The 72,089-nt window shown below is 43.7% G+C and overlaps 2 protein-coding genes across 3 annotated transcripts in view; both read right to left on the bottom strand.

Annotated features, from left to right (window-relative positions):
* Positions 1–50,035: 50,035 nt before the first annotated feature.
* LOC111156074 (ribosomal protein S15a) lies at positions 50,036–57,531 on the bottom strand. The gene is made up of 5 exons (XM_022516663.1): positions 57,411–57,531; positions 56,211–56,348; positions 55,501–55,580; positions 51,387–51,472; positions 50,036–50,169 (listed from the first exon to the last, which is right to left on the bottom strand). The coding sequence occupies exons 2-5, from the start codon at positions 56,341–56,343 to the stop codon at positions 50,076–50,078; spliced, it is 393 nt and encodes a 130-aa protein (XP_022372371.1). The 5' UTR covers positions 56,344–56,348; positions 57,411–57,531; the 3' UTR covers positions 50,036–50,075.
* Positions 57,532–64,610: 7,079 nt separating this feature from the next.
* LOC111156213 (ADP ribosylation factor like GTPase 6 interacting protein 1) overlaps positions 64,611–72,089 on the bottom strand; it is an 8,608-nt gene continuing 1,129 nt past the window's right edge. Inside the window, exons 2-6 of one of the 2 annotated variants that reach the window (XM_022516953.1) lie at positions 70,733–70,866; positions 70,133–70,252; positions 67,414–67,531; positions 66,753–66,837; positions 64,611–66,335 (exon numbers count right to left, since the gene is read on the bottom strand). In XM_022516953.1, coding sequence (XP_022372661.1) covers positions 66,217–66,335; positions 66,753–66,837; positions 67,414–67,531; positions 70,133–70,252; positions 70,733–70,866 — 576 coding nt within the window. In that variant the 3' untranslated portion in view covers positions 64,611–66,216. The remainder of the gene's footprint in view (positions 66,336–66,752; positions 66,838–67,413; positions 67,532–70,132; positions 70,253–70,732; positions 70,867–72,089) is intronic. The other variant, XM_022516954.1, reaches the window with a different exon arrangement.

Genomic DNA, 72,089 nt, shown 5'->3' with positions numbered 1-72,089 from the left:
AAAAAAAAAAAAGAATGTAGACTGGTTCAACTGTTCTGCAGAGCAGTTTGGTGAAATCCGGTCAAGTTGGAGACATGCACATTCTATAGCCCAGCAGTTCCATTCCTGAGTGTATACTGTGGGCCTGGAGAAGCTCCATCAGTTATCACAAGAAGAAATGCTCAGGACAGAGGGGTGCCTGGCTGGTTCAGGCAGTAGAGCAAGCGACTCTTGATCTCAGGGTTATGAGTTCAAGCCCCCCACTGGATGTGTAGCCTACTTAAAATTTTAGGAGAAGAAGAAAAACAGAAACAACCTGAATGCCCACTTACAGGAGAACGGATAAATAAATCATGATATGGTTGTACAGTAGAATGCGATCATAACAAATTAACACAAATAGTAGCAAGGAAATAACTGAATAAGCAAAAAGCAATTTTGATAAATTGAAAAAAATTGTAATAGTGAAAAAAGGCTAAGTCATGAAATGATACGTACAGCAGGGCTCTACAGAAGTTTTAAAATATGCAACACAACATGGTATGTTGGTAACAGAATACACACACACACACAATCAAAGTATAGAAATCTGCATGGGGGGGTGCCTGGTTGGCTTGGTCAGTGGAACATGTGATTCTTGATCTCAGGTCATGAATTTGAGCCCCACCTTGGTTGAGTGCAGAGGTTACTAAAAATAATATAAACTTTAAAAGAATCTCTTTAAATGTGTATGGAATAAAAAACACAACTGTAGGATAGAGGTGATCGCTGGAAAGGGAGGGACAGAGGAAGGGGCACAAAAGTGAGATGGGTCCAGCAGGCTGGGATTGTATTTGTTATGTTACATTTCTTATTGTTTTTTGGAGAGAGAGCACGCTTGTGAGGTTAGTGGGGCAAAGAGAGGGGAAGAGAGAGAACCCCAAGCAAGCTCCATGTCCAGTGCGGAGCCCCATATGGGGCTTGATCTTACCGCCCTGAGAGCATGACCTGAGCCAAAGTCAAGAGTCGGCGCTTAAGCCACTGAGCCACTCAGGTGCCCCTGTTATGTTATGATTCTCAAACTGAACAATGTGTAAGTGGTTGCTCACTGTTTCAGTCTATAGTTTTTCTGTGTGTACCTGAAATATTTCATAGTGAAATAATTTTACATAAGCCACTGCAAGTCATTAATGAATAATTATAAATGTGGAAAGCTCTACAGAGAAGGACTATAGGCTGTCCTGAGAGGAGACGTAACGAGTTCCTGTATTTCAAACTTGTCTTTAACTTGCTTTCTTTTTTTTTTTTTAAGATTTTATTTATTTATCTGATAGAGAAAGAGATCACGAGTGGTCAGAGAGGCAGGCAGAGAGAGATGAGGAAGCAGGCTCCCCGCTGTGCAGAGAGCCCAATGCGGGGCTCGATCCCAGGACCCTGAGATCATGACCTGAGCCAAAGGCAGAGGCTTAACCCACTGAGTCACCCAGGCGCCCCTTAACTTGCCTTCTTCAAAGTCCTACTGTCAGCTGCCACCAGTCATAAAATATATTTCATTTTTGCTTGTCTATATTCTTTAATTTTCTGACCAGGAAATAAACCCTTTGCATTTTGATATTTTTTGCATTCTGATATTTTTGAAGGAGGCAGTCAAAATCAGTTTATAAAAGTTTGCATAGAATATTCCAATGTTCTATATGTCTAATATGTACTTTTAAGGATAGACACATAAGAAAGTAAGTAGGGAACTCTGGAAGGATCTACATATAAAGAAGTTAGCAGTCCTAGGGCTCCTGGGTGGCTCAGTGGGTTAAGCCTCTGCCTTCGGCTCAGGTCATGATCCCAGGGTCCTGGGATCGAGCCCCACATTGGGCTTCCTGCTCAGCTGGGAGTCTGCTTCTCTCTCTGCCTGCCATTCTGTCTCTGAAAAATAAATAAATAAAATATAAAAAAAAAAAAAAGAAGTTAGCAGTCCTTATTTCTGGTGGGAGTATTAGAAATTTGTACTTGCTGGGGCACCTGGGTGGCTCAGTGGATTAAGCATCTACCTTCGGCTCTGGTCATGATGTCAGAGTCCTGGGGTCCAGCCCTGAGTCGGGATCCCTGCTCAGTGGGGAGTTTGCTTCTCTCTCTCCCTCTGCCCCTCCCCCCACTCATGCACATTTTCTCTCTCTCTCAAATAAAATCAAAGAAAGAAAGAAAGAAAGAAAGGAAGAAAGAAATGTGTACTTGCTTCTTACAGTGACTCCCATTGTTTTCATCAACTCATCCCCTTTTCCTCTACCTTCTGGAACAGAAACCCTCCTTCCTGTGAGAAACCTATTCCCTGTGTTGCGAGGGAGACTTGCCGTGGTTCCACCTACTCAGGGCACTGGCTTAATGCTTAATCAGACCATTTATTTGGAGCCCCGGGGATTGGCTCAAGGATGCACGTGATACACACCCAACTAATTGCATCCATCAGCGAGACTCTTCCTTTGTAATAGGGTGGTTCAAACACTAGAAGTTAGTCTGGGGTTACTCATATTTACTATTAGACCTCTTCTGCATGGAGAAACGACCAGAGAGAGCAAGAAAGCATCCTTTCCATGTTGTCTGAGCCCTGGAGAGAGCCCTGCCGGATTCATCCCTGGAACATCCCTGTCCTAGGGACCAATATGTTCTCTTGAATCACCTGCACCAGTTTGAGATTGATTTCTCACACTTACAGCTAAACAAGTTCTGTCTTTAACACTTCTATTTTGTTCCCCTCTATTTTCTACGCTTTTCCACAACGAGCATGCGTCACATGCACAACATGTTTCAGATTTGAAAGAACCAAGAAAGGAACGGGCAGATCAGCGTTTATATGCAGAGGGCTGCTGGCTGAGCCCACCCCATCTGGGGAAGGCCGCAGTTTGCCTCTGGCTCCGTGATCCCACCGGTTCCTCTGAGGTCTCCAGGCCTGACTCACTGCTTCTCAAGACTTTGTCCCCCAAATCACTGACAAATCCACCGTTGCCAGCACCCCCCATTGGTCCCGGCTTTCCAGTGATAATTAGTATGGAGCTGGGTGTCTCCTTCCCTGTGGGAGAAAACTTCCTTCACGGCGTGAAGTAGAGCAGAGTGTGGGTGGCTTTACCAGGGAGGCAGAGAAGCTTATGTAAGTGACATTATTATATATGATTATATCACCAGAGTAGGAGAAATTTGTTCCTATTTGGGTGTTATCCCGACCCTTACGTTTTAGGCTTATTTGAAATAAAATGATGAAGAAAACCCATGTTCTCTTTCCCTCACCCAACCCCAGGATAATGTCAACCCTTCTTCATCCTTACTTGGTCTGGGCACTGCTCTAAGCTTCCACATACTAAGTCCACATAGAAACCCCGTGGGGGAGTATCATAATCATCCCCATTTTACAGGTAGACAGACTGAGCTACAGAAAGATGGTACAACGTGCCCAAGATCCCATAGCCAGAAACTGGGAGCGTCAAGACCCCAACGCAGACCATTCACATCCCACATCCATATTTTAAATCTCTCAGACAAGCCAACAACGACGCTCTGTAGAAAAGTACGATCAACAGTCAGATCTCTCTATTTGGTCAAATACACTGTAAATTAGTCAGCAATGGCGGGGTGGGGTAGAGGACCAACTATTTTTGTTTTCTTTTAATTAAAGTGACCTCCTGGCTTTTGCAAACCCAGAATCTCAGAAATTGTTATAAACAACGCTGTGCGTATAAGGCAAAGGTTCCAGACTGGAGAGCCAGAAACCAGATTCAGCCCACAGATGTGTCTGCTTTGGCTGGATTGGGTTCTTTTTCAAAAAATTTTTTTAAGATTTTATTTATTTGACAGACAGAGATCACAAGTAGGCAGAGAGGCAGGCAGAGAGAGAGGAAGGGAAGCAGGCTCCCTGCTGAGCAGAGAGCCCAATGTGGGGCTCGATTCCAGGACCCTGAGATCATGACCTGAGCAGAAGGCAGAGGCTTTAACCCACTGAGCCACCCAGGCGCCCCTATTTTTCAAAATGTTTTAAGTGGGGCATGTGCTCCTTCATTATCACAGTCCCCACAACTCCCTAAGGTGTGAGACCTGGCCCACTCACTCACAGGGAATCTGAATGGCAGCCTCTGATCTGGAGAATGCTGGGTAACAAAAGAAAAAGGGAACTTGACTTCAAAAGAGAATTTAGGTAATAAGAGCTACAATGTGTCAAGTGCTCACTCTATACCAGAATCCCCTATAAAGTACCTGTTATGCCTTGTGTCATCTGATCATAGCCAGTCTTATGAGAGTTTAGGGGTACGGGAACCATGACGGTGCACCTGCTGGACCTGAAATCCATCAGGGAAACTAAGGCAGGCCCAGTCCTAGAAAACACAAGACTCCCCTGACGTGGGAGCCCTCAACCTTTTTGAGGCTGCACTGCCCAGACGTGCTCTGCCCAACCTTCTCTCCTTTGCTCAGAGTCAGACTTGGGATTTCTTTGACAAAGTGTTTCACCTAATCAAGTCCTTGCACATTGCTTCCCAGAACGATGTCTGCCTCTTGGAGAACCCAGACTGACACAGGGGCTTTCCCAAGATCCCACAACTAGCAAGTAACAGAGTCAGGATTTGAACCTGGTCACCCCGATGCCACAGCCAGCATTCTGAGCCATGATATCACACCCTTCTTTGCCAAGGGCTCCAATTTTCTCAAACTCCTTGGTTCAGAGCAGCTAGAAATCTGGACCCAAAAGTGAGCCGGGGCAAGAGGGAGAGTTTCAGGCTCCAGAGCCAGGCGTGATATTCATGCCTGGATTCCTAACAGCTGTCACATTGACCAGGAAAGAACACTGGCTACCCAGAGCCCCAGGAAGGAAGCACAGGTAAGGAAAAGGGACATGTCCACAATGGTCTTTTCTCATAGCCCTGCAGGAGAGTCAGCCCCTTCCCCAGGGCTGGTGGGAAACAAGGCCATGCGGTACAAGAGCGAGCACTGGACTGGGAGTCTGGGGGTGGGGCACCCAGCCTACCCACAGAGATGCATCAGCAAGCAGGAGTTGTAATGCAGGACTCCAGAGCCCAAGAAGTATTTTTATGTCTACCATCACCACATTTGATCCGTAGATAGAATTGTTATATGTGTATGAACTTTTAACTTTGTGAAAGCATTTGCATGTTTAATTGCACCCTTGTGAATCGAGGTGAAATTCACCTTATTAATCATCACTAAATAAATCCCTGCAGCCACTCTACCCAGCAGAGCTTGATCTGACATCAGTCTGGTGGGAGTGTCCTTACAGCCTTAACTATGGGGTCATCCTTAACAAGATTCTTTGACTGCTCTGGCCAGAGTATATCTGCCCAGCAGTCACATGTCCTCTCCTCCCTCCTCCTTATCAGCAGCTTGGGAGAGGGACTGCCTCCAGCCTTGAGTGTCCCCCATGGTCCTCCACACCTGCCTCGAGTCTATGTCCCAGCTCAGACCATTCTCAGACACACGCTCTCCATTTGGTAAGAATCCAACCACCTACATTCCTGTGATTTGGTGTCACTTTATTTTATGAATTCTTGTATGTTGCAGGAGAAAATATAATCTACTTTCTTGAACCAAGAGACATTTAGGCCCAGGAAGTTTACAAAACTTGCCCAAAGAGAACTCCTAATCTTCTACCCAGTCTTTTCTCCATTCCCTCAGCTACCAAAACAAATTCTGACACCAAATCCAATTTTACGATCTTTTTTTTTCTTTTTTTTGTTTTATTATGTTATGTTAGCCACTATACAGTACTTCCTTAGTTTTTGATGTAGTGTTCCATGATTCATTGTTTGCATAATACATACAGAATATTCCACCTTAAAACAAGAGAATACTTATTCTTCTCAAAGGCATATGGAACTTACTCCAAAATAGACCACAGACTGGGTCAAAATCCGGTCTCAACTGATACCAAAAGACGAGATTATTCCCTGCATGATATCAAACCACAATCCTTGAAACTGGAACCCAATCGCAAGAAAAAATTTGGAAGGAATTCAAACACTTGGAAGTTAAACAGCATCCTGCTAAAGAATGATTGGGTCAAACAGGAAATTAAAGAACTTAAACAAGGGGCGCCTGGGTGGCTCAGTGGGTTAAGCCTCTGCCTTCGGCTCAGGTCATGATCCCAGGGTCCTGGGATCGAGCCCCGCATTGGGCTCTCTGCTCAGCGAGAAGCCTGCTTCCTCCTCTCTCTCTCTCTCTCTCTGCCTGCTTCTCTGCCTAATTATGATCTCTGTTTGTCAAATAAATAATTAAAATCTTAAAAAAAAAAAAGAACTTAATTCGTGGAAACCAATAAGAATGAAAACACATGGGTCTAAAACCTATGGGATACTGCAAAGGCAGTCCTAAGGGGCTTGCCATCCAAGCCTCTCTCAAAAAATTGGAAAAATCCCAAATGCACAAAGCCAACCTTACACCTAAAGGAGTTGGAGAAAGAACAGCAAAGAAAACCTAACCAAACAGGAGAGGAGAAATAATAAAGATTAGAGCAGAGATTAATGAAATAGAAACCAGAAAAACAGTAGAACAGATCAAAGAAACTAGGAGTTGGTTCTTCAATTTTACAATCTTCTGTTTAAAATCCTCTGATGGGGCATCTGGCTGGATCAGCTGGTTAATCATCTGCCTTTGGCTCAGGTCATGATCTCACTGGGATTAGAGCCTACACTGGGCTTCCTGCTCAGTGAGGAATCACTTGTCCCTCTCCCTCTGTCCCTTCCCAGCTAATAAACTCTCTCTTGAATAAATAAATAGAATCTAAAATAAAATAAAATCTTCTAATGATGTGCTATAATCCTGTTCTCAAAGTTTGTTTTCCTCAGTAGGACACACATGACAGGTGACATTCATGTGGGGGGATTGTAATTCCCAGCATGCCATTGCCATCTCTCACTTTCTCTCCCTCCAGAGAAGCACATACATCAGTACAAGAGAGAAACTTTATCAGGGACATATGTACACATTCATTTTATATTTTTATTTAACAAATTGTTGGGAAAGTTCTTTCCAGGAGCCATAATCCCTCATAAAATTCTTCCCCAGGGGATGTTGCAAACTGAGGTTGAGACTTGGACTGAGAAACTAGTAGGTGCTCAGTAAATGTGGATTGAATAAATAAAGGCATGAACAGCAGAAAAGGGGAGGTGGTGGTGTACAGTGGGCTAGCAGACTATGGCTTAGAGATGGTGGGGAACTCCTGGGTTTATGAAGGGTCCAATGACATCAAGGACTGAGCTCGTAGGGGAGAAAAAAAAGGTAGGGGCTGAGCTTGTGGGACCAAAGGGAATAAAGGCTTCGGAAGGCATTTCCCCGACTTCAGTCCCTCAAGAGCCACCAACTATAGTTACACCCTGCCTGAGTTTTACCTACACTATTACTTAATTCATAGATTTATAAAAAAGCAACTCTCACTTCTAAAAAACCTAAACACATGTGCTGAAAACGGAAGCTTCGCAACACTCCTGTAAAAGGAAAGCCAGTATCATCTGTCATAAGTTGTGGATGTTGGGTCCGTAATCAAAGGAGCGAGACTGATACAAAGCGAAGGTCCAGCAAAGCTTTATTTCGCGCCAAGCATCGAGAATCAAACCGACCGTTCGGGGCCATCTCTTGCCAAGAGGCGACCTCTCTCTGCCTTACAGACTAGCTTTTAAGGGCAAAGGCCATGTGGTTGGGCCTGGCCATGCACAGGTGGTCAATGAGATTGTACCAGACAGAGAAAGCTGCACAGTCATGCTAGGTCACACATAAGTGACCAATTGAATCAACCGAATTACAATTTACCCTATAGTAGATATTTGAACTAGTCTATCACCTTGGTCAGAATTGGCGCCCAAAAGGCACCCAAAGGGCAGGGCCCATACTCCTTGGTAGCTAGGGAGACAGTATGTGCCCCTACTGATTGGACACCTCCACCTGGCCTGACCCACCCTTGTATTTGGGCTTTGTTACCTGGGACTGGTTTCTGGGACTTGTTTTTAAGTAAGTCCCCTGGGGGGAAGGGGAGCAGGGACAGTTTAAGTTTTACTGTATAAACAACAAAGTCACTGTTTAACCGGATGGAATCGCTCTGGCTAAATAGGCCGTTACAGTGGGAAAAAATACAACAAAGACCTCCTCCCAAATCAAATTTCAGGTAGCGTTCTCTACTTAGAGCTCTGTGCCATGAAGCCTGCTTTCTCGTTACTAAAATAAAAGGGAGGGGGCAGAACGGCATGAGGGCCATACTGGTTGCAAACCGAGAAGTTCTCCTTGGAGGAATCAGGTTACAAGAGAACCAAAATGGGACTCACAGTTTCTCTTCAAAACACATCCCAGGAGCGTCTGGGTGGCTCAGGTGGTTAAATGTCTGCCTTTGGCTCAGGTCGTGATCCCCAGTCCTGGGATTGAGCCCTGCTCAGCGGGGAGTCTGCTTCTCCCTCTCCCTCTGCAGCTGCCCCTGCTCATGCTTACTCCCTCATGCTATCTCGCTGTCAAATAAATAAATAAAATCTTTAAAAAATAAATAACACATCCCAGACAAAGACTTGACTTCACATTGCCCCTCTCCTTGCTCTTTGCCCTTCCAAGTGTTAGCTCCTCGGGAGCGAGGCAGGACCAGCAACCTCAGCGTCTTATTAGAAACACGGTCTCCAGGGGCAGGGCCAGCATTCAAGCCTAACAAGCCCCGCAGGTGATTCTGATGCATGCTTGAGTTCCAGATCACCGCCCTCAATTGCAACAACCTCCATCGGTCCCACCCTGCCCCCCACCCCACAGCCACCAACATTCCCTTCCCTACACAACCACCAAAGGGATCTCTCTAAAATCCTAAGTTATACCATTTCATTTCCCTGACCGGGGTTAAAATAAAATCCAAAGTTCCTTCCCTTTCCTACAAGGGTCAGAGGCTAGCCCCTACCTCCTTCTCTGCAGCCTAACTCCTACTGCTCTCTTCCCTGGCCCCATGCTTCAGACACCCTGACCTTCTTTAAGTCCCCAAGAACACTCCAGGTGTGGAGCCTACTTAAACATTAAATGAATGAATGAATGAATGAATTGAAAATCCCATCTGCTGGGAAACTCCCTCCGACCCAGCAAACTGGGAGTTAGTTGTTCACCCTACAAATCTCCATCACTCCCTGCCACATAACCCTGCTTTGTTCCTCATCATATAACATGTTCATGTCTTTGCTTTTTTATGTTCTTTCCCCTTCACTAGAATGAGACCCACGAGGTCAGAGAGTTGGGATGTTTTGTGAATGGCTGTATTCCTAGCACAAAGAACATTTCCTGGCACACAGCTGGCATTTAATTAATATTACTTGAATGACCCCCATGGCCTATTTAATCTATTGTTTACAGTCTGGTTGTCTCTACTGTTTGGCTGCCACGAACAAAGCTTTCTCTGGATTTAGAATTCTATCCTTGGGCTAGATTACCAGCCAATTGGTTTCCTTGGGCCGATGAGAATGCCCATGTTTTAGGTCTTGAAAGCCAGCGTCAAAGTGTTTTCCAAAGGGTCTGACCACACACCCCCACCCCCAGCCAGTGTTCCTGAGTCTACCTCAAGCCAAGCTGGCCAAAGCCGGCATTATCGCCTTTAAAATCCTCACAGGTAGAAATGTAGCTGTTTGTGGTTCTAATTTGCATTTCTTTGATTACTGGTTAGGCTGATCATTTCCCCATGTGCCCAGCTAATTGCTTTTCATCTTTTTCCAGTTGTCTCTGCACACCCCTTTGCTTGTTTTTCTACCCACTTTAAGGGCTTGTCTTATTGATTTGTTTGAGTTCTCTGAAAAATAAAGACATTAACCCGTTTCCCCTCATACATTAAAGGCTTAATTCTTTGCCTCTGCTGGTCCCTGTACTCAGTTGTATCCCTCTATATTTCCTTATTCCCTTTTACATGTTTATACCCCACTTTGCATTTCTCTTTTCACTCGGTTTTAGACTTTTTGCACAGTTAATTATTGAATATATACTTAGAAGAAGCCTCTGAAGTTGTCCCATCTCATTCAAAATATAAGATACATTTTTTTCAAAGATTTATTTATCTGAAAGAGAGGGAGAGCATGTACATAGCGGGGGCAGGAAGAGGAGGGAGAGAGAGAATCTCAAGCAGACTCCCTACTGAGCACAGAGCCCCTGGGGGCCTTGAATCCCAGGATCCTCAGATCATGACCTGAGCCAAAATCAGGATTTAGGTGCTTAACCAACTGAGCCACCCAGGTGCCCCTATAAGGCACTTTTCTTAAAGTCATCTACAACGCCCTTAGTGATCTGGCTCTCCCCTCCTATGCCCACTCCATATTACCTCTCTGATCTCAGTTCCTACCATTCTGCTAGATCTCTCTGCTCCAGACATGCTGGCTTCTCTGCTCATCTTCAAACATACTAGCCATACTTCCACCTCAGGACCTTTGCACATGATTTTCCTGTCCAGAAGGCTCTTTCACCAAGTATCTGCATACTCCCTTACTCCCTCAGGTCTTTACTCATATGTCATCTCAATGAATCCTTCCCTGGTCACCTTATCTCAAATTTTAGCCCCTGTGGTAGACAGAATAACATCCTCCTTCAAAGAGGTCCACATCCTAATCCTGGAACCTATAACTATGTTACCTTTCATAGCAAAAGGGGGTCTGCAAATGTTGCAGATGTGATTAAATAAGGATTTTGAGATGAGGAGATGGTCTGGGCGAGCCAAATCACATCACAAGGGTACTTTTAGAGGGAGGCAGAGAAGCCAGGGTCAAAGAAGGAGATATGACAAGGATGCAGAGGTCAAAGTGTTGCAGGACCAGGAACCAAGGAGTACAATAGCCTTTACAAGCTGCGCAAGGCAAGGAAACGGATTCTCCCCTGGAGCCGCCAGAAGGAAGGCAGCTGAGAAGACCCACTTTAGACTTCAGACCCCCAAATTGTGTGATAATAAGTGGGGATTGTTTTAAGCCATTACATTTGTAGTCATTTGTTACAGTAGCCATAAGAAACTAATACAGTCCCCGGGCTCCTGGGTGGCTCAGTGGCTTAAGCCGCTGCCTTCGGCTCAGGTCATGATCTCAGGGTCCTGGGATTGAGTCCCGCATCGGGCTCTCTGCTCAGCAGGGAGCCTGCTTCCCTTCCTCTCTCTCTGCCTGCCTCTCTGCCTACTTGTGATCTCTGTCTGTCAAATAAATAAATAAAATCTTTGGGGCGCCTGGGTGACTCAGTGGTTTGAGCCGCTGCCTTCGGCTCAGGTAGTGATCTCGGGGTCCTGGGATCGAGCCCCGCATTGGGCTCTCTGCTCAGCGGGGAGCCTGCTTCCTCCTCTCTCTCTCTGCCTGCTTGTGATCTCTCTGTGTCAAATAAATAAATAAATAAAATCTTTTAAAAAAAAATCTTAAAAAAAAAAAAAAAGAAACTAATACAGTCCCCAACACCTCCCACCCACTTCCTGGTTTCCTTGTTTCTTCTTGGCATTCATCACTAAGTTCCTATAATTTTATATATTTCTCTTTTTTATTTTTGGCTTCCCCAGTAGACTATCAACTCCATGAGGACAGGGGGTGTTTTCTGTTTTTTGTTCACAGGGCCCGGCACACATTAGAAATTCAATAGCCTTTGTTGAATGATGGGACAGAGGAAAGAGAATGAAGGAAGCTATCCTCCCGTCCAATAGAAACTCTTGGTTAGTTGATGTTGCTGGGAAGTCATACATCCAAAAGGCCACTCTGGGTAGAACTAGGTCTTGAAGGTGATACCAGATATTGGAGGAAGAGGCGTCTGAAATTCTAGAGAACTCTCAGGGTTGCTCCAGCCTTTACTCTCCAAACAGGTACACCACCTCACACACCTCTGCACTCAAGGGGCAGAAGATATCATATAATGGTCAAAATCCTGAACCCCAGACACAGACTTCCTGGGTTCATACTCCAGCTCAGTGCTGGTCCAATAGAATAACATTGCAAACCACTTAATGTTGTTTTAAATTTTGCAGTGGCCACTTTTACGAAGTTTTGTTAAAAGGTGAAATTAATTTTAATAATGTTTTATTTGGCTTACTATATCCAGGATATTATCATCTCAACATGTAATCAATATTAAGAAATCATTAAAAGAGGGGCACCTCGCTGGCTTGGTCAGAAGAGCCTGTGACTCCTGATCTCGGGGTTGTGAGTTCGAGCCCCACGTTGGGTGTAGAGATTACTTAAATAAACAAATATATAAACTTTTAACAAAATTATTAATGAGCTGTTTTATATTATTTTGTTATATATACTAGGTCTTCTAAAGCCCATGGGTATTTTATAACAGTTTCAATTTGGACATTAAATTTTCAACAGTTAAAGTGAAATGGAATCCCGCTAAAACAAGTTGTTTTCACAGAAAAAATACTTTACACTGCTTCCATTTTTGAATTCAGTGTAAATTAAAGTTAAATAAAATTTAAAATTCACCCTTTCTTCACACTAGGGCATACTTGCCACGCTCAGTGGCCACATGTGACCAGTGGCCACCGTCTTGGAAAGCACGATCCCACAGGACAAACACCTGTGAGAGATGTGACCTTGTATACATTATTTAGATGCTTACTGAACCTTCTTCCATCACCTACAGAACAGGCAATGATAAGAGTAGCTATTTTTGTGGGTTAAATGAAGTTATGGGTGGAAAGTACTTAATACACAGTAAGCTTTATAAATTGTAGCTATTGTCGCTCTGGAACCATTTCTTATCTTTCCAAGGGGGAGGCGCCCCTGGTCAGAAAGAAGGATGCTGACCTACTGTGTGCCAGTCTTGAACTTTAGACTTTCATCTCAAATGTCACCATAGGCCTTTGCAGTGGGCGCGGCCATTGCCACCAGGTCCAGGCCCCTGAACAGCCTCTTCCAGGCTGCTGGAAGAAGCCAGGGGATGGGAAGACAGCTGTCTCACAGAAACTCTTGGAGAAATGCTGCTCTGCATTTCGGTTACCTTCGAAGCCCACTGCCTGGAGGGCTATCTGCTGGCCTTCCCGCTCCTTTTCCTCTGCCCTCCTCTCCTCCTTCAACCTATGGTCTCCCTCCCTTCCTGCCTCTCACCCTTGACCAGAAGACACTGGGCTGCTTCTCCAGTCCCTTGTTCTTAGAGATTTTTCAACACTGTGTTCTTCTCCCTGGAGGTAAAAGGCCGATGACAGGTGGCTGCTCGAACTGTCTCTGAAATGGGGAGGCCCATCCCATGGCCCCTCCTGGTCTAAGATTTGGAGCCTCCTAAGAAATGAATATTTAGAGAAACCCCACAATGCAATTCGCAGAAAAATCCAACTGATTCCTTCAGCATCCAAGATGTTCTTGCAGAAGGTATGAACAAAGTTCCCACCTCATTCCAAGATCATGGGCAAAGAGAGCTTGGATGTTGGAGCCGGAAAGACTGGGGTCTCCTCCTCTTAACTTTGTGGCCAAGGAGAAGTTGCTTGATCTGCTGTAAGTCCAGTGCCTTCATCTGCAAAATGAATATAATGATTCCCTCCTAAGAAATCACTGTAGGGATTCCTGGAAGTATCACTTGCACCATGCTTGGCATACAGTAAGTGCTCCATTAGTGGTGATTATCATCAGTGAGGCATCACCTCCCAGAGGGCATGAACCATGGTTGTGAACATCCACAGTTCTATCCCCAGGACCAGAGCAGCATGGGAGTTGCTGCACAGGTGGTGTATAGACAGAATTTTTTTTTCACATAATGACACCGAGGCCCTCCAGACCAATGAAAACTTGCATGTTGCTTCCTAAGGGCCAGAGCCAGGATGAGGGTGAGGCCAATAAGGCACTTGTCATTGGGTGCAAAATTGAAGAGGGCACCAAAAAACCCAGTCATCAAGATAAATAATATTTTGGTGCAATATTCCAAAAAAAATCAAAATGAAAGCAAAAATATATTTTTTTAAAGTTTTCAGTAAAGACAGAGCCACTATTACCAACTTCTCCTTTTGCCTCCAGCTTCGCACAGCACTGCCAGGCATGGTCTAAGCAATTTTTAAATACTAACCTATCCCATCCTGACAAGAACCCTGAGAGGCAGTATTATTGTTACCCTCGATTTTCAGAGGAGGGAAAAGAGACCTAGAGAAGTAAGCTAACCTGCTCCAGGTCCTTCAGCTCCGAAGTGGCAGTGCTGGGATTTAAACCCACGAATTTGGGATTTGAGAGCCCCAGCTCCTAACCACTGTCCTGCACCTGCCTGATGCAGCTCTGCCCATGGACCATTAGATCATTAGATCACATGCTCTGGCCAAAGCTTCGGTGGTTGCACAGAACCCTCACCCTGTCATTCTAGCCACAGACATGCACTTCCCCTGGGCTGGGTTCTTTAGACACCAAAATAACTACAAACAGTGCCTGTCCTTAACAGGCGGGTGCCTTGCACAGTGAGGGCAGGGCTCCCGCCAACTGCTCTTAGAGGCCTGGACAAGCACTCTGTGAGGCTGGAGGAGGGCATGACTCACTCAGTTTTAGCCAGGAGGTCACTTGAAATGCAGAGGCATTTCCTGCCTCCCCGTCCTGTGACAATTGATGCACCTATGACAGATTAGTAAGAGGTTGTCGGCTGGAGAACACAGAGCAGCAGTGTCCCCATCTGACATACACAACTCAGCTCAAAGCGATTTTTACCGATGGCATATATTTCCTTTTTAAAGATTTATTTATTGAGAGAGAGAGAGAGAACATGAGTGGGGTTGGGGGAGGCAGAGGGAGAGGGGAAGAGAGAGATAATCCCAAGAAGACTCCCCACCGAGCATGAAGCCCAACATGGGGCTTTATCCCATGACCCTGAGATCATGACCTGAGGCGAAATCAAGAGTCAGATGCCTAACCGACTGAGCCACCCAGGCGCCCCAAAGGCACATAACTTCAGTGGTAAAGGTCATTCAGTCCCAGATCTTCATGGGTTATGGAATGACCCTAAACTCTTCCCTCAAGATCCATCATGAACAGCATGACAGGATGGTGAAAAGCAATGAGTCAGACACTCTGCACTTTCCAAATTGGGTGACCTTGGCCCAACCACACGGTCTCCCTAAGCCATCAGTAAAATAGGGTCAGTGATGCTGACCTCCCATTAAATGTAATAAATATGTAACATGTATGGCACAGTGCCAGGCATGGAGAAAGCGCTCAGTAAGTGGTAACTCCTGTCATGATTTTCAAACATGGGGTCCAATGTCCACTGCCCAAGGCCCCTATGTTTGCAAAACTCTCCAGCATGAGAAACCGGAGAGTCCCCCGTGAGAAACAGTCCGTGAAATGGCCTGTGTGGCACAGCAGAGACGTAAATTCATTGACAAACTCAAGCACAAAGATCTCCTGATTTACATGAAAAGGTGGACACACTCATTAATTCTCAACTGGGATGCGTCTTAGAATCACCTGGGCTCCACCCATCCCACCCTCTGTGCCCCGGGATTCGGTTTTCACTGGAGGGTCTCAGCACTGTTATTTTGTAAAGCCTTCCCAGGTGACTCCATGGGTGGGCAGGGGCAGGGGTGATACCCACCAAGAGAATGGAAGGGTAGGAGTTACTCTAGGGAAGGGGTTCCTGTCGGGGGGGCGTAGCCAAAAATGACCCCATAGTAGATGCTTGAATGTTTACTTGCGTCATTATTCCTTCATAATACCTTCATGTTTTATGTGCCTCAGATCAGAATGTTATATTTCATTGTCTTAACTTTTTTTTTTAACATATGCTATGTAAACAAACAACATCTTCATATGCCAGACCCAGGGCTCTGAGTCATCAAGAGGCCTACCTACCCCATCCACAGTCCTGAGTCATCAACCCATGGCCAGTCCTACCCCATCCACACCCCAGGCTCTGCCTCCACTAGCGTTTTGCAACAAATGCCAGACCCCCCCAAAAAAAAAACCTCATTTCACCTTTAGGTATTTCTAAGTGTAATTCTAAAAGATAAGAGCTGTTTTTTAATACAACCACACAACCATTATCACAGCTGCCAAATTAATCATCTTTATTGTCGTCAAATATCTAATAAGTGTTCAAACTGTCTCATGAATGTCATACTTTTTTTTTTTTAACTTTCTTTTCAGGATTTAAATAAGGTCTACATCTTGGCAATGGACTGATTTGCCTTCAGGTCTCCTAATCTCGGTGCTCCTCACACTCGACTGTGCCCACGAATTTTCTAAGGATCTCGTTAAAATGCGGATTCTTATGGGAGGTTTGGGGGCAGGGCCTGAGAGTCCCCACTTCTGACCTTGTCCCAGGAGCTGATGCCAACGCTGCTGGCCTGTGGACCCACCTTAAGTGGCGAGGCTCTGTTTCATAATCAAAGGAAATATCTTGTTTAAATTAGCATTGACATCTTTGGACAGACCCAGTGATTTGGGAGAGGAATCCCAAAGGCCACTGCCTTCCAGAAAGTGCAACCGACTGATCCCAAGCTGTGGTGGGTGTCTAAAGGTCAGAGTCGGCACCTTTGCCTGCAAAATTGGCACCTGTCGCCCTGGCCATCCAGATGTGCGTCCTGGCAGAGTCTGCCCCCCCTTCCAAACCCGAGCTCTGTGAGCTCACTAGTCTCACGCCCATTTTATAGATGAGAAACCCGAGGCACAGGGAGGAAGAATGATTCACACGAACGTTTCACATAGGAAGCTGGAGTGCAGGGGTTGGTGCCCTGGTCTACTGGACTCCAACAGGGGCTCTTCACCTGGGGTTGGTGAACCGGGATGAAGAAAGGTATTGCCACTTAATTTTCTTAACATCTAACTGAAAAGTTGCATTTCCTTCCGTTATGAAGGTCGGCAGCAAACTGTAGCTGTGTCCCCAGCTCCTGCGACTCTGTCACCAACTGGAACCAAATAGAGTTTCACGTCCCGTTACATTTGTTGCAGATATCTTGGACTATCATTTACACTCATCACTGCCTTGCAATTACCATCATAATAACGTAGCTGACCCACCACCAGGTCTTATTATGTGGTCTGTTAATAAGGAAGCACACCGATTGCTATAGTACAGTGTGGCTTTGTAATATTTTGATAAGTGTATTTGACCATAATTGGTTGCCTAAAATAAGCAAGACGGAAAAAGCAAATACTGGATGGTCCACTTACATGTGGAACCTAAAAAAATTAAAAAATAAAAAAATAAAAATCATAGAAACAGAGACTAGGAAAGTGGTTGCCAGGGGCTGGAGGGTGGAGGGAAGGAGAAAGGGGGACAGACTTCCAGTCATGAGACAAGTGAGTTCTGAGGATCTGATGCATAACATGGTAACACATGGTATTTTATCACTGACATTTGCTTAGAGAATAGAATTTAAATGTTCTCACAAAACCAGGCGGGGGTGGGGGGGGCAGGCAGTGTAAGTATGTGAGGTGATGGGCATCTTAACTAACTGGATGGTGGAAATCCTTTCATAGTGTATACAAATATCAAATCATCACATTGTGTAAGTATCAATTCAGCCACAATAAACTTTGTCAGTTAATTTTTGTCAGTTAAACCTCAATAATCCTTAAAAATGTGTGTGTATTTACACGCATACATCTGACTGCCTTTGAAATCCTCTGGATTCTATATTAAAAACATTACTCTGGGGACGCCTGGGTGGCACAGTTATCAAGTGGCTGCCTTCCGCTCAGGTCATGGTCCCAAGGTCCTTGGATGGAGACCCCGCATGGGGCTCCCTGCTCGGCGGGAAGCCTGCTTCTCCCTCTCCCAATCCCCTGCTTGTGTTCCCTCTTTCACTGTCTCTCTGTCAAATAAGTAAATAAAATCTTGTTTTAAAAAAACAAAAAACATGACTCTGAGAAGGGGTCCAGGTGTAGGGCAGATGAAGAAGGCGGCTCTGGAGCCCATGCTCTGCCCTCCCGGCTGGATCCAGCTCTCCACCCAGACCACCGGGGAGCGTGACAGCAACCTTGCACAGGGCAGTGTCAAAGCTTTCCTTCCTTCAAGAGTGAGAACGCTGAGGCTTAGCAGGGGGACACGCTGGGTAACCACACGCTGGGGCGCAGAGTGCGGGTCTGAACTAGAATCCAGACTTGGCGTCCCCAGCCCAGAGCAGCTGTCCCACACTGCCACCTAGGGACGTTGCATGCTTGTTGCAGCCCAGAAGTTCACGGGCTGTCGCCAAGGGATGGGCCCCTCGGAGGCAGTTTGCATAGTGGTGGGGGGCTCTGGCTCCCTGTGCTGCAGCGACTTGCACTCATCCGTTCGTGCAGAAACAATCACTGTTGGCTCACACGCCGCGGGGGAGGACGCCAATCCAGCCGGCCTCCTGGAAAAGCCATGGGGCGGCGCCTAATAAAGATAAGATTGCGCGTCCCACCCGACAGAATGATTCTACCATCTTCACCCCCACGGTACACCCCTGAGCAGTGGGTCGCAACCCCCGACACACATTCAAACCTCTTGGAAGCTTCTAGAACCACTGGTGTTTACCTCCTCATCAGTCAAGTGAAATCTGTCAAGGTTTCAGAAAATCTTAAAAATCTTAGGAAATTAATTAAGAATCTTTGAGGATGAGGCACTGGTGTGATTATAAAGTTTCTGGGTGGCTTCTATCTGTGGCCACATAGAGAAATGCTGGCCTCCTGAATCCCGCCATGCAGGTAGGAGGGAGGAGGCCATCCAGGAGGTTCACCGAGGTGCTGTTTGCAGAAGCAAGGAAGTAGATGCAACCTAAGTGTCCAGGAGCACAGGAATGGCTTGGAAAAAAGGTAAGAAATTTTTAAAATGCTATATAGGAGCTCCAAGAAATTAACGAGATCTATATGGACTAGCAAGGGCTGGTCTTAGAAACACACTGCAGAGTGTGTGCCGAGTGAAAAAAAAAAAAATCAAGCTGCGAAATACCCATTACAGCATGGTGTGTGGTTGGCTTTTTTAAAACAATAGTAAAGGCTCATACAGATGTAGGTATGAGTATTTTAAGGTCCTTAAGGATACAAACCACGTTGATAACAGTGAGGGATGGGATGTAGGGATGGTGGCTGAAGGGACTTTAGTTTTGTATTCTTCTTTCAGGAGGAGACTGTATAGTTTATTTCTTTAATGATTTTATTTATTATTTATTTGTGAGAGAGAGAGAGCATGAGTGTGGGGGGAGGGGTAGAAGGAGAGGGAAAAGCAGACCCCAGACTGATCAGGGAGCCCAACTCAGGGCTGGATCCCAGGGCCCTGGGATCATGACCTGAGCCAAAGGCAGAAGCTTAACTGACTGAGCCACCCAGGTGCCCCGAGAATGTATATATATATATTTTTAAAGATTTTGTTTATTTATTTGTCAGAGAGAGAGAGAGAGAGCAAGCACAGGCAGACAGAGTGGCAGGCAGAGGCAGAGGGAGAAGCAGGCTCCCTGCCGAGCAAGGAGCCCGATGCGGGACTCGATCCCAGGACGCTGGGATCATGACCTGAGCTGAAGGCAGCTGCTTAACCAACTGAGCCACCCAGGCGTCCCGAGAATGTATATTTTAAACAAACAATTAAAACTCGGTCTAGGGGGACTCCTGGGTGGTTCAGTGGGTTACGCCTCTGCCTTTGGCTCAGTTCATGATCTCAGGGTCCTGGAATCAAGCCCTGCATCATGCTCTCTGCTCAGTAGGGAGCCTGCTTCCCCCTGCCCCCCGCCTGCCTCTCTGCCTACTTGTGATCTTTCTCTCTATGTCAAATAAATAAATAAAATCTTTTAAAAAATAAAAACAAAAACCTCAGGCTAGGGTTGGGGGTATTAGGCAACCTAATGGAATCATCTGGAGGCATCGTCAGGCACATCTGCTGTTAGTGCAGGTTGTGGGTTAGGACCTCCACTGGTGTATTATCCAGAACACCTACAGGAACCTCTCCAGGAAGTCTTTCCATGTGGGTTAATTTGGACTTCCTCACACCCTGGGACTGGGCCCCAAGAAAAGACAGAAGAGCATGGCAATATTGTGCTCCGGGCTCAGGGGTCACAAAGCATCACTCCTGCTGTACTCTCTGGGTAGAAGCATTTACCCACTGCAAGGTTTGCCCAAATGCAAGGTTTGTCCAAGTGTAAGTTTGCCCAAATGCAAGGAGTGAGGACATGTGTCCCACCCCCCCCCATGGGAAGAATGTCAAGGTCACCTTGTAAGAAGAGCATGGGGGACATGAGACAGCGTTGCTGCCATCTTTGGAAAATGCAGTCTGCCACACTAACCTCTTCTTAGGGCCAAAAGGAGAGTGGTGTCAGACAGGGTTTCCTGGAAATGAGACACCTGAGCTGAGACCTAAAGGACAAGGAGCCAGCCTGGCTGGCAAAGGACAAGAAAGTTCATTCCGTGCAAAGGAAACAAGGCCAAAGTCCTAGAGTAAAACATGAGGTCATGAACTACATGGAAGTTGGTCACTGAGTTGGGCAGGAGGAAGTGGCGAAAGACCAAGCTGAGAAATGGGGGGCAGAGGGGTGGGGGGCAGACAGTGTGGGATGATGCTGAGGCTTTTGGTCTTTTATCCTCAAGATATCGGGAGCCACTAAAGTTTGTAGAGCAGATGACTGTCACCTTCACAGTGTAACCTCTCAGGGTTGGGTCATGACGGAAAAGAATAAGGGAAGAAGAGAGAAGCCAGTGAGGCAGCCACTATGGTCACCAGGTGAGAGGAGATGGTGGCAGTGGAGGTGAAGAGAAGTGGACAGAGCTGAGAGTTGCTTTGGAGGCAAAACTGATGGATTTGGTGACAGATTCCATGTGAGGAGTAAGGAGTCCAAGAATAAGTCCCTCAACTAGGCAACTTCTAGCCCCCTGGGGTCCAGGCTTGGTGGCCCAACCCTAGGTCTGCATCTTTGCACATTTTCCCTGGTCCAGCACTCTCTGGATCAATACAACTCTGGCCAAAGAAGAAGCCTTCTAGAACAAAAAAAAGGATCCTAAAGTTCAGCCTACCTCAGATCAAAAACCAAAATGATCCTCTTGGCTCACCACATCCAAGTCCCCTGTGCCCCAAAACTCATTACCCTACCACAGCACCTGGTGACAATTAGTGGGAAATTGTGTAGACAGCTCCTGATTGGATATAATTTCCTTGACCTGGGGCATTGTGAATCCATTACTCTGAGGAACTCAACATCAACATCTTGACACTCCTCCCTCTAAGACGGTGCCTCCTCCTTTCTACACATCTTTCTTTCTTCCCAACGAAAAACTGTGAGCTGTTTGTTCACAGGGACTAGAATATTCTCATTAGTGTCTAAAGAAGCTGTTCTACTCATCCCATTAGTGGTGAGCTAGCGGTGATTTCCACAGGGATGGGATTATTAGGTTGAGACTGAGTCCCCACCTCCCCCACCTCCTTTCACTCCCCACCCCCACCAATCAGGTATTGGTGGCAGATACTGCCCAAGGAGTTGAGTGTCACACCCTAGGTCCTGGGGACCCTCAAAGACAGACCCCCTCAGAATAGAACTCCCAATCACAGCCATATTAGATGCGTTGCTTCAGCCCACAGCTCTGAAGCATGAATCCTCATCCATGACGCCGTCATTCAAGAACAGATACTGAGTGCCTACTCTGTGCCAGGCAGTGTTCTAGAATCCCATGGGCTCATGGAGCTTACATTCCTGTGGAGAGAGATACACGAGAAACAGAAATATATGGTATGAATATGGCAAGAAGTCCTGTGGGGAAACCTTTAGATACGGAAGTGGGTAAGGATACATAGGAGTGGAGGAAGGAGAAGGCGCACTGCAAACTTAGACATGTCGTCAGTGGCAATCTTGTTGAGAAGAGGGCCTCTGAGAAAACCAGCAGGAGGTGAGGGAGGGTGTTATAAGGATGTCTGGGAAGAGCATTTCAGGCAGAGGAGAGAGAGCACAGGCAAATGTCCTGAGGCAGAAAGAAGCCTGATGTGTTAGAGCCACACCAGAGGCCAGTGCAGCTGGTAAGAGGGAAGGAGGGAGGGGAGAATGATAAAGAGAGGGTCAGAGAAGCAATGCAGAGCCAGAGGGCATGGGGCCTTTTAGGCCAGTGAGAAGATACGGCTTTGACCCTGAAGAAGATGGGAAGTCATGAGATGCTTAGAATCTCTCTCTAGTGGTGACTGCCGCTGCTGTTGATAATGATGGTTGTGATGGGCTTTCTTGTTTTCATATTGGACTTTGGGTTTTCTTTTTTTTTTTTTAAGATTTATTTATTTTAGAAAGAAAGAGCATAAGTGGGGGAAGGCACAGAGGGAGAAAATCTTCAAACAGACTCCCCACTGAGTGCACAGTCTGACATGGGGCTTGGACTCACGGCCCATGAGATCATGACCTGAGCCAAAACCAAGAGTCGGACAGATAACTGACTGAGCCACCAAGATACCACTTCTTTTCTTTTTTTATGTTTTGCCCAGCATCTAACTCTTCCTCTTGTGTCCTGGTGGCTCCTCTGGGAGGAACTTTGGGTTTAAATAGCTTTGGGTTCCGATCTTCTCCAAATGAATTTTCAGATGTTCTTCTGGAGATTACCACATTTATTTGGTGACTGGCCCCACCCTGCAGATCACGCTTCCTGTGCAAATTTTGCATTCGTCTTTATTTTATAAAAAAAAACTTTATCTCCTTCTGGTTTTCGGTTAAAAAAGGAACTGCTGGTACTTTCCAACTCCAAAACAAAATCTGGAACTTCCTGTGGTCCTGACTGAATGCCACTTCCCTTCTCCCACCTACCTCCTGGGCCCCCTTATACAGGCCCATAGATGAGTGGCCCTGACCGGGGCCTTCTTTCTGTCAGCTCCTCTCTCCTTGAGTCTTGGGCCTGCATCTCAATTTCAGGGTGTCTCCTGCCACTTCTTCACCCCCAAAGTCCCATGGGATCCAGCACCAGCTTGCAGTCCTAGCCAACAAGCTCCTTCTCCTGTAGCACAAACCCACCTCACCACTTTCTCTTCTCCTAGAATAGTTAGGTGAGACTGGATGAATCCTATATGGAAAAGAACCCAGTGCCAAGTCAGCCATGCCCCGGGGTTCACATCTCAGCTCTGACCCAGTAAGCTGTGTGGCCTCACGTAAGTCACTTCACCTCTCTGAGCCTGCCCTTTTAAACGATGGCTCTGCATTCACAGCTGGGTCTCAACACTCCAACAGGCCCCAAGTCAGACCACCTAATTCCTAGACTTCCTGATTTCACATGCCAGGCCAAAACAGTCTTTACTTGCCCGGCTCTGCCTTGTTCCTAACAGGCTCTAGCTCCCACAGGCAGGGTCCCTTAGCACAAGATCTAAGTCAATTAACAGAGAAGAAAAAAAGCAAAGTGATATTGTCATTGAGATGCTTGGTCTTCAAGCAGCCCTGCCTCAGAGGTGTCTAAGCAGAGAAAGTGCATTTGCCTGAGATCTTAGACTTCTTCCACAAGAAGTCAAACAAAGACACCTAATCCAGCCCAGATTGATGAGAAAGCCTTACACAGGAGGTTTGGAGCTGGCCAAGCAAGGAGAGGAAGAGACTTGCAGACAAGCCCTGTGCCAGGGCCTGGGGGTCAGAGGGCACTAGCTTTCTAAGAGACGAATCTTTTCTCAAGGCTGCAGATACCAGCTAATCATGACAACAGACTCCTAACTCTGGACCCACCACACACCCTGTCCTCTCCCCTAATGCCACACCTAGGCCTGTGGAGCTTTGACTTGGTATCACAAACTCAAAGGGAACAAAGCCAACTCTGGATGTTTTTCTCCCCCCATCTTCCCTCTTTCTCAGGTCAAACATCTGACTACAGAGCATGTGCATGGAATCACCCCATGTGAGTTTCCAGGGGGCTCGCTGCCATCTGGCACCCCAGCCTCACAGAATCCCCAGGCCTCCAGGGATAGGACTGGCATAACGGATGGAGAAGGACGCAGTGTGCCTGGGGCCAATCAGCAAATGGGAGGTGAGAGATGGTGGACAACGCTATGAGCAACAGGGAGAAGGAGGGCATCAGGCGTCTGACATGTGATCTCTCCCAGAACACCTCCCACAAGCCTCCTTAGGGTCCGTTAGACTCACAATTCACTAGTGTGAATTGTGTTAATAAATAGTTTGTGGTTGTTGCTATTAAAAAAAATTTTTTTTTTAAAGAATGTGATAGGCTGCAAGTCAGAGGCAGCCCAGTAGCAAACAGAGCCCCAGGGGCACAAAAAGCCAGGAGCTAGCAGAAATCCTAGAGAGACCCCAGAGACCTTCTCAGGAATGGGACAGAGGTGGGGGCACGAGAAGGACCTTCAGGGAAACCTTTTTGAGATCCCAAGACAGGAAAAGGCCCCCAGATGACATCTAGTTTACATTAAAAAGTAAAAGGGCAGGATATAGTAACAATAGAAATAGGGTAATGATATTAGAAATGCTGGTAACAGGGACACCACAGATAGGCCCAAAGTCTTTACCATCATCTAGAAGGACAAAAGCAGCCTTGACACTCAGTAAAAGGTCCTGCCGAGGGGCGCCTGGGTGGCTCAGTGGGTTAGGCCGCTGCCTTCGGCTCGGGTCGTGATCTCAGGGTCCTGGGATCGAGCCCCGCATCAGGCTCTCTGCTCAGCAGGGAGCCTGCTTCCTCCTCTCTCTCTGCCTGCCTCTCTGCCTGCTTGTGATCTCTCTCTGTCAAATAAATAAATAAATAAAAATCTTTAAAAAAAAAATAATAAAAAAAAAGGTCCTGTTGATTATTCTGATATGTATGTATGTGCATGGATATGATATCCATCAGTGTGATTAAGCCTGTGCATGTCTGTCAGTATATATACGAAATACACCAGCATGTATATGTGTGTGTGCATATACGTGTGTATTACATATATGATACATACCGGCATGCATGTCTGCATGATATTCACCAGTGTGTATATGTGTGCACATGTGTGTGTGTGTATAGTGTGCGGGTTATACATATCAGCATGTATGTGTGTGTACACCTATGTCTATCTGTATATGGATATCAGAACATCCGTGTGTATATATGCATATATCAGAGTGTACTTGTGTACACGTGTGTGCATACATATACATGTATCTCAGCACATGTGACAGACGTCACTGTGTGTGTATATATATATGGATAGGTACACATGTGCATATATCCTCATGAATGACATATACCAAAATGTGCGTGTATATAATATATGTCGGTGTGCATCTGTGCGGGTATGTATACACGTACACGTACATCAGCATGGATGGTATGTATCCATAGAATAATGTCTCCAGCTTCTTTCCTTAAAAATATTTCTTCACCGAAACCTAAAATAGATAGAAACCGTCAGACTCAAACCACTGACATTTCTGGGGTTTCTCACAGGCCTGGGGGTTTCCTTCAAGTTCAAGGCTTAACTAGACTTTGCAGAAGTGGGGGACTAGCCAGTGCTTTCCCTGGGTACAAGGAGGACCCTGAGCCCCCACCCGGATGACCGCAGCGTTCAGCAGTTTTCAGTTCCTGTGAAGGGAGAGGGGCACCGAGGGCCAGGGCAGAAGCACAGACCAGGAGCCAGCACCTAAGCCTCACCGCAGACCTGTGAGGTACATGGTTTATTATCCCATTCTGCAGATGAGAAAACAAGCCCAGAAGGCAAAGAGGTGTGCTACATAAGGGCTGCTGGGGGCTAGGGCAGGTATCTGCACAGGAGCGCCAGCTTCGGGAGGAGAAGGACTACATGTGTCTGTCTTGTTCACTGCACCATCTCTGGAGCCTAGCACGGGTTCTCAAAAATATTTGTTGGGGGCGCCTAGATGGCTCTGTGGGTTAAGCCTCTGCCTTCGGCTCAGGTCATGGTCTCAGGGTCCTGGGATCAAGCCCCGCATGGGGCTCTCTGCTTGGCGGGGAGCCTTGCTCCGCCTGCCTCTCTGCCTGCTTGTGATCTCTCTCTGTCAAATAAATAAATAAAATCTTTTTAAAAATTATTTTTAAAAATGTTTGTTGGGTGGACAGATGGCTGGACGGATTGGGTGCGCGGACTCCTGTGCTCCAGACCTTGACTCTCCTTTGTCTCAAGGCCAGTGGGGGTCCACTTTCCTTCCTCCTACCTCCGGCATCCTCCTCTCCCCCGTGGCAAGCAAGCGCTCTCCCCCAGCATCACACAGGCCCTCTCCTGTCCACTCTTGAGCACCGGAGCGCCTATTCCATGACATTTGCGGTGACATGCTGCCACCTACAGGGAATGCTGTGGTACTGCAGAGAGGAGCCCTGTTGGATTTAGATCCTAAGGAGTCCTCTCACATATGCTTTTATGAAGAGAAAATGAAGCCTGAAAAGGCCCTGGGCAAGGACTCGGTAAAGCCTACAGTAAACTGGAGGCTGGGCTATTTCAGTTACACTGGGCCGGGAGATGTTAGGTAGGGAGGGCAGGCAGGTCAGGTGGAACAGGAAAGTGCAGCAGAGGGAACGACCAGGGGCAAGAAGCAGTATCTGTCTGGGAGTCACTTGTTTCACTTCAAAACAACCCTGCAAGGTGTGCGTCCAGTTAGCATTATTACTTTAAAAAAAGGGGATCTGTAAAGGTCATTTGGAAAGTCCTAGAACATAAGAGCTAGATAAATGGGCCATGGAAAACAGGAAGATCCCAGCGCTCTCTCAAGATACCCTGGAGGTGTCCCTACATGAGAAACATGTCCTGCAGTGGAGACGCTCCAGGGCAGCCTGGATTATGTGGCCAGTTGTGTCCCATGACTGGCAGGCCCAGAACAGCAGAGTGTCACATAAAAGTCACTGCCCCGAGGAAGGACGCTGAACCCAAAGGCCACAGCTGTCCCAATTCCACAGGCAAGGAAACAGTCTCAGAGGAGCTTTGAGGTGGCTGGTGTTGTCACTCGGGTTCTTGTAGGTTGCAAGGAAGAGAAACATTCTTTCATTAGGAGACTGGGGCGACCGAAGTCTCAGCCACCCAAACTCCTAGGGGGTGAAAGAGCTTTGGGCTACAGCAGCAGCTCTAGTCACCGGAGGGCAGCTCTGCAACTCAGCGGCAACACTCTTGGATGCCCCTCATGGGGGGGGGCGGCGGGGGGGGAGCATCCCAGGCCGCTACCCTAGGGCTCCACTACGCTGGTGACGCAGCATCTCTGGGTCTTGGCCTATTCCTCTGCTGTCCCCACTCTTGCTCTCCGTCTCCATTTCTGCTGACTCAGAATTCCTGCTAATTCATGGCTCCTCCTCACGCCAGGATATGTTGACTTAAGGCTTCTACTTAGAGCTTTCCTTCTCCATGTCTCACTGCTTCTGCCCTCCATATTGACACTAATCTTCCCTCTGGTCTCATATTCAAATTCAGAAAAAGAACTGCTGGTGGGATGCAAACTGGTGCAGCCACTCTGGAGAAAAGTATGGAGGCTCCTCAGAAAGTTAAAAATAGAGCTACCCTATGACCCAGCAATTTGCCCTACTGGGTATTTACCCAAAGGATATAAAAAGCAAGATTCAAAGGGGTACAAGCACTCTGATGTTTATATCAGCATTATCAATAACCAAACTATGGACAGAGCCAAAATGCCCATCAACTGATGAATGGATAAAGACGATGAGATATAGGGCACCTGGGTGGCTCGGGTGGAGTGCAACTCTTGATTTTGGCTCAGGTCATGATTTCACAGTCCTGGGATTGAGCACCACATCGGGCTCTGCACTCAGCAAGGAATCTGCTTGAGGATTCTCTCTCCCTCTCCCTTTGTCTCTCCCCTTGTCTCTCCCCCTACTCTCTTTCTCTCTAAAATAAGTAATTTTTTTTTAAATGTGATGTCTATATACAACAGAATATTATTTGGCCATCAAAAAGAATGAAATCTTGACATTTGCAATACATGGATGGAGCTAGAGTGTATTCTGCTAAGTGAAATAAGTCATCATATGATCTCATTCATATGTGGAATTTAAGACAGAAAACAGATGAACATACAGGAAGGGAGAAAAGAAAAAAAGGAGAGAGGGAAACAAACTGTAAGTGACTCTTACCAGTAAAACAAACTCAGAATTGATGGAGGGAGGTGGGCAGGGAGATGGGCTAAATGAGTGGTGGGGATTAAAGAGGGCACTCACTGTTGTATGTAAGAGATGAATCACTGAAGTCTACTCCAGAAACCAATATTGCTCTGTATGTTAACTAACAAGATTTAAATTAAAAAAAAAAAATAGAACAGAAAAGAATCAGCAAAAGAAAGGATCAGAACAATTCAGTTGGTCCCCTGTCTCCCTGTTGGTTGGATTTCTCACATGGGGCTGCCTCACAGTCCTCTGATCACCCTAGATGTTGTCTGACCTTAAGCTGGGTGTCCACTCCTGTCCAATCAGTTGCATCCTGGGTCCTAAGGTGCAAAGTGGGGTAACTGCGAGTGAAGAACTCTCTGAGGGACCTGTGGGTGTGGCCAGTCTGCAGATGTAACAGGCTTCTCCACAAGCCAGCTTGTATGCAGCAGGACCAGGGTTTGAGCCCAAGTTCTCTGGTCCCAAGTCTTTCCCACATGAGTACACAGGCTGTCCTGACTTGTGAGGTCAGGAAAAAAATAACAACGGACACTGATTGAATCCTGTAAGCCAATCACCATTCTATAACTTTATACTGATGATCTCAATTAACCGTGACCACAATCCCTCTTTAACTGTGCCCATTTCACAGAAAGGAAAACCCATTTAGAAAGATTAAATAACAGGCCAAAGTTGTACTCCCAGTAAGTGTCAAAAAATGATTTGGACCCCGGCCTGTTTGTATTTGTAAAGGAGGAGCAGCGGGAAGACAGACAGACTTTTGCTGTCTAAGTACTAACAGGATCTGCACCTTCCAATATGGAAGCCACTGACGGAATGTGGGTACTGAGGCCTTGGGCTAGTTCAAAGTGCTGGGCCACACCTATAAGACACAAGCCAGAGTTCAAAGATTAATTACCAAAAAAAAGAGAGAGGAGAGAGAGAGAGAGAATGTAACATCTCTCACTGATAATGGTTTACATTGATTACATCTCTAAATACTATTTTAGACATTCCAAATTAAATATATTAGTAAAATTAACTTTACTTGTTTCTTTTTTTCCCTTTTTATTTTTTTTAAGTTTCTTATTTAAGTAATTTCTCAAAACCCCACAGGTTTTGATCAAGAGTCACATAGTCCTCCACCTGAGTCATCCAGGTACCCTTCTTTTTTTCCTTCTTAAACTGTTTCTGTTAACTCGGGGTACCTGGCTGACTCAGAGGAGCATTCAACTCTTGATTTCAGGGTCATGAGTTCGATCCCCACACCAGGTATAGAACTTACTTAAATAATTAAGGGGCACCAGGGTGGCTCAGTCAGTTAAGCTTCTGACTTTGATTCAGGTCATGATCCCAGGTTCCTGGGACTAAGTCCCTCATCGGGCTTCCTGCTCAGCAGGGAGTCTGCTCCTCCCTCTCCCTCTGCCCCTCCCCCTACTCCCACTCTTGCTCTTTCACATAAATAAATGTTTTTTTAAAAAACTTTTTAAAAAGTGTGTAACTCACTCATTTTGCAGTGTATCCACAAAGGTGTACAACCATCACCACAATCAATTCTGGAACATTTTCATCACTTCAGAAAGAAACCAGGTACGTGTTTGCAGTCACTCCCATTTTCTTTTCCCCTCAGCCCTTGGCCACAACCATTCTCCTTCCTGTCTCTGTGCATCTGCCTGTTGCGGACATTTCATAGAAGTGAAATCATACAATATAGGGTCTTCTGGGTCTGGCTCCTTTCACTCCGCATGTTGTCACAGTTCATCTGTATAGCAGGTATCAGTACCTCATTTTTTTTTTTTAATTGCCAAATAATATTCCCGTGTCTGGACACTTTGTTTATCCACTCATCAGCTGGTAAACATTGGAGTTCTTTCCATCTTTTGGCTATTCTGAGTAACGCTACTACAAACAGTCACACGCAAGATTTTGTGGAGACTTATGTTTTCATTTCTCTGGGTCTTGTTCCATTTCTAAATAGGGTGATCAAAGAATGTTCAGACTACACGTGTGGCTGATATTCTATTTCTCCAGAGGGGCACAGACCCTGATTTTTCACCCTCGTTCTGAGGAACGTTGAAATACACGGACACCAGAAATGCTCTATGAAGTTAACTCGGACCTCAGCCCCCTCCCCACCAAAGCTTGGTGGTTTCCAGCTTAGCAAGGGCACAGCCAAGTAGTGAGGCAGTTTCTGTCCGTCTGGGGCCTGCTGAACAGGCCCAATGCCAGGGACCCAGCAATAACTCAGTCAGTTCTACAAGTCAGTTCAACAGGAGCAACAGAGGCACTTGAGGTGGTTAGTAATGGGCACCTTCTCTTACAAAGTGCTGGCCATCTAACAAATACAATAGATCCCAGGGTGACCTACCTTTGAAAACGGTCAGCTCTCTACTTCATGGGCACCAGCTTCCCCATGATGCACCAAGAGTGAGTAGCCTGACTTTCTGGGTGGCCTCGATGCCTTGGCACCCAGTTAAAAGTAACTATGGTTACAGTAACTTGTTAACAGATACACAAATACAAAGAGGTAAATTGTGACAGCCAAAAATAAAAGGGCAGTTTTTGTAAACAATCAAAACTTAAGTTGTTACTAGATTAAAAGAGGCAGTTATAAGTATAAAGACGGTTACAAGTGTACCGTATAAAGTACACTTGTAACTTTTACTTGTAACTTTTACTTTTATAGTAACCACAAAGAAAAAACCGTAGTCAATACAAAGAAGAAAAAGAGAAAGGAATCAAAGCATACCACTGTACTAAATTATCCATTCACAAAGGAAGGCAGCAGGAGAAGAAGAAATGAACAACAGAACTACAAAAAAAAAGAAAAAAGAAAAAAAAAGATGGGGTGCCTGGGTGGCTCAGTGGGTTGGGCCTCTATCTTTGGTTCCGGTCATGGTCTCAGGGTCCTGGGATCAAGCCCCACATCGGGCTCTCTGCTGGGTGGGGAGCCTGCTTCCCTCTCTTTTTCTGCCTGTCTCTCTGCCTACTTGTGATCTCTCTCTCTGTGCCAAATAAACAAATAAATATTAAAAAAAAAAAGAAAGAAAAAGAAAACAAGATGTCAAGAATAAGTCCCTATAATCAATAATTACTTCAAATGTATCCAATCAAAAGGACCAGAGTGACTAAACTGATCTTAAAATAAATAAATAAATAAATAAATATATATATATATATATATATATATATCTTTATCTATATCTGTAGATATATATGCTGCCTACAGGAAACTCACTTTGGCCCTAAGGATACATATAAGCCAAAAGTGAAGAGATGGAAAAAGATATTCTATGCAAAAGGAAACTAAAAGAGATCAGAAGTATTTTTTTAATTAACATATAATGTATTTGTTTCAACAGTAAAGGTCTGTGAGTCGTCAGTCTTACACAATTCACAGCAGTTATCATAGCACATACCCTCCCCAATGTCCATCCCCCAGGCACCCTATCCCTCCCACCCCTCTAGCAATGCACAGTTTGTTTCCTGAGATTAAGAGTTTTTTTATGGTTTGTCTCCCTCTCTGGTTTCGTCGTTTCATTTTTCCCTCCCTTCCCTTATGATCCTCTGTCTTGTTTCTCAAATCCTCATATCAGTGAGGTCATATAATTGTCTTTCTCTAACTGACTTATTTTGCTCAGCACAATATGCTCTAGTTCCATCCATGTCATCACAAATGGCAAGATTTTCTGTTTTTGATGGCTGCATAGTATTCCCTTGTATGTATGTGTATATTATACCCCACATCTTCTTTATCCATTCATCTGTTGATGGACATCTAGGCTCCTTCCCTAGTTTGGCTATTGTGGACATTGTTGCTATGAACATTGGGGTGCACGTGCCCCTTTGGATCACTACATTTGTATCTTTGGGGTAAATACCCAGTAGTGCAATTGCTGGGTCATAGGGTAGCTCTATTTTCAACTTTTTGAAGAACCTCCATACTATTTTCCAGAGTGGCTGCACCAGCTTGCATTCCCACTGAGAGAATGCACTTAAATACGTAAAATAGACTACTTAAAATACACTTTTAAGTAAAAAGGTTATTGTATAATGATAAAGGGGTCAATTCATCAAGAAGATATAATGACTGTAATATATACACATTGATCATCACAGCACCTAAATATATTAAGCAAATAGTAACACATCTGAAGGCAGAAATAGACAGCAATGCAACAATAGTAGGGGGTGTCAATCTTCCATTTCAACCATGAATAGATCATCCAGATAGAAAGTCAAAATGAAATACTGAACTTGAACTACACTTTAGACCAGATGGACCTAGCAGACATCTACAAAATACTCCATCCAACAGCAATGGAACACACACACTTCTCAAGTGCAGATGAAACATTCTCTTGGATAGATCAAATATCAGGCTACAGGTCAAATCTTTACAAAATTTAAGAAGACTGAAGTCAAATCAAGTATCTCTTCCAACCATAACAGTATGAAACTAGAAATCAGTAAAAGTGGGAAAGCTGGAAAATTAACAAATATGTGGAAATTAAATAATACTCCTAAACAACCAATGGGTCAAAGAAACTAAAAGGAAAATCAAGAAATATCTTGAAACAGGGACACTTGGCTGGCTGGCTCAGTCAGTCAGTACAGCATGTAACTCTTGATCTCAGAGTCATGAGTTTGAGCCCACACTGGGTGTAGAGATTACTTAAACAAATAACTAAACTTATTTAAAAAAAAAAAAAGAACTATCTTGAAACAAAAATGGAAATGCAACATACCAATACAGGATTCAACAAAAGCAGTTCCAATTAAATGTCTACATTAATTAAAAAAAAACAAAAAACCTCAAATAACTTTACAACTCAAAGAACTAGAAAAAAGAAGACTAAGAAAAAGCAAGAGAGGAATCAAATAAATAAAATAATAATGAAAGAGAAGATATTACAACACAGAAATAGAAAGGACCAAAGAGACTACTTTGAACAAACTGGGTAAACTAAAAGAAACAGATAAATTCCTAGAAACATAACCTATCACAACTGAACCATGAAGAAATAGAAAATCTCAACAGATCTGTAAGTAGTAAGAAGACTGATCAGTAAGCAAAAGTCTCTCAAGAGGGGCGCCTGGGTGACTCAGTCAGTTAAGCGTCTTCCTTCAGCTCAGGTCATGATCCCAGGCTCCTGGGACTGAGCCCCATATCAGACTCCCTGCTCAGTGGGGAGCCTGCTTCTCCCTCTCCCTCCCTCTCTCCCTCTGCCACACCCCCTGCTTGTGCTCTCTCACTTGCTCTGTCAAATAAATAAATAAAATCTTTTTAAAACATTTACACACTAGGGGCGCCTGGGTGGCTCAGTGAGTTAAAGCCTCTGCCTTCGGCTCAGGTCATGATCCCAGGGTCCTGGGATCAAGCCCCGAGTCAGGCTATCTGCTCGGCAGGGAGCCTGCTTCCCTTTCTCTCTCTCTGCCTGCCTCTCTGCCTACTTGTGATCTCTGTCTGTCAAATAAATAAATAAAATCTTTAAAAAAAAAATTTACACACTAGTATCCTTGATGAGCATAGATTTTAAAATCCTCAGTGAAATACAAGCAAACCAAATTCAACAGAACGTTATAAAGATCATAGAGCATGATCAAGTAGGATGGGCCCCTAGCCTGTAAGGATGGTTAACATACACAGGTGGATCAATGAGATACACCACCTTAAAGAATGAAGGATAAAAATCATGTGATCATCTCAAAAGATGCATTAAAAGCATTTGAACACATTCAATATTCTTTCATAATAAAAACTCTCAAGAGGGTGCCTGGGTGGCTCAGTGGGTTAAAGCCTCTGCCTTCGGCTCAGGTCATGATCCCAGAGTCCTGGGATCGAGCCCCACATCGGGCTCTCTGCTCAGCAGGGAGCCTCCTTCCCCCTGCCTCTCTCTCTCTCTCTCTGCCTGCCTCTGCCTACTTGTGATCTCTGTCAAATAAATAAATAAATAAATAAAATCTTAAAAAAAAAAAAAAAACTCCCAAGAGATTGGCTACAGAAGAAATGTATGTCAACATAATAATGGCCATATATGACAAGTCCATAGCTAATATCATACTCAATGGTGAAAAGCTAAAAACTTTTCCTCTAAGGTTAGGAATAAGACAAGGATGCTCACTCTCACCATTCCTATTCAACGTAGTATGGAAGTGGCAGCCAGAGCAAGCAGCAAGAAGAAATAAGAGGCACCCAGGTGGGAAAGAAAACTAGGTTGTCTCTGCCTGCCAATAACATGATATTACATATAGAAAGCCCTAAAGACCCCACCAAGAAAACTATTAGAATAAATAAATCCAGTAAAATCGCAAGATAGAAAGTCAATGTACAAAAATCCATTGCATTCTGTACACTTTTTAAAAAACTATCTGAAAGAAAAATTAAGAAAGCAATCCCAGGGACACCTGAGTGGCTCAGTCAGTTAAGCGGCTGACTCATGATTGCAGCTCTGATCATGATCTCAGGATCCTCGGATCAAGTCCTGCACGGAACCCTGCATCAGGCTCCTCACTCATCAGGGAGTCTGCTTGAGGATTTCTCTCCGAGTCTCCCTCTGCTCTTCTCCCCACTTGCACATTCTTGCCCTCTCTAAAATAAATAAATAAATCTTTTTTTTTTTTTAGTCAATCCCATTTACAATTGCATCAAAACAATAAAATACTTAGGAATATACTTATTTAACCAAGGAGGTAAAAGACAGTACACTTTACAGTGTACTAGTACACTGTACACAGTACACTTTACAGGACACAGATGAAAGAAACTGAAGAAGACACAAATAAATGGAAAGGCATCCCATGCTCATGGATTGGAAGAACTGATATTCTCAAAATGTCTATTCTACCCAAAGCAACCTACAGATTTGATGCAATCTGTATCAAAATTCCAAAAACACTTTTAACAGAAATAGGAAAAAGAATCCTCAAATTTGTATGGAAGCACAAAAGATCCTGAATAGCTAAAGCCATCTTGAGAAAGAGCAAAGCTGGAGGCAGCACACTTCCCAATTTTAAACTCTTATTACAAACCTATAGTAATCAAAATAGTATGGAACTGGCATTAAAACAAACACAAGGGGCGCCTGGGTGGCTCAGTGGGTTGAGCCGCTGCCTTCGGCTCAGGTCATGATCTCAGGGTCCTGGGATCGAGTCCCACGTTGGGCTCTCTGCTCAGCGGGGAGCCTGCTTCCCTCTCTCTCTCTCTCTCTCTCTCTGCCTGCCTCTCCAATCTACTTGTGATCTCTCTCTCTGTCAAATAAATAAATAAAATCAAAAAAAAAAAAAAAACACAAGACCAGTGGAACAGAATAAAGAGTCCACGTACAAAGTCAACTTATCTTTGACAATGGTGCCAAGAACAAACCATAATTGGGGAAAGATTTTGGAAAGTAAGTTTTGGGAAAACTGGATAGCTATATGCAGAAGAACAAAATTGGGACTCTTAACCACTCACAAAAGTTAATGTGAAATGGATTAAAGACTTAAATGTAAGAGCTAAAACTGTAAAACTCCTCCATGAAAACAGAGAATAAAGCTCCTTGACATTAGTCTTGGCAGTGATTTTTTTGGCTAGGACACCAAAGACACAGGCAACAAGAGCAAAAAGAAACAAGTGGGACTACATCTAACTGAACAGCTACTGCACAGCAAAGGAAACAATCAACAAAATGAAAAGGCAATCTAAAGAATGGGAGAAAATATCGCCAACTATTTATCTGATCAGGGGTTAATATTTAATATACAGGGTTCATAAACTCAATAGCAAAAATAAAAATCTGATTTAAAATGGACAAAGGATTGGGGAGTATGGGTGGCTCAGTGGGTTAAAGCCTCTGCCTTCCGCTCAGGTCATGATCCCAGCGTCCTGGGATCGAGCCCCGCATAGGGCTCTCTGCCCAGCAGGGAGCCTGCTTCCTTTCCTCTCTTTCTGCCTGCCTCTCTGCCTACTTGTGGTCTCTGTCTGTCAAATAAATAAATAAAATCTTTAAATAAATAAATAAAATGGACAAAGGATGTATACAGACATTTTTCAAAGAAGACATACCGATGTCCAACAGGTACATGAAAATGTGTTCGACATCACTCATCCTCAGGGAACTGCAAATCAAAACCACACTGAGATATCACTTCACTCTGGTCAGAATGGCTGTTACCAAAAAGAGAAGAGAGAACGAATGTGCTTGAGGATGTGGAGGAAAGGGAGCCCTTGTCCACTATTAGATAGAATGTAAACTGGTACAGCCATTACAGAAAATGGTAGAAGGCTCCTCACAGAATTAAAAGTAGGACCACCATATGATCCAGCAATCCCACTTCTGGGTATATAACCAAAGGAAAGAAAATCATTATCTGGAAAAGATATGTACACTCCCATGTGCGTTGCGGCATTACTCACAATGGTGAAAATACGGAAACAACCTAAGTGTCCATCAATGGATGAATGGACAAAAGAAATGTGGTGTATATGCATATATAAAGGAATATTATTCAACCATTAGAAAGAAGAAAATCCTGCCATTTGCAACAATATGCATGAACCTGGAGAGCATTATGATAAATGAATAAGCCAAATATAAACTCTGTCTGGTATCACTTATATATGAAACCAAAAAATAAAAATAAAAAAAGTCAAACTCACAGAAAGAGAGTAGACTAGTGATTGTCAGAGCCCCAAGAGCATATATCAAATCATCATTTTGCATACATAATGGCCTAAGAGGAAGGAAAAGGAGGATAGCTGGCTGCGTTGCCCCCAAAAAGCCTACAGTCTGATGGGACAAATGGGACTGAATGGAAAGAAAATTAATTGAGCCTCATCTGTGGGCTTCCCAGACATGGCCCTTCAGCAAGTCTGGTTTAAACTGCATGTCAAGGGCAGTGGAGGGGTTTTTTGGTTTGTTTTTTGTTCTTCCTGATCAGCCTGGGCAGAGTATACCGGGTCATACCCAGTGCTCTGTTCTCTTTCTATTCGGTGTCCACTGACGCCAGGCCCCATCTCTGCTGAAGATGTGGCTTGTGTGACTACCTCAAAAACTGATAAATGGAAGAAAGGGGAGGGAGCACAAACTCTCACCCCCCAGCTGGTAAACAGAACTCAAGAATTCACCCCTGACTTTGCAAGGTCAAAGTCTCCCAAGAGCTGTTTAGAAGCTCCTAATCCATGAATGAAAGCTTAACTTCCTGCACAGACTAGAACAGCGGAAACAGAAGACTTGAGAAGGATCAACTACTGAGAGAATCCAGACACCCTCCACCACGGGAAATCCCACTTGTAGAATAAGAGGATTATTTGGCTGTGAAATTTGCTTAGTAATTGAACGCAAAACTTATTTTGATTCCCAGGGAAAAAGGCAGACATTAAGTAATGCAAATTCCCATTCAGCCAGAAGCCAAATAAGCAGAAAATGTGAATCACCAGATTCTCCCCACCACCCTCCCCCCACCAGACCCACATTCTATTTCAGGGTAAAGAAACAAAGGAAATCGACATCTCTGACATCTGGATTTTGCTCTAACAAGCAGACTGCCAGAATGGATTGGGGGGGGGGGGCTGCCCACACTTCCCATCTCTACCCGAGAGGCCCTCAGAATCACGTGCGGAGGACAAGCCACATCCTGCGTGTTGTCCTGTGAACTTCTCAGAACTTCTGAGGGCCAACGGGAGAGACTGGCTCTTGATCAGTAAACATGTGGTCAGTGCCCAGTGGGGGCGAAACACAGGGACTGAGGGACAGGGAGTGGCGTCAACTTGCCCAAAGGGGGCTGGGGCAGGATGAGGGAAGAGGTGAACAAATCTTGTTGTTTGTGTTCATTCTAAGAATTCACCAGTTCAACAGACAGCAGCAAAACAGGGTGTTCCTCGCTCCCCTTTCGAAGTGGGTTGACATGAGAGCTGGCGAAAGCCTCGCCTGTATGTTTGGGATCAGACATTCATAATAACCGCAGTTAGGACTTTTCTAAACATTCGTCCTGTGCCAGACACTGGACTGAGGACTTAGTATGTTCACTCATTTAATTCTAGTGATGAGCCCATGAAGCCAGAGCGGTGGTTAAGACAGAGGCCAAGGTCTGAATCTGCCTCCTCCAAATATGACCAAGTATCTTGCCTTCTCTGTGCCTCGATTTCCTCATCTGGAAAATGTGCATAGTCACAGTACCTACATCATAACACGGATACGAAAGTTAGATGATGAGTTATCACACGAGCAGTGTCTGGAACAGAGTAAGCAGAGTACGAGGGTGGCTGACATCATCCCCATCCCTTTCCACAAACAAGACAACAGAAGCTCCAAGGTAAGAAGGCTGCTGTCCTACTGTCATCAAGCCCTGCCCTCCTCCACAATTCCACTCCCACAGCAGCTAAGTTACCTTCTACAAGCCTGTCCTTCTGATGCCTCAGGAAATAGGGACATGACATCTTCTCTCTGCTCTGGGAGCAATCGTGCTGGAAGCACAGCTGGGCAAGGACCTCCTCTCCCCAGGCCTCTCCCCGGGCACCTCCCCACCTGCCCACACCACCGCCTCCTTGGCTGAAGTTGTGAGCTCCTGGGGGCTCTCGGCAGCTTCCCCGCCCCATGCTGCACTCAGGGCTAAGAGGCTACAGACAGGCAACCCCCTTCAAAGCAGCCCGCTGGCACTTTAACACCAAGACAGAACACAGCAGACACTCTGCCTCCGCATCACCCCACGTGTATACACTTATTCTAAACATGGTCCCATCCTCGCAGCCCCAAAAGATACCTTTATCTTTAGTGCAGAAAGGAAACAAGAGAGAGTGTGAGCTGGTAATTCAAGACTATCTGGGTTCACTTTTCCTCGATGCCATTCCTCCTTGTCCCCTCCACGCAGGAGGAAAAAAAGAAATGCTGGCTGTTAAAAAGAACTTATACAACATAATAGTACTCATTTACTTAAAAAATAGTTTTTGAGGAACTTTGATGTGCCAGTTACTGTCCCCAGTTCGGGACTCCAGCCCAGCTGACGGGAGCAGTGTCAGCCCGGTTTAGAAGAATCCTTCTAATACCTACAACAAACATTTCTTGTTATCTGAGGATGTGCTGCCATGTAATTTGAATTAACGTTAATAGTGACTTATCACCTCACTGGCCCACTACCCTACTGGCTCCCACGGGGTCTACACTTTCTGCAAAGTGCTCTTAAGTATTTCTGGGAGTCCCCAAGCGGTGCTTCACCTGATGCGTCAGGAGGCATCTGCTCCATGAGGGGCTGCCTCCGACACCCTGGGACCTTCTGGTATCAGGTCCCACAGCAATCTGGGAGAGCAGGAGAGCATGATTCTCTCTCCTCTTATGTGTCTTATACTCTATCGGAGGGCTCCCTAACGGGGCTTACAAATTTCAGAAAAACAGACTTTCAAAGTTTACATCCAACCCCTCTGTCCAGGAACAGATCTGGGAATGTCTCCAACAAGGGCTACACCAAAAGACAAGGCCAAATTCAGAAATACTACTTTTCTTGGATTAATAGGGCTGTCTGGTTCTTAGGCCTCTTCATGGTCCCACCTCCCCGCCATCTGTCAGACTTATCAAGACACATTTAAATCCCAGAGAGGACCCCAAAGATACCTGTAGAAAACTTCACTTACAAGAACATCCCCAGACCTCACCCCTCTTTGTGGCAGGCGGGGAAGACATCCATATTTTCAGGCCGTGCAGCACTTTTTTTTTTTTTTTTTAATTTATTGAGGTAAAATTCACATAACATAAAATGAACCATTTTAAAGTGTACAATTCAGTGGCATTTAGCACATTCATAATGTTGTAAGATCATTTCTATGTTCCAAAACATATCCGAATCCCAAAGGGAAATCCACACCCTTTAAGCAGGCGTCGTCCTCACTCCCTCCCCCCTCTTCCCAGGCCCCTATAACCACGAATCTGCTTTCTGTCTCTGTAGATGAACATGTTCTGGATGGCTCGTGTAAGTGGAATAACACGGAGCGTGACCTTCTGAGTCCGGCTTCTTTCACTGGGCGTGTTTTTGAGGTTCAGCTACGTTAGAGCATGCATCCGTGCTTCCTCCCTTCTTAGGACTGAAGTGATACTCCACTGTATGGACAGATCACATTCGGATTATTCATTTAAGTGGTTCCTATATTTTGGCTCTCCTGTGAATAGTGCTATGAACCTTGTATACAAGCATTTGTTTGAATACGTGTTTTCAACTCTTTGTAGGGATACAAAGAGTGTACCTCAGAAATTCCGTGTTTAACCACACTGTTTTCCGCAGTGGCTACACCATTTCACATTCCCAGCAGCAATGTCTGAGGGTTCCAATTCCCCACATTCTCACCAACACTTTTCTTTCCATTTTTCTATGATAGCCATCCCACTGTGCAGTGGTATCTTGTTGCGGTTTTGGCTGACATTTCCCTCACAATTAATGATGTTGAGCATCTTTTCATGTGTTTATTGGCCATTTGTATTATGTCCCCTTTGGAGAAATGTCTATTCAAATCCTCTACCCATTTTTAAATTACCTTGTCTTTTTGTGGTTATGACAGCCCATAATATATTCCCGGATACTAAACACTAATCAGATACATGACTTGCATTATCTTTCCCCATTCTGTAAGTTGTCCTTCACTTTCTTGATAGTGATAAAGATTTTCACCTGTGAGATGTATCCATTGTATCTATTTTATTATTGTTGTTGCCTGTGCTTTAGGGGTCATATCTAAGAATCCACTGCCAAACTCAAGGTCATGAAAACTTACCGTATTTTCTTCTAGGAGTTTACTTAGTTTTAGCTCTTATGTTTAGGTCTTTGACCCATTCTCAATATTAATTTTTGTATGTGATGTGAGTTCAAGGTCCAACTTTCTTTTGCACATGAATAACCACTTATCTTGGCACAACTTGTTGGAGACTATTCTTTCTCCATTAAATAGTCCTATCACCATTGTCAAAAATTACTTAACCATAGATGTATGGTATTTGTGTGTTTCTAGACTCTCATTCTATTGATCTACGTTTGCCTTTACTCTGGGACTCCCATTTATGCATGTTACATTCTTGTTGGTGTACCACAGGTCTCAGGCTCTAACCACTCTTCTTCATTCTTGTCTCCTTCTGCAGTGTGGGCTGAATAATCTCAACTGACATGTCTTTAAGTTCAAGGGTTCCTTCTCTTGCCTGCACAAAATCTACTACTAAGCCCCTCTGGCGAACAAATGTTTCATTTCAGTTATACTCTTCAGCTCCAAAATTTCTATTTGGTGTCTTTTCTAAATTCCTGTCTCTTTACTGATACTCTCTACATGCTGAGACATTGTTCTCCTGGTTTCCTTTAGCTCTTTGAGCATATTTAAGACCATGAGTTTAAGGTCCTTGTCTAGACCTTAGCTAGATACCTGGGCTGCCTCATGGGGTTTCTATATTTTTCTTTTTCCTCTGTGTAAAGCCGTAATTTCTTGTTTCTTCGAACAGCTTGTGATTTTTGTTGTTGTTGAATACTGGCTATTTTGAATACATGGCATCTCTGGAAGTCAGATTTTCCTTCCTCTCCAGGTTTACTGCTGCCTTTTACGGGTTCCTGTTGCTTGCCTGTGTGCTTACAGACTTCTCAACTATTTGTGTGAGGTCTGTGCTCTTTGCCACTGAGGTCTGTGTTCCTTCAGCTTATTGGATAGCTGGTATCTTGGCAGTTACCTTAAATATCTGGAGCCAAAAACAACAACAAAAAAAAGATTTGTTTTTTATTTTTTTTTTTTTAAGGAAAGAAAGAATACTCTCCTACATCTTTGCAAAATGGAACTGTGTCACAGCTAACTCGGTGAACACTTAGCATGGCTGCTTAGAATTCTGCCTCAGCTTCACTTCCTTTTCAAACAGAGCCCGAAGGCCAGCAAGAGATGAAAGCTTAGGGTCTTCTCAGGCCTTTGCTGAGTTTATGTCTCACTCTCTTGTTTGCATGTGGCTCTTTTCAATTCCCAGGCATACATGGAAGCTTTGAAAAGCTGTATTCCCAAACATAGCTCTGTCCCAACCTCTTCTTTGCCAGGCTTCTTGTCTATTACTTGTCCCAAGTGTTGCCCCAGGCTGCTGAAGCCAGTACCTGTGCCTTTAAATGTTTTCAGCAAATGCCCTCGCCAATGGGAATGCCCAGAGTGAAGAAAGAGAAGCCTTTCCACCTATCCTTGAGGGAGGAGCCGGACAGGCAGATACCCACAACCACATTCCTTGAAAGTTAAGTCCTATCTTGCTTCTTCCAGCACCAGCAAGCAGCACCAGACATTTGGGTGCCCACCCTCATGGCATTTAAAGTGCCACAGCACTCTCTCACCATAAAGCTGCAGCGTCTCTCTTCACCACGTTTCCCATTTTAGGTTTTCCACTAGATTCCGGAGTTCTTCAAAAGCGGATTCTGACAATATTGGTCAGTTCATGAATTGAACTGGGAGAGGGACAGACTTCTCTATTCTACCACTCTTGGTTGCCCAGCACTTTTGGAGCACTCTGTGTGTGGAGAAAATCCCTACACTGTGAGCCTAAAGATCCCCAGAGTGGAGGCCAGGGACTTGTTTTCCCCAGTCTCCCACCAGCCAGTAGTGCACTTAGATCCTATCAAGACTGGCCCTGCAACTCAGAATACATCAAAAAATAAATGTCTTAAGGAACACAGGCTGCTCTTGTCACTCGGGATCATATGCTCAGCACAGGCTCAGCATGACCTATAATCCTAAACATCTCATTTCATAACTAACACTGTTCGGGCCCCAAGGAATGTTCTCACCTCTTGCCCTAAAATCTCTCAACAAAAGGCAATTGTATCTGAAGGTCACAAAGGGGGTTGCAGCCTCTGCCAATGTTGTAGACAAACACTGTTTCAGAGTATAAGAAGGAAGTGTTGAAAACACTTAAGAGAAATGACAAATTAACTTAAATAACTTCAAGGGGCATGCATGCAACAGATTATAGCTTAACAGCAATGCTGAGCATCCATTTTTCAGCTTCTCCTCATGTATTATAAGCTTATTATAGCTGAGGAACATTCTACAATCTAAACAATTTATACCACTAATTTGTATGTAGGAGACCCAGACACAAGATGTGTGAAGTGACACCATTTCTTTACATTAACAACTAGACTGGCAATGAATACTAGAAATGCAAAGTTATGTAATATAAATATTATATAAGATTATTAATAAAGTTTTCAAAATATTTAAAATTTTCAGCTTTAAACAATTCTGATTTAAAACTTTGATACTGGGGCGCCTGGTGGCTCAGTGGGTTAAGCTGCTGCCTTCGGCTCGGGTCATGATCTCAGAGTCCTGGGATCGAGCCCCGCATGGGGCTCTCTGCTCAGCAGGGAGCCTGCTTCCTCCTCTCTCTCTGCCTGCCTCTCTGCCTGCTTGTGATCTCTCTGTCAAATAAATAAATAAATAAATAAATAAATAAACTTTGATACTGTATTTTGTGTTTTGTCCTATAATTTTAATACTTTTGAATATTTTAGAAAACTTTAGTTTATAAACATTAAAATTTTTAACATTAACTCTCACATTTTCTATAAAAATATATTCAAAATTCTTTATATGCTGAAGTTGTAAATTCTGAAAGCTACATTTTCTTTTATGTCCTTCAGGTTGTTACTGCCAATAGAACATAAATGACACAAAACTTTTGTAACAGCATATGCAGTGATTTTATGAAAGTGAAGGCAAGAGAAATAAATTTTAAGGAATAAATATGTAATAGTTTATAACTCATGAATGTCTTCATTTTATTTCTCTTGCAACTATTGCTGGCCCATCAACTTACTCAGATATATGCAACCATTAAATTGTTTTCTTGATATTCTGCCAACTTCATCACATAAAAAGATTTTGTTTGGGGTTTTGTTGTTATGAAGCTGTCAAGGTAGGAGAATAGAACATATTTTACTAAAAAGCTTGTTAGCTTGAATTGTACCTTTTAAATATATAGATATATGGCACATAGGCCTATTTTTGAACTTGTGCCCTGGCACTGTCCACCTGCAGTTGGGGTGTGAACTTCACAGAACACGGCTTCTCAACCTGGGGTGACTGCTCCTGGCAGGGGTATGTTACCATGCCTGGAGACAGTTCTGGTTGTCTCAAGGGCATCCCGTGTGGAGAGGCCACGAATGTTCCTAAACATTCTACAAGGCACAATGATAGGTTCCCCTCCACTCCTACCCCAACGAAGAATTATCCAACCCAAAATGTCCATAGTACCAAGGTTATTCTAGTAAGGGTGACAGAGAAACCTCAGGCTTCTGGAAATGGTAGGGGCAAAGAACTCAGGAGCATGTGAGGCATATGGGATCACAGAGGGAGCGGTGGTGTCTAGACAAAGCTGCAGCGGTTTTGCCAACAACGGGCCAGAGGTGGGAAAGAAATGCCATGCCTAACCACAAAGCCTCCAACCAATTCTCCGGCCCTTCCAGAGGCCTTCCTTCAATAAACTAGCTTGAGGGGCTTCTTTCTGTTCCTTGCAACAGAGAACACTGACTGCTAAAGCAGGTAGGACCACTATCCCAGCCCCCATTTGAGAGTTGACAAGATTGGGCCCCGTAACATCCCAGAGCACAGTAGTCAAAGTTGGAACTACAGCTCTATTCGTCTGTTTACAAATGAATGCCTAGAATTCAGCTCAAACCAGTAACTCTCAGCTCAACCAAGTACTTCTTTTTAAGTAAAAGAGGAGAATGTTATTTCTTGCTCACAAAATACAACATAGGAAGAGGTACAACACCATCTCAGGAAGTGCCCAGCCTCCAACACATAAAGACCTGCTCTAACTTATCTGTGCTGCTCTAGACAATCCTCTTTGTTATCGCCCAAGTAACTTTTTCCACATGGCAGAAATTATGACAACCAGGAGCACTAAATACTTTTACCTTACAATTTCTACCATTCCAGAGAGAAAAACTTCAGGTCTTCCAAGTTCAAAATGTCCTAAGGCATCTTCGACCTGGTTTGAGGTAGGTGCCCCATTCAGGGACTGAGTATCTGTCAAAGGGCTGGGGGTTGGGGATATTTAAGACCCCTGTGGACACTTTGGAAAATGGAGAGAGGTGGTTAATGGAAATAAATCACATTCAGAACGAGTGCTACAGTCCCCTCATATCCAGCCAAAGAATCCCTTTTATTATTCTGTATCCCATTCTATTACTTTTTGTAGTTCAGCAAACCCTTACCAAACCTAAATGTCAGAGGTAGCTTGTTATCAGGTGAGTAACAAACCCAAGTCATCGGGTCATTTTTTGCTCTTCCTACCTCCTACTGCTGGATGGCTGATCTCTGCATTGCCACTCTGAGGCCTGCAATAATGGAGCAGCTACTCCTCGGTACAGAAGAAACAGACACAGAAGTCTCCCACTAGCCACTAAAGGCTCCAGCTTGGAAGTAACAGACATCACTTCTGCTCACAGCAAATGCATTGGCCAGAACTGGTCACATGCAAACTGCACATGCGCACCAGGGAAGAACCTGAGTGTTTTGCAAACAGCTCCAATTTACCACTCCAGCATTTTACAAGCACTGTATGTCGTCTTTACAACCATCACAGGAAGTATTACTATTATCCCCATATTAAAGATGAAGAAACACACACACACAGGAAGGCCAACCAGCCAACGTCACACAGCTAGCGACTAAGGTCAGCATTTGATTTCCAAGTCCATTCTCCTAAGCACCCATTTTTTTTTTTTTACTGCCTCCCCTGGCTTGTGTTCTGTGTGGCGTTCAGCAATTTCATTGCTCATTAGATAACACAAACATAAGAAGGGGGTACCTGGATGCCAGGACAATGACCTTGTAAAGCGCCACATCCCACTCTATTCCTGATTCTTGGGTCCAGGAATTCTATGCACTCAGCATAGTATAGCACAGGCTCTAGAAAGGGCTCCCCTTAAAAAAAACCACATGCTCGGGGCGCCTGGGTGGCTCAGTGGGTTAAAGCCTCTGCTTTCGGCTCAGGTCATGATTCCGGGGTCCTGGGATCGAGCCCCGCATCAGGCTCTCTGCTCCGCAGGGAGCCTGCTTCCTCCTCTCTCTGCCTGCCTCTCTGCCTACTTGTGATCTTTGTCTGTCGAATAAATAAATAAAATCTTTAAAAAAAAAAAAACCCACATGCTCAAAAAAAGAGGAAAAAAAAAAAGGCATAGTCTCCACAGCTGTGAGGGTCAGAGAGGACTTTAAAACACGCCTACATTGGGGCGCGTGGGTGGCTCAGTGGGTTAAAGCCTCTGCCTTCGTCTCAGGTCATGATCCCAGGGTCCTGGGATCGAGCCCCACATCAGGCTCTCTGCTCAGCAGGGAGCCTGCTTCCCCTCCTCTCTCTCTGCCCGCTTCTCTGCCTACTTGTGATCTCTGTCTGTCAAATAAATAAATAAAGTCTTTTAAATAAATAAATAAATAAATAAAAACACGCCTACAACCCCCTTGACAGACTACATGCTGGCCATACAGAGATGGTCATGCACAGGTTCCCTCTGTGTAGAGGTCAATCTATTATAGGTTAACAAGCTCCAGTGAGGGCAGAGACTAGATGTTTGTACACCCTTGTACCCCAAATGACTACATACAGTAAACATCTCATAAATACTATGTTAAAGACCACAAGGCATGACAGAACTTAAGGACCAGGAAACAGCCTGACTTTGCCACTTTGTAGCATCCTGAACCAACAGCTTCACAACTCTTGTGCTTTACTTTTTTCACTTAACTAGAGCCAGTTAATAGTAGCCATGAATGGAATGTGGAATCATAAAGGTAAATGAGATGGTTTATGCAAAGCTTAGTTCCACACCTGGCATATAGTAAACATTCAGTGAGCACTAAAAACTATTACTCCTACGGCATTCATATTTTTAGGAGAAAAGATCAAGTTTAACAGCACATGTTCTTGTGGAGGAAGATTTATGGCGGAAGTGACTTTTTAAGCTGGCTTTTAGGAACATCTCCAGGGAACAGGCATTGGCCTGGGAACCTTAAGCAAAGACTGAGGTGTGGGACATAGGGGTTCGATTTAGAATTAGGATTGGTGGGTGTTTGGAAGAACAGCAGATTAGACTGAAAGCCAAGTGAGAATCAGATTTGGGATCTCCCAAAGCTTGCTTTCTTTGGGGTTAGGAGTGGAAACCAAACTCCCTAGCCTTCAGTGAAAAGTTAGTCTCTCAAATGTTGACCAGACCAAGTAAGACCCTCTCTCCCTTGCCCAGAGAACTCAGTGCTCTTCTACCTAGCATGTTAACTCACACTGCCCAGAGGTTAAGGCAAAACAGCCTTTAAATAAGAACATAGGATTTAATGACCATGAATACAGATGTTCTAGGTCATCTTTGGTAGTGGTGTTTGTGACTTAATTTTTTAGTTTCTCATCAACGGCTCTATGCTCTATGGAATCCCTCCAGAAAAATGCATGGTTATCAATCTGCATGTTCTTTTCAGAAAGTTCATCTCTGACATCGGTCTATAGATTTTAGGTTAAGAACACAGTCTGGATAGGTGCTGCAGCCCCTTTTAACACTGCCTCAAAGTGCATCATCAAGATGCTATCACTCCTCACCACCCTAACCCCCCTAACCTCGCCCTGCCTGTGGCAGTGGCAGGCTGGGAGGGAATGCTGGGTTCACACCACAGCAGAGGCAAGTCTTCCTGCCAGGAGGAACCTAAACTGTCTCCAGACCCTCAAACCTTGGAGTCTAGCCTGGGCCAACCAGCCCACAGGTCATGTGTACTGTAATCTATTTACTGGGTCTCAGAAATATCGGCTCAAGCCATCTGCTTCCCCATAAACACAAGGGACCTGTGCTGTTAAATCCATCAACTGGCCACCCAATTTTCCCAACCTTAGCACCTACTTTTTCCTACCCCTGACCACTTCAAAGGATACTGGATCCCCACTAAATGGTGGGGACTGAGGCACTTGGGTGGCTCAGTGGGTTAAAGCCTCTGTCTTCAGCTCAGGTCATGATCCCAGGGTCCTGGGATCGAGCCCCTGCTTCCCCCTCTGCCTCTCTGCCCACTTGTGATCTCTGTCAAATAAATAAAGAAAATCTTTTTTTTTTTTTTAATAAATAAATAAATGGTGGGGACCACTTTCTTGCCTATTTTAGTACCTAATTATCAGTTCCCAGGAAGATGAGGATTCAATCAAGATGTACTTACTGAACCATCCACTGTGCCAAGCCCGTTATGGGAGAGATACAACAGTAAACAAAATGTGACCTATCTTCCAAGAGCTTAGAATCTTAATTAAGAGAACTATCAATAACCAGCTCTTTGAAAATTCTTCTGAATTCACTTCACCTGTGTCTTGATAAATTCAACTGCATATATCACTGTCAAGTACTAATTAACTGTACTTTACATAATCTCACCTTTCCCCTAACAACTATTAAGTAGGTTTTCTATTATTCCCATTATGCAGATGAGGAAATCAAAACTACTTAGCAGAAAAGCAAACTTAATTTCTGGTCTGCTAAACCCCTAAAGCCTACGTTAATTATGCATGGTTGTCCAAATAATAGAGCACCAAACCCAGACACACTTGTCTACTGGCTTTCTTCTAACATTTTACCTAGTGAGGCCTACTAATCAGGGCCATTTCTTACACCTCTAAGGCCAGTCTTGGCATTCCTAGCTAGTTTCCACATTTTAGAATAACCCGTTTCAGAAAGTGACATTACTGAATGCCCGCCATGCCCCAACCCTGGGCTATTTCAAGTGTGCTCTCATTGAGCATCACCATGGAGTAATTTCTCTCTTTTTACCTAACACGGGGAGTCCCACAGAAGTTGTCACATGCCAGAGAGGACCTTACAACCAGGCTAGTGCTAATTTAACATCCCTACTCGGACTGAGATACCAGAGTGTTAAAAACTGTCTGACCTACCAGAAAGTCAGAAATAGTCTTCTAGATGAGTAATCAAAACAATCAAATCAGTGAAAAGTGTCCTTTTCTGAAAAGGGAAAAAAAAAAAATCTATCAAACCTATACATCCAACAGCGTTTAGTACCTCACATCCTATTTGACATTAGACTTCCTGGAATCAGGGCTGCAATCTGGCAGTCTTTTTTTTTTTTTTTTTAACTTTGCCTCACTTGACTAAAAGACAGTAAGAGTAGTTGCTGTCTTTTTTATAAGGCTGTGAGCTGCCCCATTCATCCCACTCCCCTGCCTGGCAAATTTAGCTGACCAGGTGAACAATGACCTATCGAGGCTCTCATCCAAGCTTCCCTTCTCCTTGGCCAGACTCAGACCTTCCAAGAATCAATTCTAACCTGTGCTGTCCAACACGAACACCAGCTAAATGCAGCTATGAAAGTGGCTAGTCCCAATTAAAATGTGCTTTAAGTGTAAATAAATGTCTAGTATACATAATTTCAGAGACTTATTACAAAGTAAAATTCCATTATCTTATTAGCAACGACATGTTTAAAGTCTATCATTTTGAACACTAGTGTTATTAAAAAAACCAATCCAATTGTTTAATAGTTTTATATAGCCACTCTAAGGTTAGAGCATACATGTGGCTCTTGTTCCATTACTGGACAGCAAGGCTTACAGAGGGCAGTGGAACCCACAGAAGCTCGCCCTCCCCTCTTCAGTGGTTGAGTTCGTTACAAGCATCCCTCAGGTGAAGTGGCCCAGCAAACTAATTCTTCTCAATTCCATAAATATAGTGACATGTTTACAGTCAAAACTAGTTTTTAAAAGGTTTCATTTTTCTAACTGACATCTTACACATATTACTAAAATGTTACTAATACGCCATCCAAATTTACTGAGATGCATTAGTGATCTGTGGGCTCTGTTTCCTGCCTGCTTCCTTATGAGCACTTACACAGTTCTATAGCCAGGCCATATTTCTTGGGCAGTTAACAACAGTGCATGAAAAGTGTACTGTCAGGCTAAAAACAGGAAAGGCACCACTCCTTCCAGGGTTAATCTAAGACTCCAGAAGGGAAAGCATCACCACCTGGACCCCAAACCAGATTCAGCCAGATATAATCTCCTCTGGCGAGCCATGAGCATGATGATGTGAATTAGCACAAGTCAAGACTTCCTCCTCCTTCACTTCAGGGAAATAGCATTTCTCAATTAACACAAAGGCTGCATACTGCTCCAGACGCTCTTGCTAACTCTGCTGTAAAGTTCAAAATGACCAAGTGAAGCACCAGAGTCCATTGAGGCATTTTATTTGCACGTATGTATTACATCCCTAGAAAAAGAATCCCAGGATTTTCCCTCCTGTGTGTTTTCGTCTTGCTTCTTCATGGTCCATGATGCCAGCTGAAGTTGTCAGTACAATGAAACTATGGAGAGTTAAAAAAGAAAATGCTGGTGAGTTTTTCCTAAAAATAGTTCAACACAGAGCGGCTTTCTTGTACAGAAAAAGACCAACATTCCTAAGTGCTTAAGACGCTTTCCCACAATAGGACGCAGGGACTAACGTTGCCTACTCAGGCTGGCAGTGCAGGCATGGCTCCTGGAACCCAAAGACCCAAATCCGAAGACCTCAGCTACACAACACACTCACAGCCCTGCCCTGGGCTAACACTGAGAAACAACACTGTTAAGCTTAACAGAAAACAAAGACAACACCTTTAACCTCAAGATGTCACTTTCTGTTTTCAGGTTAAGGAGACGGAGTTTAAAGCAATAAAGTGTTGATATAAACTTGACTCAATTGTTTCTGCCACTTATATGATCACAGGCAAGCTACCTGTAAAGAGACAGTCAGATGGACAATGGAAATGCCATTTGGCCTGGCTACCTCATAGGGATCAAGGTAAGACACATAAGGTGGTATGCCAACTCTGAGGCATTAAAATTGGTATCGTAAGTACAATCAAAAATGACTCACTCATAACACTATACCTGTAACAACGTTAACTATGAAGTGGGAGTAAATTCAACCACATCACCAACCATATGATTGGGGTGGGGGGGCTAACTTAACCACAAACAGATAAACACTTACTGTGTTGTGTCAGATACTAAAGTTCTTTATCAGAATTAAACCACATAATATAAGAGAATTATTACCATTTTTACAGATAAAAATGATTATGTAAATATCAATATGTAAATGATATGAAGAAACCAAGGCCATGAGATACCAAGGCCTCACAGCTTTAAGGTAGAAAACCAAGGATGTGAACTCCAACTCTTACCAAGAGTGAAGAAATTGAGTTTCTCCAGAGCCTAGGGTTCAGAAGTGATTCCAACCATATAACGGGATCACAATGAACATATAGTATCAACTATAAGCACTGAGCCAAAAGAGCAGACATTAAAAAGGACATAAATCTGCTGTCTCTCAGTCAGCCTGGACTCTCACAGGTCTCTCAGAACCTGAAGCCTAGTACATGAACACCTAAGAACTAATCCTTGAGTTAAGATGGTTGGAGATGGAGACAATTACTACTATAACAGTAAAAACCCAACAAACAAAAACTCAGCTCAAGTCACACTAAATAGACAGCAATCTTTAGCATTAATTTCTTTTAAATGAGGAAAACTGACTCACCCAAACTGGCGGGACGGGAGCAGGTTATTCTGCCATTTTTCTAGATCTTTCAGTTGTACATCAAATCTGGGGCTGATCACTCCACACTGTAAAAGCATAACAGAAAACACTGTTCACATCTTAGCAGTAAAAGAAAACCTTAGTACACAACAGCATTTACATCTGAATAGTATACAAACCAGCCAAATCAACATTTCATGGTTAACTATTCTGTGCCACCTTGATATAAATGTCATTTGAAAAATATACTGAGGGGCGCCTGGGTGGCTCAGTGGGTTGGGCCTCTGCCTTCAGCTCAGGTCATGGTCTCACGGTCCTGGGATCGAGTCCCACATCGGGCTCTTCGCTCAGTGGGGAGCCTGGGTCCCCCCTCCCCCCACCTACCTCTCTACCTACTTGTGATCTGTCAAATAAATAAATAAAATCTTAAAAAAAAAAAGGAAGAAAAATATACTGAAATAGGATTATGCCTGCCTAGGGAAAGAAAAGTATTTAGAAAAGTCACACATGATGTGACGAGCACTGCGTGTTATACTGAACTACTGAATCACTGAACCAATGATGTACTCTACCTTGGCTACTTGAATTTAAATAATTTTTTTAAATATGCAAAAAGAAAAAAAAAAGTCAAGAGTAGTCGCGCCTGGGTTGGCTAAGTTGGCTAAGCAGCCTGCCTTTGCCTCAGGTCCTGATCCCACAGTGATGGGATCAAGCCCCCTGTCAGCTGAGAGCCTGCTTCTCCCTCTCTGCCTGCTGATCCCCCTACTTGTGCTGTCAAATAAATAAAATCTTCAAATTAAAAAATATAAATAAATGAAAAGTCAACAGAGGAGGGAGAACACAAGGCAATGCATGGAAAGGTCAGGTTCACAGTGTGTATCTCTATGGGCTAGGGAGCTGTCCCAAGACAAATGGCCAGATTTTAAAGAGGTAAGATACCAAGCCTTCGACAAACCTGTAGTCAAACTTTTTTTTACACGGTAAGCCTGAGATGAATGTGGAGGGTCTCAAATCCTTCACTCATAAGCCAAAAATGCAAAGTATTCAAAGTATTAGAATTTAAAAAAAAAAAATTCTACAGACACTAAACTAAAATCTAAAAATTGGCTGGTATTCCTCATCAGCAAACTACCCCGATAGAGTTACAACCCCAGGCCAAATTTTCCAAACTAATCTGGCAAAATGGGTGAAAGGCAGAAGGAGCAGATTCTTAGTTATCCCACCTGTCTGCTACCGGGACAAAGCAACAACTATCTTCCAATGTGAGAACTCTCCATAAGGGCCAAAGTACTCACAAGGGCCAAAGTACTCACTCTAATCACTGAATTATACGAAAAGTCTAAAACACAATAAATGTTCAAACATCTACCAACAGGCTATCTGCACTTACTCTAGTCTCATTCAAAGTCTCTGACTAGATCAACAGGGTTTACAAAGTCAAAGCCAAGGGAATCAAAAGACTCCTTCATTAGAGATAAACATGACCCCCCCCACAGCCCTACTCTACAAATCACTAATATACTTCAAAAGTATCACTGCATAAAGGTTCCTGCTACTTATATACCAGAAATGGACCATGTGAAAACACTCAGGATTAGTACCACTGAAGTAAGTGTAAACTCCAGAGAAGAAAGCAGGTATGAGACACTTGTGTGCCCACATTCACAAAAGTCCCAAAATGCCTAACAGGAGACTATGAGGTTAGAACTTACTCAAATCTTTAAAACAGTTAAGACGTCCAGAGGCAGATCTGAACCCAAAGCAACTGAAAATGGCCCAAATCCCCTAAGTCAGGAGGCCCACTCAGGCTCTCCTTTTCATAACATGATCTTGACAGCTATGGTGTCACTTAATTGTCAAAGGCAATCCCACAATACAGATGTAGGAATAGGGAAATGCAGTCCTTTCTCCAAGCAAGCTAAATGGTAGAGTTTCTGAGGCTTCCACTCCACTCCACCACACCCGGGCTTTTATTTATTCCAGCAAAATCCCTCACTCAGCTAATAGAATTAAACCTTTCCCAAACCAGCATTCTTTTTTTTTTTTTTAATATTTATTTTACAAGTAGGCAGAGAGGCAGGCAGAGAGAGAGAGAGGAGGAAGCAGGCTACCTGCTGAGCAGAGAGCCCGATGCGGGACTCGATCCCAGGACCCTGAGATCATGACCCGAGCCGAAGGCAGAGGCTTTAACCCACCGAGCCACCCAGGTGCCCCCAAAACCAGAATTCTTATCTAACTTCTAACACTACCTTACTTCTCAGCCCCACTAAATTTCCACAGTATGGGATATATCCATCTCTTGCATGAAGGTAACTGAGGAAACAATGTCCTACAAAGGAGGAAAACTCAACTTTAGAGAAACTGAAAACTGAAGTTTGTTCTGGCCAACCAAAGTCAAACGGCTAGGGGTGCCTGGGTGGCTCAGTTCGCTGAGCATCTGCCTTTGACTCAGGTCACCTGAGATGGAGCCCAGAGTTGGGCTCTCTGCTCAGCAGGGAGCCTGCTTCTCCCTCTGCCCTCTGCCTCTACCCACCCCCCTCACTCTCTCTCCTCTCAAATAAATAAAATCTGCGGGGGGGGGGCGGGGGGAGCTAAGGAGCAGGGTCTGGATTTCAACTACCTCTTAGCCAGAATATTTCAAATTACTTTACCACAGAACAAGGATACCCATAAAGGATTTCCACTTGAGAAATACTCTGTTCAAACTTATTTCTCATGTTTTACATATAGTTGAATGGGTGCATGCACATGACTTACCCAACTTAAGTTTTTTGGGTTTTGTGGGTGTTTTTTTTTTTTAAACATCAAATCAGTCTTCCGCAGGACAGATTTAAGATGTTCTATCAACTACATACTGGAACCAGCTCCCCCACTGGTTACCAACTAGTTGGGAGACCTTGAGGATAACTCCTATCTCAGCATCTCAACTCCTAAAATTAGGAAAAAACACATCCTTTACGGGGCGCCTGGGTGGCTCGGTGGATTAAGCCTCTGCCTTCAGCTCAAGTCATGGTCTCAGGGTCCTGGGATCAAGTCCCACACATCGGGCTCTCTGCTCAGTGGGGAGCCTGCTTCCCCCTCTCTCTCTGCCTACTTGTGATCTCTGTCAAATAAATAAGTAAAATCTTAAAAAAAAAACAAAAAACACATCCTTTTCTACTTCAAGAACACACTGTGAGGGTCAGAGTGACTAGAACAAAACAAAACACGGTCTCATAATTTACCTGAAAATTCTTCTAATCCCTCAGAAAAACTTCACACCCAGTAGTTTTCATCTAATATTAGGTATCAATCCGCACATCAACAAAGTTCCCTATACAGAGAAGCAACTTTGTAAAACAAACCGGTGGACCAGAGAATAACCTTACCAATCAATCTGGCCCCTGCCACTAACCACGACTCATTTCTGGGCCTGTTTTCCCCTCATCTGTGTTGGACCACAGGATGTCAGGCTCCATGTAAATCTAAAAGCTAGAGACCTGAACACAAAAAGCAGGGGAGCAATTCAGGGACCCTACCTTGTTAGAGACACCTATCCCCAAAATACATGCAGTAAGTTTAGCCACAAAGTCAAAAGATCAAACAGATCCACTAGGGTATGCCGACAAGTCAAACCGAAAGGGAGTACAAAACTCCCATACAGACAGCAACACAGCCCGCAACAGCAAAAATGCAGGTATTAATATTGTTAGAGAACCACATTCAGTCACTAACACAACTAATAAAATCAACATAAAATCACCGAGAGGAGGAACGAAGTTATTTACAGCCCTGCCACATCACAAGTTCAAGCCAGTGGGTGAGCAGCAGACCATCCAGTATTCAAACAAAATCCTTTCACCGCACCCAAAAGCAACTCCCCTCAGATAACCCACACTCCACAAACATTACAATGTCAACTAACAATGTGGAGCAAATACAACCCTGGAGAACAAATCAATTAAAATGTGATATAAAAATTAATGATTTTAATCAACTCCCTTTTTTTTGCTTTTACCCAGACAGAGCAAGCACACCACTAATTTGGTTTTACAAGGGAAATTACAACATGTTTAACACCATGAATGATAATTCTTAAGAAGAATCTTCTATGTGGAAAATAAACAATTCTTACCTTGTTCAACCTGCCTGTGAGGTTCACAACAATCTTCCCCGCTCTGTGATCATCAATGATTTCAAATTCGCCAATGTAACCTACAGAACATAAATGGCTGTATTAAAGGGCAGATGGGAATTTCAGAGACCTAAGTATTTATGCTGGAGTATTCCCACTTTGCCTACTAGATGCTTTCACATCATCGCAGTGACTGTTTCTCTAATCGGTTTAGGCAAAGACAGTTGCTCCAAACCAAAATTTGTATAGCCTAGTATTTTAAACTTGGGGGCCAACACCCAAAAACAACCCCCTCTGCAATTCTAACAGGGAGATTATTTTCCCCTTGCTCCTCGCAAAGGCTGCTTTGTGCCCAAGACATAGAACAATTCTCCTTTCCATTCCAAAGCCCTTAGAAGAGCTCAGGACACGTTCAGGGGCATGCTGCAGCCGCAGTATTACACAAAAGTGGCCAGGTGAGCTCTCAAACTACTAGCAGAGCAACAGTCACAAACTTCCTCCTCCCTTCAACAGTCCTAACTTCCTCGGTGCTTTCCTGACTAGCTTCTGTCCAAGCTATCCCGCCTACAGTCTAATCCACCTGCCTTAGTTGCCCAGTATGACTGCCATCACTGCCCCCCATCTTCCCAGTCCTCTCCTGCACACTTCGTTTCTACAAAACTTCCTTTAATATCCTCCCATGAAAACACAAGACACAGCAACACACTTACCGTGCTTCATCATCACAGTGAGAAACCGGACGATGACTTTGGAGCACGGCCTAATAAGAACCTGGCGTTTGCCTCTCTTTTCAGCATTGTTGATGCTCTTGAGAGCATCTGCCAGGACATTCATGCGCACCATTATGGCTGTTCAGGGAAGGAAAAAAGAGTGTTTTACCGGCATTCTCAACCTCAAAAGGCACCCATCATTCCAGTGCGAACACCTCCTTTCCTTTCGGCCTCTATCATAAAGTTTTCCTATCTCTAAGCAGGCAGGTCCCCGAGCGCAATGGCAGCTACCAAAACAATATAAGCTACTACGGTGGGTCGGTTATTCAAAACGGGGGCCTGAGAATCACTGGGCACATTTTCCCAACTTCTCAAATCCGGCAGCACCTGTACTTCTCACGTTGTCCTCTCAGTTAACCAACGCAATGTCAGCCTCGTCCTAACATCCAAAGGACACCACTGTCACTAACACAACTAATAAAACGCCCGTTCTTGAGCCAGCGACAAACGTGCCCCGATGGCAACCGTTCCACAGTGGCAAGGAGGAACTTTTTACGTGCACCAGACTCGACTCCACCCTTATGGGCACCAAATCCAAGACACTCCAGTAACGCTGGGAGAAAAAGGATGGAGACCAAAGCATGCTTCAAGCTCCAACTCTAAGGATCCAACCTGCTTCCTCAAGCCCAATCAAGTATCAAGGGAAACCCTGGAGCCCACAAGACCCAGGTTAGTTCCCAGCAAGCTGCCATCCCAGGCAGAATGCAGTCTTCCCTGCTAAGTGGCCTCAGCATCCTAAGCAAGCTCACAGAACGGCAATAGTAATGGGAAGCTGCACAGACCATCGGGGCCCCCCAGCCCCGATGCTTCCCGCCGCCCAGAGGCAAGGTGCTGCCTCAACCACTGAGAGGAGGTCCTGCAGCCGCCAAGTTGGGGCTACCGCCTCTCCGAACGGTCGACAGCGCTCTGGTTCCCGCCAGTGCTGCGGCCTGCGCTTCACAGGCCGGCCTCCCCAAAGTGCAGAGCGTGGGGCGGACGGGCATGACTCTCCCCGACGCCTGCCCAAACCCCGGCAAAAGCAGAATCCTCGGCCCAAAAGGACCCTGGCATCATCAGAGAGCTCCGAAATGGAGGCTCAGACCGCAGGATGGCCCAGATAGCCAACGGATGATGTTCAGTCCCTCAGAGAGAGACACTCACCGGCAAAGAAAGATGGCGGAAAGAGAACGGGAGGGGCAAGCGCACGGAGTTATGGGAAGCGGGTGGCCTATCGCGAGACTTTAAAAGGCGAGCCAAAAAAAATACTTCGCCTGGTGGAAGAAGGCGGATGAAGGGGTTGAGCCTCTTAAGGGGTGAGACGTGGAGAGTCGATAGAATCAACCGCTCCAGGAGAGATGAAGGGAGAAGGAGAGGTTAACTTCCTTCTGGCACTAAATCTGTAAAAATGAAACTGAAAAGGGCCCTAGATATTTGCTAACTTCGGTTGTAATAAGCGCTTACCATTTAGAATAAATTTTTATATTTGGGTTTTTATAGTTGCGGGTCTGAAAGGACCCGCATAAATCGATAACTGCCTCTGTAGGGGGCGTTTTAGAAACTGAGACTTGCTTTTCTCCCCACACAATTTTGGTTTGTTTTTTCAAATCTGTGTATAGATTATTTCTTCAAAGAAGTAAAAAATATATTTTTAATTCTGTGCTTCCTTTATGACTCTCCTTTTTTTTTTTTTTTTTAAGATTATTTATTTGAGAGAGAGCGGGGGCAGGAGCGCAGGTGAGGGCAGAGGGAGAAACAGGTTCCCCACCAAGCAGGGAGCCCTGAGGCTTGGTGCCAGGACTCAGGGATCATGACCTGAGCTGAAGGCAGACACCCAACCGACTGAGCCACCCAGCTGCCCAGGATCTCCGTAACTCTTATAAATCATCTACTGGGGTTCCAAAAGGATCCTTTCTCCTTCTGGGATACAGTTTGGAAGAAGCTGCAAATGTTTCAAAATAAACACTCAGGATTCTGAACCAGTAGTTTTTAACTACAATAATGCACCCAGATAAGAGCTAATTTTGGGGGCCGCCTGGGTGGCTCAGTGGGTTAAGCCGCTGCCTTCGGCTCAGGTCATGATCTCAGGGTCCTGGGATCGAGCCCCGCATTGGGCTCTCTGCTCAGCAGGGAGCCTGCTTCCTCCTCTCTCTCTACCTGCCTCTCTGCCTGCTTGTGATCTCTCTGTCAAATAAATAAATAAAATCTTAAAAAAAAAAAAAAAGAACTAATTTTGGTAAGTCTCTTATCTTCTCTGAACCTTCCCTACATGTAAACGGAGGGAGGAGGGTTAATAATAATAATGATAATATTTACGTCTTAAAAGTTATTGGGGAGGGGCACCTGGGTGGCTCAGTTGGTTCAGCCTGGGACTCTTGATCTCAGTTTAGGTCATGATATCAGGATGGTGAGTTCAAGGCCAGCATTGGGCTCCACACTGGGCATGGAGCCTACTTTAAAAAAAAAAAGTGATTGCCAGGATCAGATGAGATAATGGGGCAAGGGCTTGCACAGTGTCTGACATATAGAAAATACTCAATGTATTTTGATACTGGAAACAATAAGGAGTTTTAGCTATTAATTGAAGCCAGGCTCTGATACCCTGGACGGGAGTAAATTCTGGCTCAGGCCTCTGTGGAGCTGAGTGACCTGAGGCTAGTTACCTAACATCCAAAATACTTGCAACAGTCTCCTTACCTTGCTGCTTTCACCCTTGACCTCCCTCTACCACCCCTGTTTTCCCCACATGGTAGCCAGAATGACCCTTTGAAAACCTAAGTCAGATCACACACTCTCCAAGGGCTCCCATTACCCTCATCCAAATCCAAATTCCATACGAAAGCTAAAGTCTTCCACAATGTGCACACCTGCCTCTTAGCACCAGCACACCAGACCATTCCCCACCATTCTCCCCTAGCTCGCTTTTCTTTGAACACTCTAAAAATACTCCACCTCAGGGCCTTTGTGCTTGCTTTTCCTTCTAACTTGAACATTTCTCCAGTTTGCCAGGAAACTTGCTTCCTGACTTCCCTCAGCTCTTTTACTCAGTTACACACTCGCTCATAGAGCCTTCTCCCCATTCTCCCTAACTCCATTGTCCTGCTTAAGTTTTCTCCATAGCACTTACCACCTGAAATATTGGAAGTGTATTTACCTGTCTCCATTAGGTTCCAAACAAGGACAGATTTGGTCAGTATTGTTCATGGCTGTATTCACAGCTTCTAGAAAAATTATCTGGTATATAGTAGGCCCTTCATTTAGATTTGATGAATAAATGAATGAGCAAATCAGTCTCCCCATCTGTAAAATGGGAATGATGCTCACAATCACTTGAAGTTGCTGTGAGGATAGATGAAGTAATTCATATAAGAGGTTAACACATTATAATAATGCCATATGTGACAGTAACTACACTTACAGTGGTGAACACTGTGTAATGTACAGAACTGCTGATTCGCTACATTGTACACCTCAAACTAATATAACATTGTACACCAACTGTACTTCAATAAGAAAAAAAATTAATAAAGAAATTAACACAAAACCTGGCAGAGTGAGGGCTCAGTCAACATTAGTTATTGGTGTAGTGTCTCACCCCACCACACCCCTACCACTTCTCAAATCCTAAGTGAACCTTGAGGGGTGCCTCACTGGCTCTACTGGTAGAACATGTGACTCTTGACCTGGGGGATTGGGAGTTCAAGCCCCAACTGGGTGTAGAGATTGCCTAAATGAACCTTAGGAAAGTAAAACTCTCTGTACATCTCCAGGGTATAGGATTCTCTGGTTATAATTTACATTACAGGGGCACCTGTGTGGCTCAGATGGTTAAGTGTCTGCCTTCAGCTTGAGTCATGATCTCCAGGTCCTGGGATCAAGCCCCATGTCAGGCTCCCAGCTCAGCGGGGTGTGTGCTTCTCCCTCTTCCTCTCCCCCTGCTTGTGCTCTCTCTGTCTCTGTCTCTCTGTCAAATGAATAATAAAATCCTTTTAAAAATTTACATTACAAAAGGACCATTGGCTTATCTATGTATTTATTTTTAAAGATTTTATTTATTTGACAGAGAGACAGCGAGAGACACAAGCAGGGAGAGTCGGGGAGAAGCAGGCTTCCCACTGAGCAGGGAGCCCAACGCAAGGCTCCATCCCAGGACTCTGGGATCATGATCTGAGCTGAAGGCAGATGCTTAACTGACTGAGCCACCTAGGCACCCCCTCTTTTTCCTTAAGAGAAGGGGAAGGAGGAGGGGCAGAGGGAAAGACTCTTTTTTATTTTTTATTTAAATACAATTAATTAACATATAGTATATTATTAGTTTCAGAGGTAGAGTTCAGTGATTCATCAGTTGCATAGGACACCCAGTGCTCATTACATCACATGCCCTCCTTAATGCCTGCCCATCAGGCAGTTACATCAGGAAGAGAATCTTTTTTTTTTTTTTTTAAAGAATTTATTTATTTATTTGACAGAGACACAGCAAGAGAGGGAACACAAGCAGGGAGAGTGGGAGAGGGAGAAACAGGCTTCTCGCCGAGCAGAGAGCCTGATGTGGGGCTCGATCCCAAGATCCTGGGATCATGACCTGAGCTGAAGGCAGACGCTTAACGACTGAGCCACCCAGGTGCCCCTACAAGAGAGAATCTTAAGCAGGCTCCATGCCCAGCCTGAAGCCTGACTTGGGGCTGGATCTCAAAACCATGAGATCATGACCTGAGCCAAAATCAAGAGTTGGATGGTTAAGCAACTGAGCCACCCAGGTGCCCTGTTTCTTTTTTCCTATTTGTTTTTTGTTTTGTTTTGTTTTGTTTTGTTTTAGATTTTATTTATTTGCCAGAGAGAAAGAGCACAAGCAGCGGGAGCAGCAGGCAGAGGGAGAAGCAGACTTCCGGCTGAGCAAGGAACCTGATGTGGGGCTCAATCCCAGAACTCTGGGATCATGACCTGAGCAGAAGGCAGATGCTTCACTGACTGAGCCATGCAGGCGCCCCTCCTATTTACTTTTTTAATGAAAATTATTGTGATTAACTGATCTTCTGTATACTTGTCTTGTTTACTAAAAATAAGGAGTTCACCTTAACTTAGGGCATTAACAACAGGGGGCAGTTAACCCACTTTCCTTCAAGAGCCTTCCTGTACATAAATAGAAAAATAGCACCATCCCCTATCTCTTTATATACTTCATTCATTCAACATCTGAGTGTCTTCCATGTGCCCTGTGTTGTACTAGACCATGAGGGGACAAAGACGTGTTTCTGACCTTAAGAGGTTCAGAACCCAATAGGGAAAACAGACCTCTAAGTAAGAATAAAATACCAGGCAAGTTTGCTATATGGGATGCCATTATGAAGTGCTGTGGGGATGCAGCATTGGCCTGGGAAGTTGCTAAAGATTTCATAGAAGTGCCCTTTGGTCTGTGTCCAGAATGGTACTAACACTACCAATTCATGCCTGCTATATTCTTCCACGAGATGTACTCACAGGATCCTCAAAACAAATGTATAATGCCCTTGTGAAATCTTTACTTTTACCCTCATTTCGCAAATGAGAAAACTCAGTCTGAAACTAACTTAATATAATCTCAATTTAAAAAGTCAGGGGCAACTGGGTGGCTCAGTCAGTTGAGCGTCTGCCTTTGGCTCAGTCCATGATCCTGGGGTCCTGGGATCAAGCCCTGCATCGAGCTCTCTGCTTGGTAGGGAGGCTGCTTCTCCCTCTCCCTCTGTCTGCTGTTCTGCCTGCATGCGTTCTCACTCTGTCAAATGTATAAATAAAATCTTAAAAAAAAAAAAAAAAAGATCACCTAGGTGGCTCAGCCAGTCAGGCATCTGACTCTTTTTTTTTTTTTTTTTTTAAAGATTTTATTTATTTATTTGACAGAGAGAGATCACAGTAGACAGAGGCAGGCAGAGAGAGAGAGAGAGAGGAAAGCAGGCTCCCTGCTGAGCAGAGAGCCCGATGCGGGACTCGATCCCAGGATCCTGGGATCATGACCTGAGTCAAAGGCAGTGGCTTAACCCACTGAGCCACCCAGGCACCCAGGCATGGGACTCTTGATTTCAGCTTGGACCACAGTCACAGTCAAAGTAAAGATCAAACCCCACATCAGGCTCTGTGCTCAGCAGGGAGACTGCTGGAGTCTCTCTCCCTCTTCTTTTGCCCCTTCCCCCACTCTCGTTTTTGCTTACTCTCTCAAACGAATAATCCTAAAAAAAAAAAAAAAAGAAAAAAAGAAAAAAAAAGGGCAAAGCAAAAATGTGGTTTCTTGTTTAAACTACTGGATAAATGGGGCGCCTGGGTGGCTCAGTGGGTTAAGCCGCTGCCTTCGGCTCGGGTCATGATCTCAGGGTCCTGGGATCGAGCCCCGCATCGGACTCTCCACTCATTGGGGAGCCTGCTTCTCTCTCTCTGCCTGCCTCTCTGCCTACTTGTGATCTCTGTCTGTCAAATAAATAAATAAAAAATCTTAATAAAAAATAATAAAAAATTAAAAAAAAAAACTACTGGATAAATTACTTAATGGGGTTTGAATCTAGGACTGCCTGATCCCAAAATATTAAGAAGGGTGTGTGGGCAGTAGATACTCCAGGCTTCTAACAGCTTCAAGAGCTAGGAGGGAATGGAATTATGTAAAGAGGAATCGAAATCTCAGAACAGCTGGGCTGAAGTTGGAGAACAAGGCGAAGGAATGGCAGTGGACCAGAGGGCAGTTGTAAATTGCCTCACAATTTTGTGATTTATGCTGCAGACAAACTGGAACTTGCTTGCTCAGAGATCTTCATACAGGACTAATCGTGATCTGAGTGGTTAAAATGTTAAATGTGGAAGATAAACTGCTGGTAAAAACCAATTGCTAAAAACTCAAAAAAATCCCCCCTTCTTTTCCCCCCTGTAGACAGGGCACTTAAGAGTGCCTTTTTTTTCTTTTTTTTCTTTTTAAAGTAGGATCCATGCCTAACCCAACCTTGAGGTCAAGTCATGTGCTCTACCAACTGAGCCAGCCAGGCGACCCCAATTCTCTTCATCCAACTAACCCCAGATGGCCTCCTCTCAGTATCCTGTGAACTCTTGGATGATGGGACCTCCATTGGTGGTGCCAAGGCAAATGTTAAAAAGGGACTTTTTTCTTTTTTTTTTAAACTGTGGCCAAAGCTGGCACAGGAGTAGCCAAGCTGGCCTGGGAAGCCAGGCAAATGAGACTGGCCTGAGAATGAATCACAGCTGCATGGTAGGGGACCAGCACTTCAAATTTCAGGTGACCATGGGGAGAGCTACAGTGACTGGGTTAAAATGTCCCTTTTCTGGATATCACCAAAACCCCAGGAGGCTATAAGGAAGCCAGATTTTGGGGGAAGAGGCAAGGGTCAGAGGGCTTATAACCTGAATCTGTTCCCAAGATCCATGAAGTACAAACAGTGAGGCCCATGGATAAAACATCCTTTTTTTTTTTTTTTTTAAATATATTTGACAAACAGATCACAAGTAGGCAGAGAGGCAGGCAGAGAGAGACAGGAGGAGGAGGCAGGCTCCCTGCTGAGCAGAGAGCCCCATGCGGGACTCGATCCCAGGACCCTGAGATCATGACCTAAGCCGAAGGCAGAGGCTTTAACCACTGAGCCACCCAGGCGCCCCAAAACATCCATTTTTTTAAAGTAAACTCTATGCCCAATGTGAGGGCTCCAACTCACAACCCAGGATCAAGAATCGCATGCTCTATCGACTGTGTCAGTCAGGTGCCCCCTAATTTAAAATTTTTTATAATTAAAGTCCAAAGTGCAGACAGAAATCAACCACCAGTAAGCAAGCACTGAACTCTGAGCTGGGCCTCGATGGAGAGATAATCATTTTTTTAAAAGAGATTTTATTTATTTATTTGACAGAGATCACAAGTAGGCAGAGAGGCAGGCAGAGAGGGGCAGGGGGCTGGGTGGGGGGGATGGGGAAGCAGGCTCCCTGCTGAGCAGAGGCCTATGCGGGGCTCAATCCCAGGACCCTGGGATCTTGACCTGAGCTGGAGCTAGAGGCTTTACCCCACTGAGCCACCCAAGTGCCCCTGGAGAGATAATCATGCCAGACAGTCTCTAGCCTCCATTGCTCCCTGCCTGCTCTTCCTGCGTGGCCCCCTCACACTCATCTTTGGCAATCACTTATTCATTGTATCTCCTTTTCCATCTAGCATGATACCTCAATGTTTGCTGGAGGAATTAATTTTTACCTTTTCTTTCATTTTGTTCTTAAAAGAGAACTGTGTAGGCATGTAATGATCACTCAGGGTAGATCATTAACCAGATGCACAAATCCAATCATGTAAACAATGTAAACACCTTAATGGCTAAGGTATAAAAAAGTAACACACACAAGGAGGGATTCCAGCTTTTTTTATTTTTCCCCTTTTACACAAAACAAAGTAGAAGAAATAATACAAGATTAAAACTGCAAAAGTAGTTAATTGGTAGATCACATATACACAAAAAAATCCAGAGAGCAAGATAGGCTTATCTACAGTGAGGAAACACATGTAAAAATTAAGGTAGTTTGTAGTTTTCATATGAAACATTAAAAAAAAAATCAAACAAATCAAACGTGTGCTACAATGGGTGCTACTGTTTACAGTCAGATTGAAGGGGAGGAAACACTTATTTAGAGACAGATACACCACAAGGTCCAGCATCAGTGCAATAAATTCACAAAACTATATTACAGCTAGTTAATCAGAGTTTAAGAACTGTTCCCAAATGTCACATTTTCGGCCCTCAGAGGTTCATTCCTACACATTTCAGCTATTCTAAATTTCTAGCTACCGAGAGGGAGAATGATTCTAAGACACGTTCCAAGCAGTTACAAACTCTCTGTAGACCAGAGGCCACCTATCGTCGCCAAAAGTCCGCTTTCCCCAGCAGCCCTTGCATTCTTCAGAGAGAGAGATCAAGGAAGAAAGTCAGACACCAGTGCACCACCTCCTATGCCAAATCTCTGGGGACCAAAGCAGCCAGCAATTACCTTCAAATGAGAATCTTGAGGCTTATCTTTAAAGGCTTAGTCTGGTCTCGAAAAATTAGTAGGCTAAGATTATTTTCTACTGAAGTAAGTCTTGACTAAGTACAGGAAGACTTCTGTCCTTTATTGGCTGGTGTTGGAGTGACGGTCACAGACCTGAGTCTTAACCTATTACATACTTTAGTTTCAGTCAGCTGAAAATCTGAAATTAAAAATATGCTAAAAATCCTAAACACAAGTTTCTGGAAGCCTGCTTAAAAAGCTTCTAAAGATCTACTAACTTAAGTCTAAGAGCAAGGAGAGACGAGCTTGAAGCCTGTCCTGTTCCCCATTTGGGAGGAAAGATCAATGTTTCTTACAAATTACTAAGTTTTGCACAAGGCAGAAACCAACATATACTAGGGCATGGAACTGGTTTCATTTTATTCCAGAGGATTCTTCTTCTACAGTTTAGAAACAGCATGAGGAATGAATCTTAACTGGTCTCTTAATTGGAAGTGGTAAACTTGGTCTCTGTATTCATGAAGCCAGACAGTGGAAGCAGACTGTGGAAGCAGACAGTAGAACCAGCTTCCTGTAGCCACAGACCACTAGCTTGTATCTAGCTAAAGCAAAGATCAACTGGAACAATTATCCAAAGTCACAGTTAACTGTACTAAAAGGTGAAGTTCACCACTATATTATTTTAAAGGAAGTTGCCTAAAAATAAGAATTCAATTAACCTGGGTGAGAAAAATCAAAACAAGTACTCACGAATGAGTTGTCCATATAAGGCCAACTGATGAGAAAGCATCTGCTACACTTCACATGAAGACATAAAGCCTTACTTGGCAAGTCTGAATTTCTAGGAACTAAGGGCAGAACGAGGGAGAGCAAAGAGCTACTTCTGTAACATTTTAGTATCCAGACAGCATAATAGAAACTGTTCCCAAGGACGATGTATATGCCATTCATTACACTGAATAAAGCAGCTGCATTATTCATTTTTCTTTTCTTTTTGTTTGAGAAGCTTATTTATCTCCCTTTTGGCCATTCCAATGTACTTCAAAATGATTCCATGCTGATTTAATCCAGGAAGCAACAGTAAGAAAGTCACTTAAAAATAAACAGAATGAGGGAGACAGCAATTAATTTCCTATAGATTATTAAATTTTATAGAAGGTAGTTTCCCAGACTATTAGGCACTCTAATGGGAGGAACCAATATAAAATCCATTACTTTCACTATATTTATCCCCAGGAACTTCTGCTATCACACCCCCAACCTCAGATAACACACACTGCTTGCTTTTTACCTCTGGCATGTTACTTTCTACTTTGGTTATTATGTTCTGTCTTAACTTACTGTATGACCACAAACTCCCAGAAAACAAGGACATGGGTTTTAGTCATCTCTCTATCCTCCCAAATCCTCCATCTGTGCCTTACTCTTGATAAACACATACTTGTTGACTAAGTTCCAATCAGACTTCAGTGGCCAGAATATGCCTATAGTTCTTCCTCGAAGACTTACCTATCAGATAGGTGAGCAGCAGGTTGTGGACTTGCTGTCCCACCCAAGCAACCGCAGCAAGAGAAACGATCATGGTCATGAAGTACTAATAATGAAAACAACAAAAATGTATCAAATCCTAGAAAAAGACTAGGAAGCTTAACTGTAAGATGTTGTTTCAAAGGTTGGAAAATAATCCAGTATTATTACCATTTTTCTTTAGACTTGTTATTTATATATTATATAAAATCCACAGAAAACTCCAATAGATCTACTTTATAGAATTTACATACATTCCCTCCTAGAATTACTATAGTTCTCTGTATAAATTATATTACTTTTACAATTAATACTTCACATTGTGACCTTATGTGAGGCTAAGAGGTAAGAGAACAAATTCTTTTTAAGTATTTGTACTTTATTTCAATAAGTAAAAAGAAACAAAAATGTTGCTCTACTAGAGTACAAAATTAAATGCAAAACTTCCAATAATTCAGTCTAATCCATACAAACATCTACGAATGTACTGAAAGGAGTTAAACCAATGGATAATGATATATATCAAACTACTGAATATAAATATCAAACTATTAAAAAGCCCATCATTAGACTATAATGAAGTAAAAGTAGACCCAATATTAAAATTTTGCTTTACTGAAATCAGTCAAAACAAAAAAAGTACCATTTTAGGCTTTTCTTCCTTCAGTGTAAAGAGACGTTTCCACCAGCCCACAGTTCTACGTCGAGTCTTTACCAGATTGCTACAAATTTCATGGAATCTTTGCTGTTGCTCAGTGGTCCTACAAAAAAATTTTCCCCTTCACTATAAGCAAGTCTTTATAGTCAACAGAAATATATCATCCTCTCAAATTTAAAAAGCTATCTCCCAAAATAAGTTTAAATTAAAAATTCACATTATCTTAAAATCATGAAAAAGTTTCCGTATCATTAAGACAGCTTGGCAAGCTCAGGAATAAGGTTTTACATAAAGATGTGTATGCGGGGCACCTGGGTGGCTCAGAGGGTTAGGCCTCTGCCTTCGGCTCAGGTCATGGTCCCAGGGTCCTGGGATCTAGTCCCACATCGGGCTCTCTGCTCAATGGGAGCCTCTGCCTGTCATTTCCTCTGTTTGTGCTCTCTCTCTGGCAAATAAATAAATAAAATCTTAAAAAAAAAAAAAAAAAGATGTGTATGTACAAAGCAATGGTAATCCATACTTCTAAAACCACATTTGGTTAATTATAGTAACAAAGGACTCAAGGCTACTATGGGCTATGCAGAAATTGGTATTAATTTCTCTATGCCTGTATTATTTTTCAAATCCAAATGAATTCTGGGTTGTAGCCCATCAGGGTCTCACTATTTTGAAGAAGATGTGAAGATTCTACCACACAGCTGTATTTGAGTAGTCTCCACTAAGATAAGTCCTGTATTCCAAGCATGATACTGGGCTTCATACACTTGATGACAAGGCAGCAACAAACAGCTCAAATCCAAATTCTTTGTAAATTTAGTCCCAGTGAGGGAAAATATAAACAAAACAGCAGTAAAAATATAAAAAGATCCTCCAGGAAAGCCCTTTTTCATATTTTCTGGATTCTGATTAAAAAAAATAAATAAATTCACCCTTATACTGTCTTTGCTATACAGATACGTTGGCTGCTGTCATGAAGTACAACTTACACTGTGGAGGGCGGGGGGTTAGGTTCCTTTTGCTCTTCTAGCTCTCGTCCCTGTAAAACTGCAGTGATAGATATAGCAGAAGGGTTCCTGATGAGCCCTGGAACTTCTTGTAAACAACCAGGCCTTATAAGCTGGCCATGGTCAAGGCTGAATTGTGGCTATGCAACAGTGTTCTTCCTTCCTCATTAAGATCAAAAAATAAAACTGCTCTCTGAGCCACATACTGATTACCATGAAACCACCACTGTTTATTTCTGAAAACTTCTCTCTAGGAGTTATGAATTAGCAGGTTAGAACGTCATCTGACTAATAAAGTCAAGGTCAGGGGTTGATTTCCTTTAAGTTGCTACATTACATGGTTACAAAATTGCCTGAAAAACAGCAGTACAACTCATTACTACATGTGAAAAACAAATCAAAGGGCATTTTCTAACTAATCCATTCTGCTAGAGGGAAAATATTTTTTAAAAAACATGCTTAATCATCCCATAACTTAAGAAAATTTGCCTAAAATGTCCAAATTTGTTCTTAAAAATCTGTAAGGCATGTATTTAACAGAATTATTTTATAATTTGCTATTATCAGGGGAACAAACAAACAAAAAAAACCTAAGGATACATATAGACTACTCATCAAATTAAAATAAACAACCAAGGGAGAAAAGCAACTAGGACAAAAAAAAAAAAAAAAAATATCTACTCCAACATCTAGTTTTGTTCATTATTTTGATCAAAAGTGAGAAATGCAACATTCCAAAGGAAAGTTAAAATACTTTTATGAATCTGTTCTGAAGCACTTGCTATGCATTTAGCTAGCTACAACTACAATGCATCACATCAACCTTAAACACAAGATCCACCTTTAAAAAAAAAAAAAAAGATTTTATTTATTTATTCATGAGAGAGAGAGAGAGAGGCAGAGGGAGAAGCCAGCTCCCCACTGAGCAGGGAGCCCAATACGGGACTCAATCCCAGGACCCCAAGATCATGACCCAAGCTGAAGGCAGATGCTTAACCATCTGAGCCACCCAGGCACCCAACACAAGATTCATCTTAAGAGTCAAAATATTTCACAGCACTCAGAATAGTCCCTAACACAAAAGTAGACCTTCAATAAATAGTTGCTAAATAAACGGACAAAAATTTACAATACTGCTTTCATATTCATTCAAAAACAGCCTGCAAAATATACTACCTTAAATATCAAAGAAAATAAATGTAAAATGTAAACATGCTGTTTCTCTGGAAAGCTATTTTATGAGTTCTGCAATATTTGATAAAACATTACCTCAAAAAACCTCACTTCAATAAAAATGTCTAGAAAGGAGAAAAAGGCAAAATGAATGGTAGGGTGCATGGGTGGCTCAGTTAGGTACGTGTCTGCCTTAAAGTTCAGGTCATGATCCCAGGATCCTACTCAGCAGGGAGTCTGCTTCTCCCTCTGCCCTCCCCTCACCCCACACTCCTGCTTGCACTCGCAAAAATAAATAAAATCTTCAGAATAAATAAATGCTGAACTATAAAAGAACTGTGAAGATGTAAGTACTGGAAATTCATGATTTATAACTGAATCAGCAAAGAAATTCTTCATATAAAAGCAACAATCCTAACCCTAGTTATCCAATTGTTAGACAATTCTCTGCTTAATTACAGCATACCAATCACAGCCACCAGGATCAGTAACTTTACAGAAACGAGCCAAATTATTATATGACCTACCATTTATTGGAGCCAAAAATTCTAGGAGCTAGAATGGGAACAAGGTAGTCAGCCAAGCACAAAAACATAACAAAACAGGAAACACCGGACAGAACAGATGGATCTAGATAGTAGATAGTCCTGTTTAAAAAAAAAAAAAAAAAAAAAATTAATGAAGTTGAGAAAAACACAGTCATTTTTATCCTAGCTGAAGATGTTTATTCCCTTGGTCTTTTGAGTCTCAAAGATGTTATCTGCCCTTTTTATTCTCAGTTTCTCACAACTGGTTTTCTGGGAAGCTTCAGAATGTGATGACATCATAGCTGCAATGGTTAATGTAAATATCAAGAGACAAAAGCTCCTTGGAGTCCTCAATACTTTTTAGGGGTGTAAAGGGTTCTAAGACCAAAAAGTATAAGCGCCACTGATTTTTTTCAACTGCTCCAGGTTTACCTAAGTACTACAGATGCTGAAAACTAGGAGAACTGCTCTAAGAAAAGGCATTCTTTACAGATTACACATTACAAAAGATTTAAGGCACTTTCAAAAGTGGAGGCTGTGTATTACCTGAGCCCTTATTAATAACAAGCACAATCCACAGTAATTTAATAGCTCACTTACAGAAACACCAAAGAAACCACACCCATGATGGCAGGTGGAAACCAGGCTCTTTCCCATCTGAGGACTTTATCAGCCATCAGCATCACTTCTCCCCATCCCTGCAGCTGCTCTTCCAGACTTGCAGTCTCTGCAGCCTATGTAAGACCAACATGTAAAGCGATCATTTGACTACTCCCAACATTTCTGTGCTTCCCACAGTTAAATTTTTTTAAGACACTAACAATTTAAAACAGCTCTCAACCCAGTCACTATCTCAGTTTCTAAATATTGTGCAATTTTGGTACCAAAGACAGAAATCAATTAAGGGAGAGTGGGGGGGACACCCTAGCATTTAACAGTCACCTTCCAAGTCCAACCACTGGGCTACTCTTCATACATAATGTAACAATCTTTATAGAGCCCCTCAAAGTGGGAATAATGAAATCTATTTAACAAAGAAAGTGACCTCAGAATGGGGTCATCATCACTATTAAGTAGCAGCACCCAAAATATAAAATTAGATCACTTTAAGTTTGCTCATTTTTCAGGTGGTTAGAATTGATCTGTTGTTCTGTCATTTCATTGATTTATACCCCTACTTCTACATCCATTAGAAAAGCCTCTCCCCGAACAGCATTCAATTTTTAAAAGAGCTTTGTGTAATGGAATCATTTAGATGCTGGCATCGTTTGCCCAATTAAGTAAAACTACTTTCTCCAAATTACATGAGGCATCTTAAGCTCACTGTATCTCCTCAATACAACGAATGCTTCTTACACTTATCAAGACATTGGTTAGACTTCAGATTTCTCGGCAAATCTGACAATCTGCTGAAAGGAGACTTCTAGAATGAGCCAATGTGGCAAAAAGCCCCTGAACTGACTTTGGTACCAGGAAAAGAACCGAAAGAAACCCACCTGCCCTTATAAATGTTATCACTGGGAAATACACAAAAGACAGAGGACAGTGCAGCCTCCTCTCAATAAAGATGCTATCTATCTGTGCCGCACTGATCACTTGGGTGACTTCAACATTTCTGACTTTATATATCGTGCTTGATATAGTTAAGCATGAGATTACTATGGGCCAGAAACTCTACGTATTTTATATGCTTATTCTTTAATTAACCTTCCCAATAAGCTAAAAGGATTGTATTGTTAATGAAGTAACAGAGAGAGGTTAACAGATCTGAACCCAGGAAATCCAAAGCCAAAGGCCTTGTTCTTCTTAAAGTTACACTGCTCTCCTGGAAAGAGCAGTTGAACTCCAGGCCAGGATCTGTCATTTCAAAAAACTGTGTGAATTTGGGCAATTTCTTTGTGCTTCAATCAATCCTCTTAACTGGAACCTGTCTGGGGCTAACCATGCTAACTATAGA

Source organism: Enhydra lutris, unplaced genomic scaffold, assembly GCF_002288905.1.
Source record: "Enhydra lutris kenyoni isolate GAN:26980312 unplaced genomic scaffold, ASM228890v2 scaffoldscaffold45, whole genome shotgun sequence".
In the NCBI taxonomy this organism is placed as follows: domain Eukaryota; kingdom Metazoa; phylum Chordata; class Mammalia; order Carnivora; family Mustelidae; genus Enhydra; species Enhydra lutris.
This window is presented reverse-complemented; position numbering and strand designations above follow the sequence as displayed.

What these genes read in the sequence shown, in the direction of transcription:
- LOC111156074 (XM_022516663.1), bottom strand. Translation starts at nt 56,343, where the DNA reads ATGGTGCGCATGAATGTCCTGGCAGATGCTCTCAAGAGCATCAACAAT. An exon ending in CACTGTGATGATGAAGCACG is followed by an intron (nt 55,581 to 56,210) that starts GTAAGTGTGTTG and finishes TATGTTCTGTAG; the next exon opens with GTTACATTGGCGAATTTGAA. An exon ending in TCACAGGCAGGTTGAACAAG is followed by an intron (nt 51,473 to 55,500) that starts GTAAGAATTGTT and finishes ATGCTTTTACAG; the next exon opens with TGTGGAGTGATCAGCCCCAG.